General features: G+C 41.9%; 1 protein-coding gene across 1 annotated transcript; it reads left to right on the top strand.

The window, feature by feature from the left end:
- The first annotated feature begins 22,749 nt into the window (after nucleotides 1–22,749).
- On the top strand, nucleotides 22,750–60,260 carry LOC126281665 (myrosinase 1-like). Its single transcript, XM_049980813.1, has 11 exons — nucleotides 22,750–22,909; nucleotides 23,057–23,187; nucleotides 28,412–28,546; nucleotides 37,140–37,262; nucleotides 37,347–37,527; nucleotides 41,527–41,621; nucleotides 41,749–41,896; nucleotides 45,627–45,742; nucleotides 55,120–55,254; nucleotides 55,343–55,449; nucleotides 59,973–60,260. Exons 1-11 carry the CDS (start codon nucleotides 22,774–22,776, stop codon nucleotides 60,097–60,099), a joined length of 1,434 nt encoding a protein of 477 aa, XP_049836770.1. The 5' UTR covers nucleotides 22,750–22,773; the 3' UTR covers nucleotides 60,100–60,260.
- The last annotated feature ends 11,829 nt before the right edge of the window (nucleotides 60,261–72,089 follow it).

Genomic DNA, 72,089 nt, shown 5'->3' with positions numbered 1-72,089 from the left:
CTACATAAATTCAAAGTACACACCTTTTTTATACATCGGCCACCAATGGGATCTTTCTCGAAGAAAGAACAAAAGAAAACTAACCAAGCATTCAAGTGAGCGTCACAGGCTCTTTCAGCGTTAACATCTACAAGAAGACATAGAGAGTAACATTTAAGCTCCACTACTTATAATCAATTCAGTATGCTGGTAAATACCTTTGTTACTTTTATCAGTTACCCTTGTCTGCTTCGATTTTCACACTCGCTGACCACAGACGTTATTTGCAAAATATAGGTACATAAATACTGCACAAACACAAAAAATTGAACAAATGATTATTTACTTTTTTACAGACTTTACATATCAGACAATCGTTCACACTGAAATGAAATAATAATAATAATAATATAGACAAATGTTCCACATATATTACATATATTACATCGATTTTGGAAATATCTTGTCAGGAGACGACACAGTAGCTTAATATGACGTAATGGCGCTGTGTTGCGGGTGGGATACAAGAAGTGTTTATTCCATTCACGGAGTGTTGGGGAAGTTTCAGTCATAATCTGGTTGTCAACGAACAGTGTTAATGAATTCTGGAAGTTGAACTTCATGAAATATCAACGGGTGGATAGTCTCAACATATTCCAGCGCCAACTGCCAAACCAACCTTCGTATATCTAGATGTTGCTGTGGGTCGCTTCAGGTTATTTCTTTTTAATCTGTTTTTATTTGTGAGCTTGCTGCCTTTCAGGACTTCATTATAACTATTATTTGTTTTCATATCTACACTCACACTAGCTTTCAGCTGTAACAATTGCTCCCTAGAAGATTCTCATCGGATTATTCTGATAATTTACAGAATGAAACAAAAATAAAATAAAGACAGGCATAATGAGGAGCGCTACACAATTAATTTCCCCTGCTCTTAATTTATGGTGTATCTGTTGGCTCACGTGCAGTATTTCAAGTATATGTCACTTTGGTAGCTGTTACCATTGCGTCTTTGAACTCTTCAATTACTTGGTCGTTCTAGAAACACATCAGCCGTGTAATCATATTCCATTGCGCTGAGACGACGATTCGGGCTTGGCAACATTGTAGAAAATATCTGCTGGCAACGTTGTAGATTATGTCTGGCAACCCTGTGATAGGTTATTTCCTCGAGTGACACAGCTGCTAAATCTGTCGGAAATTTTTTGGTATTTCAATTAAGTAGTCTGACCAAATTTCATTTGTGATGTGTCATCTAACAATGAAGCAGAAATGCAGTCGCTGGACGTCCTGAATGTGGCGAGTAAGTCATGTTAAAGCGATCCTATGTGAAGGGGAAAGACTTTTTTCTGACGTAGTTTCTTCGATTGAAACCACACCATACAAGCCACAAATGTACGAGTTCCCTCCACTGCTTTCAAACTTCTATTAAATCCAGAGAGAACTAAAATGCCACAAACGTTAAATTTTTGTACATGAATGAGTGGATCTGTTCTTTTGGACATATCAGAAGGAACAGAGGGCACGCATTCATATAATTAATCCGCCTAGATGTGTAATGAATTCTTCACGTTCGTGTGCATACATAATTAGGTTTGGTATCCTGCGGGAATACCAAATGTACTGCAGATAGGTGGCACTAGGTGGGAACGTGGGTCGGACGAGGGGCGTGTCGAGACAGTGCACACAACTGCCTGGTGGCTCTGCAACTGCCCACTGAACAGCAGTTGCCGGGTTCGAGTCCCAGACATACGCACTTTTTAATTCGTCACCGCTCAATCCACGCTAAGTCCCAATGCATTTGACCAACAGTTTCTTTACCTTCACCTCACTCCACCCTCAGTTTTTAAAACGTAAAACATTTTTTCTTCTCAAGCTCCAGTTTCTCACTCATAAAAAAGCACGACATAAAACTTTCAAATATGTAACATTCAAGTGTCAAAGAACACTGCTAAATTCTCAAATAAACGGCGACATTTGACAACTACACTTACAACAACTTGTGTGACAGTACACCAAACTTAATCGTCTCGAACTAATGCAGCAATCTCTTATTTTGTGTATAAATTTTTTCCACAGTTGTAGACTATATACCTGGTATTTCCCATGTCGTAATACTGCATGAGGTCAAACGTTATTGCTACTGAGTGGTGTACACAGTGTTTATCGAATACATTTCATGCTGGAATCCAAATTACGTTATTAAATAATCTTATGCTAGGCAATGTGAGCGCAGGCACTTCCATTGTAGATCACAGTCTCAATGTGCGATTCATCGCGATCATCTATGCCGGCTGGCATCAGGAGATCACATGACGATGGTGCAGAGACTGTTCTGGCCAGGACAGGCAGCCACGTACTCTTTCTCAAAAACGTTTTTCCATGGTTTGTGCTCTTGCTGGAGGGTGCAAAAGTGAAGCAGGTCACTTATGAGTTTGCAACAGACTGATACTGTTGGCAGAAAGACGAGGAGTGGTTTACTAATTCATGAAGAAATCTGGTTCAGTAACACAGCTTTTCTTTTGCGGTGCCAGACGTTTACCACGATTAGATATTTCGTTAGAAAAACTCAAGGGGAAGGCGACAATTTCTACCAAAACTTCCGCATTACTGTGTCGGCAGTCTGTGTAGATGGCAGCTATGTGATTTTATTTCAATGATTTAAAAACTAGGTAGAAATTAGGCATTGGTTAGCAGACCCATCTGGTTAATGTCAAGTCAATCCTAAAAGAAAATGGAGGTATTGAACAGGACGTTATTCACTTTAGGGAGTAAGGGAGTCGGAATTTTCGTTCTTTATTGTGAACCTGTTTTACGAGAAAGTCACTACAAACCGACATGTGGAGTTTGCTGTTTTGGAGGATCGCTTGTAGATTTGTGTACTGAGAGTATGTGTACATTACCACCTCATGCGACAGTTTATAGTAATTACAAACAGACTGGAATCATACTTGCCTAACGCCATTTAACAACGTAAGATTGCATCGCAGTTCCAAATTCACATTAAATATGATGACACTTCGCTACCGTCTAAAGGTTAGTTAGGGCTGCAACAGACACCGATGTGTAGAAATTTCTTATACTTATCCCTTTATCTTAGTTATGGGATCAAACGCTATGTAACGTCACGGAACATTTATCCCATTTCCTTTTGAATTTGAGATGTTGAGTATATTTGTTCACGACTAGGATTCGTGGACTTCACTTGTGATCCACGGGTTGTCGGCATGGCAGCTCACCGTGTTCTGTCAGAGGGCTTGCCGCCCGCTGTAATAAGAAAACTGAGTCAAGAAGCAACAATGAAATTGAACGAGTGTCGTGTGAAGTCTGCCTTGACCAAGTGCCATGGAAAATAACGCACAAAATTAAAAAAAGGACAGGTAGCGTGGTTCATTAATGATCTAAACGTTCCTGGTCTCAGGGTATGAATAAGAAGCTGGGCAAAGAGTGAGTTACTGTGAACGGTTCCATTACAAGGATATTCTCATTAGATTCAACAGCAAAACCAGCACAGACATCGATAATTCAGTTGCACATGCCGCCGTCGCAAGCTGAAAATGAAGAGACAGAAAGTGTATGAGGCTAGTGAAAGAGTAATTCAGTACGTAAAGGGAGATGAAAATCTAATAGTCAGGGGGGATTGGAATATAATTGTATATATTTACACAAACAGCAGTACGTTTGAGGAATTTGACTTCAATGTAGAAGAAAGGATTAAGGTAGAATATGGATTTTGTACTAGGAATGAGAGAGGGGAAACACTAATTGAGTTCTGCAATAAATTTCACCTAGTAATAGCGAATACTGTTGTGAAGGATCACAGGAGGAAGAAGTATTCTTGGAAAATGCCAAGAGATGCAGGTCTCTTTCAGTTAGATTATATAATAGTCAGGCAAAGATTTCAAATTCAGATACTGGATTCTAAGACATGCCAAAGAACAGACGTAGATTCAGATCACTTCAGCCTACTCTTCGCAGTAACTATGAAGAGTAGGCTGAAGTTTAAGAGACTAGTCAGGAAAAATCAGCGTGAAAACATGTGGGATACAGACATACTACCGAATAATGAGATACGCTCGGAGTTCTCTGAGGCTATGGAAATGCGGTGAGGAATCGATCAGTAGGCAGTTCAGATTAAGACGAATCGACTCTCTGAAAGGGAAATCACGGAAGTTGGAAACAAAAATAAAGATTCAAAGAAGTGAGTGCGAAGAAATCATTGGAAACACAAGAAATACTTCAACTGATCATAAGGATGTTTGCGATATTCACCCACCAAATAATTGATAAAATTCATGGTGAAACCTTTGGCTATCCTTTGCGCAATTCGCTGCTAGTTTCGGTCTAATGACCATTATCAAGCTAAGCTGGAATAAACGACAGGGAAGTTATATCATAATCCCAAAAAAAAGATGAAAGAAGGAAGTACAGAAATGTTCAGAGCAGAACAGAAATAGAGAAATTCAAGTCACTTAGGAATTAAATATATAGGAGGTGCAAGGAAGCTAAGGCGAAATGGCTATATGGAAAATGTGAAGAATTTGAAAAATATATAGTTGTCAGAATGACTGACTCAGCATGTGGAAAGGTGAAAATAATCTCCCGTGAAATTAAAAGCAAGAGTGGTAACGTTAAGTCTGCAGTGACAATTCCACTGTCAAATGCGGAGGAGGAAGCCTATTGGTGGAACAGTTGTGCAGAAGGACCCTTCGAAGGGACGACGCAATAGAAGTGATAGAAGAAGAGGCAGAAGTCGATGTAGAACTGATAGGGGATCCACCATTAGAATCATAATTACAATAGTTTTGGAAAACTTAAAACAAAGTAAGGCAGAATGGATAGATAACATTCCATTAGAATTTATAAAATAATTGGGGAAACTGGCAAAGAAACGACTATTCATATTGGTTGTAGAATGTATAAGGCTCCGATACACCATCTGATTTTCGAAAGGACATCATCCACGCAATTCCCGAAGACTGAAAGAGCTAACAAGTACGACAATTATCACACAATCAGCTTAACAGCTCACGCATTCAACTTGCTGACAAGAATAATAATGCACAGAAGAATGGAAAAGGAAATTGAGGATGTGTTATATGATGATTAGTTTGGCTTTAGCAAAGATAAAGTCACCAGAGAGGCAATTCTGAAGTTGCGGTTGATAATGTAAGCAAGACTAAAGAAAAATCAAGACATCCACATAGGCTTTGTCGACCTGCAAAAGGTGTTCGAGAATGTAAAATGCTGCAAGGTGTTCGAAACTCTGAGAAAAGTAGCGATAAGTCATAGGCAGAGGCGGGTAATATACAGAATATGCAAGAGCCAAGAGGGAATAACAAGAGTGGACGACGAAGAACAAAATGCTCGGATTGAACAGGTGTAGAACAAGGATGTAGTCTTCAGGTTTTGACGACGCAAAGACTGTTCCATTAAGTTACGGCTGGACAGCCACAAGAATTCTCCTTCTTCTTCTTCTAATATTTCGGCAGTATAATGTTCAGCCATCTTCAGAGTGAGCCGGAAGGCTGCCTCTCCAGTGCTCGCTTCGTCCCTTTACACTCGTTATCGCGCAATTGCGCATGCGGCCACAGATGAAAATGCGCCAGAGACGTTGGTCGGCGGCAAAGACGTGTACAATGCGTGTGTTACATCTATGAGTCCGCAGTCGACCTGTGTTGGCACGTCGATATATCAATGTAAGCTGCACTGAGACGGCGTCTTTGTGAGTTTATTACAGTAAGTGCCGGATTCCATGATTTATCAAGGTTGAAACCACTATCTCTATTAATTAAATTCGACGTCAAGCGGATTTCAATTGCCTCCTTACCTACCGAGTCTCATAAAGATAATGTAGTGGCCAAACTTTCGATGTTGTCATACAATATACTGTAACCAGTGTCAATACAGTGTTCTGCCACTGCTGTCTTGTTAGGTAGTAAAAGTCGTGTGTACCTCCAGTGTTCTGCACATCTTTCTTGGACAGTACGAGCTGTTTGTCCAATGTAAGAAAGGCCACATTCACATGGAATTTTGTAAACTACCGATTTTCGGAGCAGCAAATCATCTTTGACGGTGCCCACGAGTGCCGCTGTCTTGGGTGGAGGACGAAAAATCACTTTTACTATGTGTCTGCTGAGAATCCGTTCTGTTTTTGATGAGAGGCTACCCACATATGGCAGGAAAGCCATCGATTTAAAGTTTTCTTCGTCTTCTTCTGCTTTCGTTGTGGCCTCTTTCATTTTCATTTTCAGTGCCTTCTGTATTTGCTGTGGGGAGTACCCTTTGTCTTCAAACACTCTTTGTAAGTGGGGAAGTTCATTTTGCAGGCTGCTTTCGTCAGAATTAGTATGCGCTCTGTGGGTCAAAGTTAGAAGCACACTCATCGTCTGGGCGGGATGGTGGCAGCTACTTGTTCGTAAATACAAACCATAGAGACCTGTTTTCAACGCATTTAAATGTGCTCGTGTTAACAAATGTGGCGATGACTCACTTGTGTAGTGATTTCTTCGGTACTACTTCCTTCACTGTCACTTCGAATTGCCCAGGAGCTCTTTAAGCTACTGGAAGGCTGTCAGAATGCTGCACTGGCGTTCTTGGTGAAGGCGCATCTGGGCAAACAATTTGCCTCTTCATTTTTATGATTGCGAAACCCAGAATTTTTGTTATACAGAAATAACAATCATTGGTGTGGTCCATGGGTTCTCTCCACGCCATGGACACAGCGGACAACGCCACATATCCTTTACGTTTCCACCACTGAATTAGTTTCCCGTAAGATGTAACACAACAGAAATGTGGTACTCATTCTTTATGTTGGTCACCAGGCTTAATCTGTTTAAACACAGGAACTTAAAAGTTCAACTGTGCTCGAAAATATGACAGAGACGGGTACTTGTAACACACACGGTTACGTGTAATACACACTCGCTAAGATTGGCACAACTTACAGCTAAAACCATTGTTATAAACTCGATGGACCTACCTCTGGGAAGCGTGAAGGTTTAATGCCGAGGAAGTGGTCGGCTGTCGCCGTGCGAGTTAATATGCAATTGAAGGTTGTATTAATGACATGGTTGTGGCGGGGCATATCGCAATGGGGTAAGATTCTTCCCACCTGCTGTTGAGCAAGAAATTGTCACGTTTCATCACTACTGGATGGGGCAGCATACCCGTATTTCTCTATAACGTCCCCGAGTTTGCCATGAACGTTATTAAACTGGTTTAGAAGCACACACAGAAACAGGACCATTTTCGAATAGTGCAATCGATTGTCACATCATTGGTGCAAAGTCCACCGCCAAGTGCTATCCAACTTCAAGCCTTCCTCTTTTTACTATTAAAATTATTGTATGTTTCTGAATCTCTGTACCTTCTCTATACATGCGTGCATAATAATGAGATGTCCTGATTAACACGCTCGTCTCCTTAAATTTTATTTCATAAGCACCATTTTTAAAAACATGTTCCGCTACATATGATTTGTCGGTACGTCCCAGTCGACACTTCCTTTTGTGTTCGGTTAAGCGAGTATTGACGCGTCTTCTAGTCGTTCCAGTATAAAACTTCCCATACGTACATGGAATTTTAAACACCCTACGAGCTGCTAAGGGGTGTCGAGCGTCTTTCGCCGATCTTCCACCACGTTGATCTACTTGGTGGGTCTAAAGATTGCTTCAACTTGATTCTTGGCCACAAGTTTCGCAATACGGTCCGCAATATTGCGAATAAATGGAAGAAAAACTCTACCAGCTAACAGTTATTGCTGATGAATGTTCTCAGGCGCTTTCCTTCTCGGGTGGACTACTCCACCTATCACGTTGTCAGCGTATCCATTTTCCTTAAAAGCTGTTCTCTAATGGTTTAGTTCATCTTGCAAATAAACTAGCTCACAGATCTTATTAGCTCTGTCGACTAATGTTCTAATGATGCATCTCTTCTGCTTGCGATGATGGATCGAATTGTTATGGAGGTAACGGTCGTTGTGTGTATATTTTCTGTACACTTTATGCCCTAGATTCCCATCTGCCTGTTAAATTACTGATACATCCAAAAAATTGGGATTCAGGAACACACAGTAATACTATTAGGAAGGATTAAAGTTAGATAAGGTATGACGGTCGAGTTTGCACCAATGATGTGACAGTCGATTACCTTCAATCGAGAATAATGGCGTTAGTCAGAGATAGACTTATAGTCAGCCTGACGTGACGTATGATGGAGCCCTCTATGCGCTGTGTATAAACGGCAGCCAATGGCCTACAGCCAGTAGTCGACTCACTTCATAAGATATTGCCTACAGCTGGCAACGAAACGTCAGGAATAAGACGTTTGTCACATCGATCACGGTCTCTAAGCTTTTAACCAATGGAGACGAAGGCCTTGAAAGCCTACACGTTATGATTAGACGCCACTACGGGGAGAAGATGTCCATTATGGTACGACCACTGGAAGGGCTACGTAAGAAGAAAACTCAACCACTTTGTGCGCTCACTTTTCTGATACATTGTCGTGACACCGGAACAATTTCTAACCTACGACTCATTTTGTATGGTAGTTACACTTTAAATCGCCAGTACTCATTCTGCTAGCTATTCTCTAGTTATTTACAGTGGTTTTTCTTCTACGATTTTATAATCATACAATAATGGGGCTTTCTAACTGTTTACTCGCGGTTCTAGGCGCGCAGTCCGGAACCGTGCGACTGCTACAGTCGCAGGTTCGAATCCTGCCTCGGGCATGGATGTGTGTGATGTCCTTAGGTTAGTTAGGTTTAAGTAGTTCTAAGTTCTAGGTGACTAATGACCACAGCAGTTGAGTCCCATAGTGCTCAGAGCCATTTGAACCATTTTTTTCTAACTGTCTACGCACAGTATGAAACCCTTGTTTATATCGAGTGTCAACTGCCAATCCGAGCACCAAGCGTTGATACGTCACAAGGCTTTCTGAATTAATAATGATTTATCTCGCTTACCACCCACCCCCAGCCAATCTTTTCATCGATTCTCGATTTTCACATTTCGACATTGATGGATGTGCTTGCTGCATCTTGAGGGTATTTGTTACTATTGACTTTGGTGTGTATTGTGTGATTTTTAGTGCCTTTTGAAGGCGCCCCACCCCCCCTCGCCCGCTATAGGCAAGGTACATATTATAATGAAAGTCTCTTCTGCTAAATGTGTTCCATAGGGTCTTGTCTAGATCAAGTATAGACTTTGTTCTCTGCTGTGGCAAGTTACTGTAATGACACAGACAAAGAGGATGAGAGAGAAAGAAATTCTCTGGACAAAGTACTTCGCTGGCCCTGGTTATCGCTCGGTGATGAATGCGCGTTACATAAACTTGTAGGTACTAGCGAAATGTCTTGCGCCACACTTGTGTCCCGCGAATAATTTTTCAGAAGGAATATGTCAGAACGTCTTATCACGGTCGAATTAAGAACACCCTGAATTCATTGTCCCAGGAAGGGGAAACTTTATTGACACATTCCTGGGGTCAGATACATCACATGATCACACTGACAGAACCACAGGCACATAGACACAGGTAACAGAGCATGCACAAAGTCGGCACTAGTACAGTGTATATCCACCTTTCGCAGCAATGCAGGCTGCTATTCTCCCATGGAGACGATCGTAGAGATGCTGGATGTAGTCCTGTGGAACGGCTTGCCATGCCATTCCCACCTGGGGCCTCAGTTGGACCACCGTGCGTGCTGGACGTGCAGACCGCGTGACACGACGCTTCATCCAGTCCCAAACATGCTCAATGGGGGACAGATCCGGAGATCTTGCTGGCCAGGGTAGTTGACTTACACCTTCTAGAGCACATTGGGTGGCACGGGATACATGCGGACGTGCATTGTCTTGTTGGAACAGCAAGTTCCCTTGCCAGTCTAGAAACGGTAGAACGATGGGTTCGATGACGGTTTGGATGTACCGTGCACTATTCAGTGTCCCTCGACGATCAGCAGAGGTGAACGGCCAGTGTAGGAGATCGCTCCCCACACGAAGATGCCGGGTGTTGGCCCTGTGTGCCTCGGTTGTATGCACTCCTGATTGTGGCGCTCATCTGCACGGCGCCAAACACGCATACGACCATCATTGGCACCAAGGCAGAAGCGACTCTCATCGCTGAAGACGACACGTCTCCATTCGTCCCTCCATTCACGCCTGTCGCGACACTACTGTAGGAGGGCTGCACGATGTTGGGGCGTGAGTGGAAGACGGCTTAACGGTGTGCGGGACCGTAGCCCAGCTTCATGGAGACGGTTGCGAATGGTCCTCGCCGATACCCCAGGAGCAACAGTGTCCCTAATTTGCTGGGAAGTGGCGGTGCGGTCCCCTACGGCACTGTGTAGGATCCTACGTTCTTGGCGTGCATCCTTGCGTCGCTGCGGTCCGGTACCAGGTCGATGGGCACGTGCACCTTCCGCCGACCACTGGCGACAACATCGATGTACTGTGGAGACCTCACGCCCCACGTGTTGAGCAATTCGGCGGTACGTCCACCCGGCCTCCCTCATGCTCACTATACGCCGTCGCTCAAAGTCCGTCAGCTGCACATACGGTTCATGTCCACGCTGTCGCGGCATGCTACCAGTGTTAAAGACTGCGATGGAGCTCCGTATGCCACGGCAAACTGGCTGACACTGACGGCTGCGGTGCACAAATGCTGTGCAGCTAACGCCATTCGACGGCCAACACCGCTGTTCCTGGTGTGTCCGCTGTGCCGTGCGTGTGATTATTGCTTGTACAGCCCTCTCGCAGTGTCCGGAGCAAGTATGGTGGGTCTGACACACTGCTGTCAATGTGTTCTTTTTTCCATTTCCAGGAGTGTATTAATGGGGAAAACTTCCAAGTGTTGCAGGAAATGTAATAACCTCCTTACAGTGTTAACTCTCTACATGAAAAACGATGGAAGTTGTAGATAATAAATAACACACGATAGTTAAGACCCTGTCCCTCAGTATGCAGTACAGTGAACAGACTTTTGTGTAATATTTCTTCCTGCTGTCCGCAACTATTAGTACTGTAATTGTGGCGGTTCGGTTGCTTGGTGCGATTTGCTGGGACGTGGGTCCGACTGCTGTCTGTTCCATACTCCCGTTTCTGAGCGCGTTAGTAAACATGTGGTACTGAGGCAGGAGAAATATCTATCAAATGAACAGCTGATAGTCGACTAAACTATGTGCGTCTGACTGGATCCTAAATAATTCTGATCCTCACCTAACCAAGTACGTGTTACGTGGCAAATAAACATTACAGGCACTGCGCCCCATTAAGTCCTGGCTATCCTTTAAATATTTCAGACAATTCTAACAAGGCGTTCATTGAAATAAGCTGGCCGAGCATAACTAAAATCATTACGTCAGTCTGCTACATACACACATCAAAGACAGGCGTATTCTAGAATTTAACTCTAATGTTCGTTGAATGGTGATGGCCCCTGGACGCTCCTTACCCTCCTACCCAGTGTGACGCTGCCGTCTCCACGCAAAATGCTGCTACCAGATACTTGATTCACCAGTGACTCGAATTACTTTGTGGAGGTGCGTCATTTATTATACGATTTATCAAAATGGTTACTACGACATTTATCCCCACTTGTATTTCAATTCTGACGTTCATCAGAGTTTTTCCACGTCGCCCTAGATTTATTCCTTGCTTTGAGGAAAGCAGATAGGCTATTGGTCAGCTGATATTAGTAGACTGTCACACAGTGAGAAGACTACAGACCTGAAGTGTTCTTTTTGCAATCGGTGTCAAATAGTCGAACAATAGAGTAGAACAGACATGCAAAGTTTATTGTATTAGAAGAAACCATTGCGGTACAAATCAATAAACGACAATACACCAAACAATATGGCCACAAGACACAAAGGAATGAAATACACTAGCTGACAATGACCATTAATTTATATCGATGGGGCAAGGAGAAAATTTTTGCCAGACTTCGACTCGAACTCAGGTCTTCTGAATACTTTTCTTTCAGAGGTGTGGCATGGAAGCGAGGGGGGGGGGGGGGAGGGGAGGGGAGGCAGAATGGGCAGGGGTTGTAACCTCAGGCCTGGCCACAATGTCCCGATCGCCAGTCAAGGTGTCAGGGATGGTGAGAGGAAATCAACTGGTAGAATTTTCTATTTATTTGTTTGTTTAAATATATTTGAAATTTGTATTCACTTTATACTACAACGAAAAGAAATGTACCTAGCACCGCACCGTGCTCTGAGTAAACAACATAAACATTTCGGTACTTTCCTACACCTACACCGCGGTAATATATGTGGGGACACGAAAAATGTGCTTCGTACACGATGCAAAAAAGTGTGTCGCTACTTTTCACGCATGTCGTACGTTATTCCACCGATAAGCGGACGTGTTCTTATCAGCTCAGTCAATGGGGATATTCTCCTAGCGGCTAATCATCCAGCTGCCTGGAGGTTCGCGTAGGGCACTCCCTCAATAATTAGAAAAATATTGCCCATATTTTGGGTTCCGTACAATTTTGCAATGACGTTGTTGTAGGTAGTTACAGAAGTGTAATACATCTTTAGGTCCATCGTGAAATAAGTCCTGTACCGCGTTCCCACGGACCCACCTGAGTACATTGGGTTTGGTGCGCGGGAAATACTGTTCATCCGGAAATAGTAGGAAACGAGGTGTGATGTGTTCCGGAGTCAGTAATAGAAAATACGACAAAATTTGCCGCACCAAGAGTCACACGTCTTCTGCCACGCCACATGTGAGACGGTGCTCGTCCGTGTCCGCTATACCGCAATCTCCACACAGAGTCGAGTCCGCCACATTTATCTTGTGGAGGGGTGATCACGTGATCTGTTTACCGATGACTGTGATGTACCATGTGGGTCGGACGCCAGTATCCAGTATAAGCGCGTATATCGTCCGCCACACCACCTTGCAATTAAACTAAGAGTTTTTGGTCTCCACGATGTTTGGTGGGCGCCTCTGCTGTAGGACACGATATATATCCCGCGCCGACCCCTCTTTCGTTGCTGGATCTGCGATACGGATGTAACAGTGTTCAATGTAAAACTTCCCCTTAGTAGTGGAAGGGTGGGGGTATGTCTTGCGTCGTCAGCGGGGGCATGCGGGAGGACCGAGCTAAGGACTCCAGTAGCAAACCTGTCAAACTATCCGAGTAGTGGTGCCAGAGCTTGATGTGCGATCTGACAAACAGGGCTATCGCTCTTTCATGGACATGGACAAGGCCAAGACCTCCCCTTTCTGGCTGAAAGGGTCGGCGTCTCATAACTGACTTTGAAGAGCATGCCTCTACTGACGTAGGCTCCGAATGCCGGTAACATACGTCGAGCCATCAGTAATGGTATTGGAAGAACGCGCGCTATGTGTGGAAGGTGCGATGCGAGTTAACATTGACGAAGTGTGTCCATAAGGAGAATGTCAACGGTCCGCAGACGAAGGCTGGATATCAGGACCCGAATTTATTGTAATAAGTGGCGGCACTCAACCGCCTCACCGCGCCGTATGTGGCCCTGAAACTGTGTTTCGAGATATTTGATGGTGCCACTGAGGTGTACGGGGTCGAAACAAGCTGGGGTCAACCCCTCTCCCATGGCCATGGCGATCGATTTGGTGACGTCGAGGCAGCTGCTGGAAGGCACACCGTATGTGGTAATCGAATCAAGTACGCTGGTTAAATCGTCGCGATTGCGGAGCACGAGAACCGGATGGTCTGCATATGCTGTATAGCGAAAAGTGCCGTCACATAAGGTGAGTCCGGTGAGGCATTGACGGTGACCGCGGAGACTAGGCAAGTGCGCTGACCACCACGGCATTCGGACACAGCGATCACCATAACCGCACTGACAATATTAGCGCGCCTCCCTTCAGACCGAAATTTTCAAATTATTACCCACGCCACTGACGTAGTGACCCTGTTCATTAGCTTCATTACTCGCGGCATCTCCCCAATTCACTTAAGAATTAGGGTTTGGTATATATCTGCAATGAAGGGATCATTGGAAGTCATTACCATAATTAATTATACGTATCCCGTCTGTTCTTTCGGTCATGTTTGAAAGAACAGACACCAAAAATAGTATAGTATGACCACAGCTGAATGTCGACGGTACGAGGCAACAATACACTGACATAAGCGACGTTAATAGACGATAGATAGTTATAGCCCTACGCTTTGGGAGAACATATGAGGAATAGCGAAGCCAGTTGGTTGTTGGCCTCCTACTGTCTTGAACATCTACGGAAAGTCGTTGAAATATGGAGAAACTACGGGTAGGTTCATCACACAAAGTGGAAGCCGGAGATTTCCCCACTTTGTGGTACAGGATACGCAGGTATCTGTGGCAGATCTGACTACAGAGTACAGTGCTGGTGGAAACACAAGTGTTTCGGAGCACACCGCTTAATCCACACTGTTAAACGTAAGGCTTCACTACACACGATCCTTACGTCTTCCATATTAGTTCAGGGACGTCATCAACTACTATTGCACAGGATAATAGAGATTTGACATCTTATCAGTAGAAACAAGTCTCTCGCCAGGTGAATCAAGTTTCTTGCTCGTCTACATCGACGGTCATGGTCACCCAGACAAACGACTAACGATGGGAGCAGTCTTATGCGATGAGGAAAGTTCGTCTAGCCTTACATGTGACCTATGGTAGTAATCGAAGTCATAATGGCGGGAGTGTATTACGTGAACAGCGTTACTGACATCATACATCCCTTCATTCTTGATGTGTTACCCATCGATGACGGCATCTTCCAGGAGGATAACAGTCCCTCTTACAAGAGCAGAATGTTGCTACTGAGGTCAGAGGAGCGTGACAGAGAAGTCTCATTGGTGTCTCGATTTAAAAAAATCGCCTGATCTCAAACCAGTAGATATATCTGCGTCGCTATCAGGCGGCATCTGTCCCACAAACAGCCAGCCCATACTTTGCTGGAATTGTGTGACCTGTGCTTTGACGTCTGGTTCCACACATTTTTTCAGAAACCTGTCATAAACTTGACGAATCCACGCGATGTACAACTGGTGCTTTATTATGGTCCAAAGGTGTGGCTCTGAGCACTATGAGGTCATCAGTCCCCTAGAATGTAGAACTACTCAAACCTAACTGACCTAAGGACGTCACTCTCATCCATGCCCGAGGCAGGATTCCAACCTAGTACCGTAGCGGTCACGCGGCTCCAGACTGAAGCGCCTAGAACCGCTCGGCCACACCGGCCGCCCCAATGGTGTACTAACATGTTATTCAGGAGGTGGTTATAATGTTTTGGGTGACCAATGTTCGTCGTTTTGTAGTTGATCCACTTTTGACCACTAACGGATTGGAAACATCATTCAACGACGCTAGACGCTAGGCAAGCTACAATCTCCAACGACCGCCACTAAGCCAATCCTTCGACAGCATGCGTGACTTTGTACGCTGACGGACAGTAGGAAGAAAGTCTCGCAATGTGATTGTTACTTAGTGAGTGCCACAATCACTGGTGGAGAATATGGAGCTAGCTACTGTTTGGAGACGTGTTACCTTCTAAAAATTCGATGGTCTGTTGCCACGATGGGTGACGGTTTTGGACATGTTTTTCCACCTGCAGTTTATTTCCCTCCTAGAATCCTCTTAAATCTCCAATTACTTCGGTATGAAAGAGAAAAAAATGGTTGAAATGGCTCTGAGCACAATGGGACTTAACATCTGAGGTCATCAGTCTCCTAGAACTTAGAACTATTTAAACCTAACTATCCTAAGGACATCACACACATCCATGCCCGAGGCACGATTCGAACCTGCAACCGTAGCGGTCGCGGGGTTCCAAACAGAAGCGCCTAGAACCGCCCGGCCACTCAGGCCGGCATGAAAGAGAAAAATAATGTGCAAATGGGAACCCTTGTCCGAAATCATTATCCACCAAGGCAACACAGCATGACATCCCTAGGAAACAAGGACTGTCTACGCAAAAGCTGGCTACATTTTCTCCATTGGCGATAGTGGCAGTCACTTGCTAATACTGGATAAGGAATAACATTGCCAGACGTTTCACATACGGGCCGTCAGCGTACGAAGTCACGTTTGCCGCCGAAGGGATGAGCCAGTGGTAGGCGCCGACGCCTGTAACTTCGACGACCTCTAGCGTCATTAGATGACGGTTCGGACACGGGTTACTATTCTCACCCTCCCCTCTAATTTTGTCGTAACTTTTCTGGGACACACTCAGTATTAATGAAATCCGAAAACAAAGAACTATTAACGCATTAACAGTTGTAAACGGACGACAGCCATCATGTACAGAGTGTTGGAAAGAATGCTGTTATGATTTCTCCATATGAAGTATCTACACGGTACTTTCCCAGAAATATGTAAAGATCTTACTCATAGAAGTACCACACAAGTACTTTAATAGAAAACAGAAAATCGTTTTACGATGGGTGTGTAACAAGATCTAAAGTTTCCTTCAGGAATGAAGTTTATTCCTGTGGGCCTGATGGATATGCACAGGACTACAACAAACCCTATGGACGGTATAAACAGGTATAAGATTCGTGCTGAACGGTGCCATAATTATGACGTCATTAAGCAAATGTGGTAATAGTTTGTTACTATCATCATAATGGTCACAGAAGTAAAATTTGTAACGATTGACTAGACAGTCATACAAACTTAAACCACGTTGTAAAATACTACAAGTGGTAATGGAAATCCTGTGGCATCTGAAGGGCAAATATTGTATGGAGATGAATTTGTTACAGGATGTTGCAAAATGATACTTAAACACTTAGAGGTTTTTAAAGGTATGCACAGAGGTAAGTAGCTGCGAATACATTTCTGAAAATATCATTCTAATACAAAGCATGTCTTCCATGACAGATGCTGGGGGATTCTAAACTCAGTACTCTGTGATGAAGAGCTACATGTCATGAATATTTAGCTATTGTCGAAGTAATCAACGTACCTTCTACAGCTGTAACTTAAGCCCAAATCAACTGCTCAAAACGACGACTACCTGTCTTAAAACATGCATTCCACTGTAGCCTTTTTTACAACGACACAGACATCTTACCAGTCTGTTCATCCTCAGTTTATACTGACGATACATTTACCAACGAGGTCACTTAGTACTTGAGGAAGATATCCACCGGTGGTTACCAGGTACTGTTCTTCATAGAAGCCACTAAAATGTCGATGCACAAACAGCAGCTTCATTTGCGTTGCTCATTCAAAAGCTCAAACCGCTGGAATTGCAGTATTTATTTCCTACCATTGCTTCTGTATCTCATAACCTTTGCGATTCTCTGCTGTTAGCGTAATTTTTACCCTATGTGTTCGTGACGCACTGTATTTAGTTGAACGCTAATTGATATGCCATTTAATGTTCAAGTAAATAAAAGAAATACAGTAAGTGCTCAATACCTATAAACTAACCACTAATGCACTCATTTCATGACGTCTGTTATTAGGTAAACAATGTCCCACATTTTACGTATCCTGCCATGTTATTAACATTCTACAGCTTAGAAATATCTCGTGAGAAAGAAGACTAGGAACTCAGAGATTGGAGATGAAAATGGTATTCGCTATATTTAGGATGCTCTGTAGTGTCCTTGGATGAAATTTGCTGACAGTGTTCTCAGTTTCTTTAGAGACTTTATATCTTAAGGTTTTCCTGTACCATTCTGAAACAGCCTGCAAAATGCCACGTACAAAAGGAGTTTCTTGTCTGTGCCTACCAGTCTTGCAACAACTTTAGTACTTATTGCGTGAAGGCTACGTACAGTAGAGGTAATTTTACAGAATGGCCATACGATGCGAAATGTCACGCATTGCCTTCTAAGTATCCCAACACTAAATTAAACTCCCATGTGTATGGATGGAGTAAATACGTAAATCCAGCAATACTATAGATCTTACATAATTACGTTTTCCTTGCCATATACGAATCTCAGCTTTATGTACGATAATTACAGAATCTAAGGAAATGAATTAAAATGTGTCCTGCGGCCGGGACTTAACCCAAGTCCCCTGCTTTCTAACAGATGTGTTATCCATTTCACTACCGTCGCAGTGTAGATAACAGAACCTCACAGACTGCGTTGGTCCAATGACCTCCACAACAATAATTACGATTCACGCCTTCAGCCTATTTTCACTGTATTACATGGTTAGTATTGCCGAGGCAGGATTTACCCATTATGTAAAAATCTGGGGGCTACCCAGTACCGAATAGCCTCAGCAAACGTGACGATTTAAGAAGAGGAAAAAAGGATGAAGCATGAACTGAAGTTTGTGTTAGGGAGAGCACTGGATTAGGGTCCTCTGTGCAGCTGCTCTAACTGTACTGCTACAGTGGTGTAATGGCTAACACATCTGCCTAGTGCGCATGACGACTGGCTTCAAGTCCTCGCCGTGGTACAAATTCTGGTGTATTTCTGCAGCTTCTGCCATTATCCAACAATTTTGTTATTGTGAAGGTCTTAACTATAATATTGGCTGTCAAAACCAACATTGTCTGGGTATTCATTTTGCCAATTTTCTATTAGAAATGAAAACAAAAAATTAACTGCGTTTGTAGTGAAATACCGAAAAAATTCTTTACCATGTATACCTTTCAAATTATAGAACAGTTGTACATAGAAATACACACATTGCTCAAATGTATAAGTACAGTGTCATTGACAGTTTCCGTACACTGGCAGCAACAGCTTCGCACATACACAGTGAGATTTTGTAAACATCTCTGCGGCAACGCATTTTCGTAGTTTTTATACATGGCTACTGTGTTCACCTACAGCCGTTTGCACTTCACAGTCGAAAGCTACCAAAAGAGATTTCAGATGTCGGGGACTTCCTTATACTCACTCAGCCGTAACACCTGTAGCGTTATGAGCATGTAGGAAAGTGATGTGGCTGCCCAGAACTGGCAGGGGGTAGGGTGAGGTTGTTTGTGTGGGCCTGGGCCTCAGGGCGAGGCGTCGCCACCTAAGCCAAAGTTCTGCGGCTGGGCTAGCCTGCATTGTTCAACCAGGTGAAGAGTCGAGCAAAGAGCCGGATATGGGTAAAATCCCACTGTGGGGAATTTTGACGACTTTAGGCCGTTCAAGAGGACAGACAATACTCCAAGAAATGGCGGAGCATCGCACAATCTTAAGGTGGCTAAGTTGGAGCTCTTTGAAATTCGATAATAATTCACCGTCAAGTATTAATGGAAATCCAAATACATTGGTGACCTCAGAAAAAATAACTCACATCCAATGCAACAACAATATTTTCAGTATATTCAAAATTATGGAAGTTAATATTTCACAACGAATAAACAGTATCACAATTAATCTCTGAATTCACAACCTTCAAAAGCTTCATCCTTTTCCAGTATACGATATTTCAGATAATAGCATTGCCCTATTTTTATCATCTCTCAAAAGTTACAGATCTGTATCTATTTGATTTCTTGACTTATTATGTTTCTTATATATTTCATTCTGCAAATGTTGTTAGAACATCATATCCTCCACAATTACGCATCAAATGAATAAGCATTGATACTTCATACCTCGTATACTCGTGTATTTCCTTTACTATTTTTCCAGCAACTTTACTAAATATTAGTTACAACTGATAAAGCAAAATAATGGTAATTGTGGGCGCAGTCAGTCACATGTGTTACCTGAAAACACTTTTCTAAAACAGTGCCAAAAGACTCATCCGAAAAGCAGGTCTAAATAATTGTTTAAACAATACTTAACGACACTTTGCTGCCATTTATTGTGAGCACACTTACTCAAGAAAACTGTTTATCTATTTACGAACAAACCTAAATTAATATTTATTGTGAATAGTCTGAGTGTGATGGAATGTTTATAACATTTCTTTCTTTAAATATTCTTGTAATACATTAGTTCAGCCTAGTAAGTGGTCCATTTGGGTCAAATCATGTATGCAGAAGTTACGTACAGTGTATTTTTGGTGGAATGGGACTTCAGCCAATGGAAAATCAAGCAGTATTGGAACACTATCGGAGTCAAGTGGAGGCTGGGGCTTTTTCCAGTGAAGTACTCAAGGGATTCATTCCACACTTTTACGCTGTGTGCTGAAGGAGTAGACATGCCTGTAGTAATGAGTGGTATTTGATCATGTAGGTGATTGACTCTTGACAGTGAGTGGCCACTACCATGCTTTAACTTCTGATGTTACTGATTTTTCGAGTGTTTGAAGGTCCGCCAGTGTAGGATTCTAAATTTTCCCGCTTGTGTTACACAAATGAGGATAGACAGGGTATGAGTTACTCTTCTTTGTACTTCGTGAATCATCATACCGAACTCTGGACTGTTTTGAGCAGGTCAGTATTTCGTCTAATGTGATTGAGAAACTGATTTACTTTTCACGTATCTTTGATGACAATTCAGTTTGGTGATTGTGCTACCATTCACGTAACGCTCTAAATATAACTTCCCTGCATTTTATAAGCGTTTTTCCTGTCTACATTTTAACTAAATATCGTAGGAGCACTTCCCGTTTATTTGATATGTGCTGTCATGAATAAACATTATTCAACGTAATTCCATTTCGTCTACATCGATTACAAACGTTAGAAAAGAACCCTTGTTATCAAGGTATTCAGTAATCTTCCGTTTTGTATTTCTGTGAATTACATTAACTCGCAATGCTATCCGATACATAAAGTACTTGACTGCAGTGTCACAGCTACCAGGTTACTATTTGCAACGAATTAGCTTGGGGGATGAAGGCAGACGTCTGAGGCTTGACCCTATGACTACACCGAGCTCATCTTTTTAAACAGAGCCGCATTTACCCACGGCAAAGCTTTACCACAGGTAAAGACAAAATAGGTTTGCTTGTATGGGCTGCTAATTACAAAGTCATGTACACAGCAGCATTAGACTTCTGGTACCATCGCTCAATGTCTTAGCAATAAAGAATAAATGGATTAAAATTTCATCCACGATGCGGCATTTTTTCATTCATTTCAGCATTTATGACGTTATATCTTTTCAACTATGTGTCATATAATGATGTATTTGTGTAGGCACGGAATATGTGAATACTGTCTGCAAGATATGTTCTGAACAGAGTTAGTAGAAAATAAGTAATAAATTTAAAGGCCACGCTCAATGCACAAGTTTTTTCGTATGTCAGGGAGATTATAAAGTCTTCCCGTGAACCACCCCGATATAATTTTGCTGGTGCATTTAACGGCATATGCAGATACTGTCTGTAAAATGTTTTCCGAATAGAACTAGTGCTAAATGAATAATAAATGTAAACGTCATGCATGACGCAACACTTCTTTAAGCATTTCATTGTTTATGAAGTCACATCTCCTGAAACATGATCGATATCTATTTATTACTCTGCAGTAGTTGGTGCCTGACAGTTAGGAAGAGACGTGGAACATACAAACATAAACGCATACACACTTACAAGTACGTACGATAGGCAGTCAAATGAAAATCGAACACCCATCACAACGTGCCCTTGGGATGATTCCATTCAAAAGTAATCACTACACGTCTTACGACATTCATCCCACTGGGAGAAGAGGCCATCAATTCCGGATTCCTATAAGATGTTTGTCTGCTGACAGTTCTACATCCGCACCCACGCTTGCATATTTCCATCTAAAACCGACGGTCACGTATATATTTCTTCACGTTTCCAAAGATGTGAACATTGCATGGTGAAGGATGCTGCAGTGATTCCCAGTCAAACTACTGAAGGGCGGCCTTCGTTCAGGTGGCAGTGTGAGGACAGATGTTATGGAATGTAAGGGCTATCTAGACGAGCGTGAAATCACAATGAATGTGCAATACTGTGAAGACACTCTGCAGAAACTATGACACGCCTTGAAGTCCAAACGCCCAGGAATACATCCTGTTGCATCATTACGCCCACCCCATGCTGTCAACTGGGCGACGGCTACGCTTCAGCGGTTTGGTTTGGAAACACTGCAGTAACACCCATGCAGACCGGTTATTTCACAGTGTTATCGCTTGGATGTCGTTGTAATGTGAACGAGGAAGAGAAATACTGGTTGAGGGGAATACATCTGCGGCCAAACGCTTCCTATTAAACAGGGATTGATCGTTTAGTCTCCCAGTGGACTCAATGTCTTAACATGTACAGTGATAGCTTTTGAGTGCATTCCATCTCACTCTTGTGGTTGGTGATTGGTTTTCATTTGACTACCCCTCATACATCCACTTATATAGAATGTGTGGATTAAAATTTGTTTGGGGGAAGGTGTTGGAATTAAAATATTACTGAACAGGTACCCAATTTATGAAATATAACGACCCTTTATCGTTTAGGAAGCTATCTGTTTATAGAATTTTGTTGAGTTGTAGAATTTTTTTGAAGTGTATAGCCAGTTGTTGCCTCTTTAAGGTGGAATTATTATTTAGCTAAGCTATCAGTCATTTATTTCCAGGTAATGGTTGGCAAACTTCCTGTTTCCCAGAATCAGCGTTGCTAATGATCTGATTCCTGCATGATTCCCACAAGAGTTAAATAAGTGGACCTGATAAGAAAGCCTCTGCTGATATCGCTATGTGATCCACAGCTCAACATGTTACTTCAGTACCACTCCGATAATATCGCTAAGAACACAGGCAAACCCTAAAGAAATACGCTGATTAACGAACGATAAAAGAAAATTGTCTGATATTATCTATTTTCAGATATACAAACAACCTCTGACATTTTATCCCAATTACACTATTTATACGCACACCCTGCAGCTGCTCATTCAAAGCCACTGGAGATTTCCAACGATGACGTTGCTGATCACCTTTACGGCCGTGTTAGCCGTTGTTTCCGCACAGACAGCCTCTAATCGATTCCCGGATGACTTCATGTTTGGAGCGGCAACATCCGCATATCAGATCGAAGGAGGATGGAACGAAGATGGTGGGTTCAAAAGTGTGAACTGTATTCATCAGGCAAAGTTCAATATACTGCTTATGGTTCTTATCCAAGACCAAGGCAATAACATATTTCCATGACAATAATTAATAGGTGTGTTATTTATTGTGAAGTTCTTGCGCGCATTTACAGGCAAGGGAGAGAGCATCCAGGACCACTTATTCCACAACCGTCCGCTAGTCGTTGTAGAACAGAACGGGGACGTTGCCTGCGATTCTTACCATAAGTACAAGGAAGATGTTCAGATGCTGAAGGCGCTCAACGTAAGTACAATTTCCATTGGAAAGCATGCTAACTTCTCCTTTTGCAGCGATTAAAAAAAAAAAAAAACTGGTGACATACTTACCCATTATGAGCTCTGTACCCAGTATATCATGGAAGCTACGCTTTTAAAAAAGGTGCACTTGGTCATTTTCTGATATAATTTGCTTTGTGTAAACAGCTATGGGCGAACTTAATGGTGAACCTGAAATACCTACAAAATTATTAAAACCATGCGTAAGAAAATCTATAATCAGGAATGATATTTCTTGCAGATTCATGTAGCTTTCTGAGGGGAAGATAACAAGCAGTTAGTCTAAACAAATAAAATACTAGGTTCATTCGAGAAGTAGTTACCGCATTTTCACTGTAGCAGACAAAGTAGAACTAAAATAAAAGAATTTCCTTAAAACAAAAACCAATGTAAGGAGGGTTGTCATCTACATCTACCTCTACAGCTTCATTTATACTCCACAAGCCACACAACGGTGTGTGGAGTAGGGCACTTTACGTGGCACTGTCATTACCTCACCGGCCGCGGTGGTCGTGCGGTTCTAGGCGGTGCAGTCGGGAACCGTGGGACTGCTACGGTTGCAGGTTCGAATCCTGCCATGGGCATGGATGTGTGTGCTGTCCTTAGGTTAGTTAGGTTTAAGTAGTTCTAAGTTCTATGGGACTGATGACCTACGATGTTAAGTCCCATAGTGCTCAGAATCATTTGAACCAATTTTTTTTTGTCATTACCACCCTTTCCTGTTCTAGTCGCGTATGGTTCGCTGGAAGAACGACTGCCGGAAAGTTTCCGTGCGCACTCGAATCTCTCTGATTTTACATGCGTGATAAAATGGTTCAAATGGCTCTGAGCACTATGGGACACTATGGGACTCAACTTCTGAGGTCCCCTAGAACGTAGAACTACTTACACCTAACTATCCTAAGGACATCACGCACATCCATGCCCGAGGCTGGATTCGAACCGGCGACCGTAGCGGTCACGCGGTTCCAAAGTGCAGCGCCTAGAACCGCACTGCCACTGCGGCCGGCTTACATTCGTGATCCCCTCGGGAGCTATAAGTAGAGGGAAGCAATATATTCGATACCTCATTCAGAAACACACGCTCTCAAAAATTGGACGGCTTGCTACACCGCGATGCAGAACGCCTTGCTTGCAGAGCCTGCTACTTGAGTTTGCTAAACATCACCGCAACGCTATCACGCTTACCAAATAACCTTGTGACGAAACGCGCCGCTCTTCTTTGGATCTTCTTTATCTCCTCTGTCAACCCGACATGGCACGGATCCCACACAGATGAGTAATACTCATGTATAGATCGAACGAGTGTTTTGTAAGCCACCTCCTTTGCTGATGGAATACATTTTCTAACGACTCTCCCAATGAATCTCAATCTGGCACCCGCCTTAGCAACAATTAATTTTGTCTGGTCATTCCACTTCAAATCGTTGCTTACGCATACTCCCAGATATTTTACAGAAGTTACTGCTAACAGTGTTTGTTCTGCTATCATATAATCATACAATAGAGGATGCTTCTTGCTATGTATTCGCAATACATTACGACGTCAATATTCATGGAAATAAAATACTAAACGTATACGACGCGTAAGGAATTATAAACTTGCAATTATCGTCTGAGGCAAACTATGGAAAATTAGGATGAAAAGTGAATCCGAACCCCGCTCGTCACATATACAGGCTAGCGCTGTAACTAGTGTGCCACATTCCCTTTCTTCCGAAACTCTCATAGGTATGCACGTGGTGTCGTGATATACAGTGGTAAACACACACTAATCATCCAGAAAATTGTGCCCATCTATCTAATAGCTTGTAGATCCACCTCTGACACGGAAAACAGCAGCGACGCGCTGTGGCATGTAAGCAGTGGGACCTTGGTAGGTCACTGGAGGTAGTTGGCACCTGGCGAGCTGGAGGGCCAGCACATCCACTGGAACTCGCCACTGTGTTCCTCGAATCACTGCATCTCGCTCCTGGCCTTGTGACATGTCCCATTATCTTGTTGAAAAATGCCACTGCCGTTTAGAAATATGAACTCCATGAAGGGGCGTATGTGGTTTGCAACCAGTGTACCATATGTCTTGGTCGTCATGGTGACTTGCACGAGCTCCATTGGACCCATAGGTGCCAACATGAATGTTCTCCAGAGCATAATGGAGCCGCCGCCAGCTTGTCTGAGTTCTGCAGTACAGGTTTCAAGAAACTGTTGACCTGCAACATAACGGATTCGCGCCTTCCCATCGGCGTGATGAAGAAAGTATCGGGATTCATCAAACGATGCAACGTTCTGCCACTGCCCCAAAGTCCAGTGCTGATGATCACTTGCCCATTTCAGTCGTAGTTGCCGATGTCGTGGAGTTAACAATCGCTCATCCATGATTCGTCGACTGCGGAGGCCCATTGTTAGTGTTCGGTGCACTGTCTGTTCAGGGATCTGTTCAAGCACACTTACACTCGGCCACGCATTAAAGTCTGATGTTAGTTCCGCCACAATTCTCCGCCTATCCAGTTTTACAAGTCTGCCTAGCCTACGACATCGGACACCTCTATTTAAAGGTGGCTGCCAAACCCCATGACGTCTCGACGTTGTTTCACGTTTGTTTCGCCATGTGTTGAAGACCCTCACCACAGAATTCCTCGAGCACTCGACAAGTCGTGCAGATTCCGAAATGCTCGTGCCGAGCCTCCGGGACATCACAATCTGCACTCGATGAAACTCAGTTCACTCGCCTTTCTCCATTCTGCATACGTTCAAATGGTTCAAATGGCTCTGAGCCGTATGGGACTTAACATCTATGGTCATCAGTCCCCTAGAACTTAGAACTTCTTAAACCTAACTAACCTAAGGATAACACACAACACCCAGCCATCACGAGGCAGAGAAAATCCCTGACCCCGGCGGGAATCGAACCCGGGAACCCGGGCGCGGGAAGCGAGAACGCTACCGCACGACCACGAGATGCGGGCCATTCTGCATGCGGACCTCACACTCTGTGATAGTACGTGATTCGAGTGTGTGTCTGATAAGCAGTCATTCACCGTCAGGTGAAGCTGCTATCACCTGTTCGGCCCTTTACCGCTAGTAGGTCGATGGTCATAATGTTCTGGCTCATGAGTGTACGTGTGCGATGTGTGCTTCTCGAGTACTTTGGTATTATTGCGTTACTGCGGAAATCGGAAGGTCATGCGCAGTCTACGCGTTCCTTATTGTCGACAGCGCCTATGTACTTTCATTGTGAATTTTGTGCGCCGCAGGAGCTCTAGCGGCAGAAACTGAAAAAAATTATGCTTCGATTTGAAACGAATTCCAACTAGACGTTCATACGGGGAGGTATGTACATACAAATCTTCGTGATTATTCTGCTGAAGTGCTGTCTTTCTACCATTCTACTGTCGAACGGCACGCGAGAAAAACGAGCATTTAACTTTTTCAGTGCGAGCCCCGATTTCTCTTATTTCATCGTCATGATCATTTTTCCCTATGTAGGTGGCTGCCAACAGAACGTTTTGGCAATCGGAGGAGAAAACTGGTGACTGAAACTTCATGGGAAGATCCCTTCGCAACGAAAAGCGCCTTTGTTTTAATGATTGCCACTACAATTCACCTATCATTTCTATGGAACTCTCTCCCCTATTTAGTGATAAGACAAAACGAGCTGCCCTTCTTTGTACTTTTTCGACATCACCCGTCAGTCCCACCTGATGCGGATCGCACACCGCACACCAATACTCCAGAATAGGGCGGTCAAGCATGGTGTAAGCAGTCTCTTTAGTAGACCTGTTGCACTTTCTGCAAATGAATCGCAGTCCAGTCTTTGGTTTGCTCTACCCACAGTATTATCTATGTGATCGTTCCAAATTAGGTTATTTGTAATTGTAATCCCTAAGTATTTAGTTGAATTTACAGCCTTGAGATTTGTGTGGCTTATCGCGTAATCGAAATTTAGCTGATTTCTTTTAGTTTTCATGTGAATAACTTCACACTTTTTCTTATTCAGGGTCAATTGCCACTTCTCACACCATACAGATATCTTATCTAAATCATTTTTAAAGTTGTTTTGATCATCTGATGACTTTACAGGACGGTATATGACAGCATCATCTGCAAACAATCTAAGACGGCTACTCAGATTGTATGCCGTTAATATAGATCAGAAGCAATACTGGGCCTATAAATCTTCCTTGGGGAATGCCGGATGTTACTTCTGTTTTATTCGATGACTTTCAGTCTATTACTAGGAATTGTTATCTTTCTGACAGAAAATCAGTCGCACAATTGAGGCGATACTCCGTAGGCACGCAGTGTGGTTAGAACGCGCTTGTGAGGAACGGTGTCAAAAGCCTTCTGGAAACCCAAAAATATGGAAACAATTTGACATCCCCTGTCGATAGTACTTACTACTTAATGAGTATAAAGAGCTAGTTGTGTTTCAGAAGAACGATATTCTCTGAAACCGTGCTGACCAGGTGTTAATAAATCGTTTTCTTCGAGGTACTTCATAATTTTCGAATACAGTATATGTTCCAAAACCCAACTGCAAATTTACGTTAGAGATATTATACTTTAATAAATTCAATGCATACACGTTTTTGAAAGTCTGTTTCCAGTGACTACATTTCATTAAATCAGTTTCGGTTATGTAACTGCCGGTTCTTTGTAAAAATTCGTCGTCAGTTTGTACAGAGAAATGAGTGTTTATAGTAATATAGTACTACGTAAGCGGTATGTTTAGTCCTTAATTTTCGGTCTCCACTATCGAATCCAATCATCCATGTAGAAATTATGAGGTAGCATTGTTATGTGTTACACAAGCTTCCCTATCGCATTCTTCGTTTGTATCACTGCGTATTTCTAAATCTCTGTTCATGATTCTAATAGATTTTCAGGATGGTAAATAACTTTCAGGGTCATTTCATTAAACATTCTCTTGGATTACTAAAAGGCAATGAGGTTTAATGTTAAATTTTCTCAATCATATTGGTTTAATTCACAAAGCTCAAAAATATTATTCATTTGTCACCATCCTCAGGCACATTGTTTGTTCTTCTATTATAATGTGTTATCTGGATGTTTACAGTTTCAGTTATGTTTTATTCAACGGATTCAGCGTTAATACATGATTTAATAATGAAATATTAGCTGTCAGTCCACAGACATTTCGTTGCAACCATTAATACTTCGTTGTTGTTCAGGCGGACGTGTATCGATTTTCCATATCCTGGCCACGGGTGTTGCCTAACGGGGACCTCGACGTCATCAACCAGGCTGGTATCGACTACTACAACAACCTTATCAACGAACTGCTAGCCAACGGAATTCAGCCTCTGGTAAGTAGAGAATGGTAGTATTCGCATACTCTTTCTCTTACAGTAAACCTCTCTTCCCTTTAGAAACACTAATAACAGGAATGTAGTGTAATTACAATTGATCCCAATGCGAAAGAAGGAAACAGCATTGGATATTTAAAGCTATGCCAAAGTTAAGGCGGAACAACATGCTAATTGTTCCCAAGCGTAACGTGGCTGAACCTGCTTTACCTGTTTGGATGGCTAGCTCACAACGTAAATGGTCATCGACCATATTCAGTCACCTGTTTTGCATAAAATGATTGATAAACTATAATTTTTATAGAAACAGTTGAAGCACTTAGGCTATATGTACTGAACAGCGCACCTCACAACTATGTACTGGTCATGGTCAAAATTAACAGTAACTGCTTAAAATCATACTCCGAGAAACGAGTCAATCATGCGTGTCTTTCACAGTATGTCGGGCGTAGTGTCCAAGGAGAGCAGAAAGGACATAACAAGAGATTCAGGCACACAGCCGTATGTCATTTTCTATCTAAGTCAACAGGCCATGCTGGTGACTAGAAAGCAACTATCATTAGCAACTATCAGAGAAGCGAATTCTAGATGGTCCATTGCGTCAGTGAGAGTTCTACTGTCGTTAGCAACCTTGGAAGAAATCTGTTTCTAGGTGGTCCATTGCGTTAGTGAGAGTGCATGACGAAGTTAATTTCCTTTAAGTTACGTGCCTTCGTACAGTGGAATGGTACTGAGTTGTAGCACTGTGACCAATGAATCTTGCTGAACATTGATGTTGGCTGGATTAGACTCAAGACTATTCCAGAGGGGAAACAACGGCCATGAACAGTTTGCCAGTATTTGCTCTTCAAAAATTTGAGAAAAATTGCCAAATTTATTACATTCTTTTAAAGTGTAGCTTGATGAATGTGGTGATAAATATTCATACCAATGTATAAGGAACAAAAATATTATACACAATTGGTGATCCCCTCTGTTTCGCATGGGTTTCATTAAGTACCTACGACTGGATAACTTGTCTGGCGTAGAAGTGATAAATTATAGGAAAAAAACGTCCTCGTGAATCATTCTGTGTATTAGTAGAAGCTGCATTAAAATCCCCTCGGTAGCGTCAGTGATTAGTCTGAACATACAAACAGAAATCGCGTGGGAGGCTTTGCTGTTGTTGTGGTCTTCAGTCCTAAGACTTGTTTGATGCAGCTCTCCATGCTAATCTATCCTGTGCAAGCTTCCTCATCTTCCAGTACTTACTGCAACATACATTCTTCTGAATCTGCTTAGTGTATTCATCTCTTGGTCTCCGTCCACGATGTTTACCCCCCACGCTGAACTCCAATACTAAACGGGTGATCCCTTGATGCCTCAGAACATGTCCTACCAACCGGTCCCTTCTTCTTGTCAAGTTGTGCCACAAACTCCTCTCTCCACAATTCTATTGAATACCTCCTAATTAGTTATGTGATCGACACTTCTAATCTTCAGCATTGTTCTGTAGCACCACATTTCGAAAGCTTCTGTTCTCTTCGTGTCCAAACTATTTATCGTCCATGTTTCACTTCCATTCCATACACATACTTTCAGAAACGAGTTCCTGACACTTAAATCTGTACTCAATGTCACAAATTTCTCTTCTTCAGAAACGCTTTCCTTGCCATTGCTAGTCTACATTTTGTATCCTCTCTACTTCGACCATCATCAGTTAGTTTGCTCCCCAAATAGCAAAACTCCTTTACTACTTTAAGCGTCTAATTTCCTAATCAAATTCCCTCAGCATCACCCTATTTAATTCGACGACACTTAATTATCCTCGATTTGCTTTTGTTGATGTTCATCTTGCATCCTACTTTCAAGACACTGTCCATTCCGTTCAATTGCTCTTCCAAGTCCTTTGCTGTCTCTGGCAGAAATACAATGTCGTCAGCGAACCTCTGTGTTTTTATTTCTTCTCCATGGATTTTAATACCTACTCCGAACTTTTCTTTTGTTTCGTTTACTGCTTGCTCAATATGCAGATTGAATAACACTGGGGATAGGCTACAACCCTGTCTCACTCCCTACCTGACCACTGCTTATCTTTGATGCCATTCGACTCTTATAACTGCCATCTGGTTTCTATACAAATTGTAAACAGCCTTTCGCTCCCTGCATTTGACGCCTGTCACCATCAAAATTTGAAAAAGAGTATTCCAGTCAACATTGTCAAAAGCTTTCTCTAACGAATGCTAGAAACATAGGTTAGCCTTTCCTTAATCTACCTTCTAAGATAAGTCGTAGGGTCAGTATTGCCTCACGTGTCCCAACGTTTCTACGAAATCCAAACTGATCGTCCCCGAGGTCAGCTTCTACTAGTTTTTCCATTTGTCTGTAAAGAATTCGCATTAGTATTTTGCAGCTGTGACTTTTTAAACTGATAGTTCGGTAATTTTCACATCTGTCAACACCTGCTTTTTTTGGGATTGGAATTATTATATTCTTCTTGAAGTCTGATGATATTTCGCCTGTCTCACACCTCTTGCTCACCGGATGGTAGACTTTTGTCAGGACTGGCTCTCCCAAGGCCGTCAATAGTCTAATGGAATGTTGTCTAATCCCGGGGCCTTGTTTCGACACAGGTCTTTCAGTGCTCTGTCAAACTCTTCACACAGTATCGTATCGCCCATTTCATCTTCATCTACATCCTCTTCCATTTCCATAATATTGTCCTCAAGTACATAGCCCTTGTATAGACCCGCTATATACTACTTCAATCTTTCTGCTTTCCCTTCTTTTCATAGAACTGGGTTTCCATCTGAGCTCTTGATACTCATACAAGTGGCTCTCTTTTCTCCAAAGGTCCCTTTAATTTTCCTATAGGCAGTATGTATCTTACCCCTAGTCCGATAAGCCTCTACATCCTTACATTTGTCCTCTAGCCATCCCTGCTTAGCCATTTTGCACTTCCTGTCGATCTCATTTTTAGACGTTTGTATTTCTTTTTGCCTGATTCATTTACTGCCTTTTTATATTTTCTCCTTTCATCAATTAAATTCATAATATCTTCTGTTCCCCAAGGATTTCTACTAGCCCTCGTCTTTTTACCTACTTGATCCTCTGCTGCCTTCACTACTTCATCCCTCAGAGCTACCCATTCTTCTTCTACTGTATTTCTTTCTCCCATTCCTGTTAATTGGTCCCTTATGCTCTCCCTGAAACTCTGTACAACCTCTGGTTCTTTCAGTTTACCCAGGTCCCATCTCCTTAAATTCGCACCTTTTTGCAGTTTCTTCAGTTTTAGTCTACTGTTCATAACCAACAGATTGTGGTCAGAGTCCACATTTGCCCCTGGAAATGACTTACAATTTAAAACCTGGTTCCTAAGTCTCTGTCTTACCATTATATAATCTATCTGATACCTCCTAGTATCGCCAGGATTCTCCCATGAGAACAACCTTCTTTCATGATTCTTGAACCAAGTGTTTGCTATGATTAAGTTATGCTCTGTGCAAAATTCTACCAGACGGCTTGTTAAGGAAAAGGAAAAATGCACTATGTTGCGCCACTTCCGAGTTGATTAGCATGTAAATTATGTTTTTGTGGAGTACTCACGTGCAAGGTATTCGTAATAGTCAGGAATGATCATTTTGTTCTTCACTGCATCGAATGTGGCTTCATAACGTAATTGCAGTTAGTGGTACAACAACATTTTCAAGCATTGTACAGCTTTGAAATTACGGTAAATACGTAGAGAAAGGGTAAAGTAGGATTGCTCTGTAGTTCTAAACACTAAACTGCTGGAAATGTATGTAATGGGACCGATGTGGAAGCATGACAATGAGAAGAGAGCGCTTGGTCATCGCGAACAAGTTTAAAAACGAACAGCGTCCTTGATCTTAAAAAAGCAATTCTTTCAGCTTCCGCATGAGCGTTTTTAGGGGAACCAACGGAAATGTATATATGGATGTACGAAACGCCTCCCAGCTATGCTCCTAATAAAGACTACCAATGGCAGTAATGTCAAACATACTTTGCTAACTACCTCGGGGGGACTGCTGGTTAGTACCTATATCTGGCCTACACTTACACAATTTAAGGACTTCCTTGGTGAAGCTCGTGCAAGTAATATATTGCACGTTCTACATGTCAACTGAAGTTAAATGGACTTCGGCGATCTCCAAAAATGTGTTGAAATTGCTCTGAGCACTATGGGACTTAACATCTATGGTCCTCAGTCCCCGAGAACTACTTAAACCTAACTAACCTAAGGACATCACACAACACCCAGTCACCACGAGGCATAGAAAATCGTTGACCCCGTCGGGAATCGAACCCGGGAACCCGGGCGTTGGAAGCGAGAACGCTACCGCACGAGCACGAGCTGCGGTCCGGGCAGCTCCGTTGTGAACTTTTTCCTCGTGATGTTAGCGCAAAGGATAACGGTACATTGGATATTAATATCTGTATGACCGCTTTCTAAGAAGCTCTGAACAAAAATCTCTTTGAAGTATTTACGTCTGGATGGGGTTTCCATACCTTCGTAGAATGTAGAGGGTCTAGTTCTTATCTACAAAAATGGCTTCATGTATAAATTTCACATTGCCTGAATTACTCCCCATAAATGACCGTAAAAGCTTGTGGACTTTCCTGTAATAATACCAAGGTAGACTGGTACAACTCTTATACCTTCGGAGGTGGGCGTGGTCACATAAGACATTTCACAACTACAGCTCTACCAAGGCAACCTAAAATTTTTTTACCAGAAAAAGATTTGGCAATACCGCCATTTATGTCTTCTTAACACTAAAGCTGTTTATTGGACTAGACATGATATTTAGATCTTTAACCATTCCCTTTTGGAATTCCCGAGAGCTATAGATATGCGCCGGCAAGGATGGCCGAGCCGTTCTAGGTGCTACATTCTGAAACCCCGCGACCGCTACGGTCATAGGTTCGATTATGGCCATAGGATGGGAAGTAAGAGACTTTGGTGCTAGACCCATGTGTCATCCACAACCGCAAATCTTTAGGAAATTCAGTATTTCGCGATCCCAGAATACCAACTTCTAGGCGTTACCTCTCACCACGGACAACGCAGTGGCCGATGGCCTTCACGTAACGACCGAGAGCAGCAGCGTTTGCGTAGAGCTGTCAGTCCTAAGAGACAAGCAAGACTGCATGAAATAACAGCAGAAATCAATGGGACTCTTGCAGCAGACGAGCCACGTGAGTGCCTTTCCTACCAACTCGACATCACCTGCGGTACATCTCCTAGGCTGGTGACTCTATTGGCTGGATCCTAGGCAACTTTAAAATCGTGGCCTGGTCAGATCAGTCCCAATTTCAGTTGGTAAGACCTGATGATAGGGTGAGAATGCGACGCAGATCCCGAAGTCTCGGACCCTAGTTGTCATCAGGACACTTTGCAAACTGGTAGTGCTTCCATAATGGTATAGGCCGCGTTTGCGTTTAACAGACTGGGTTCTCTGAATATGCCGCTACCTGGAGACCATTTTCAGCATTCATGGACTTCATGTTCCCAAACAATCCTGGAATTTTTATGAACGACAGTGCGCCATGTCACCGGGCCACAGTCATTCGCGATAGGTTTGAAGAACATTCTGAACCTTTGAGGCGAATGGTTTGGCCACTCAGAGCGCCCGACATTGAACCACATTCAACATTTATGGGACATAAACGAGAGGTCAATTCGAGCAAAACATCCTGCGTCGGCAATACTCTAGCAATTATAGACGGCTATAGAGGCAACATGTTCCAGTATTTCTCCAGGGGACTTCCAATGCCCTGAGGAGTCCCTTCCACTGCAATCTGCTGCACTATGCCGGGTACCAGTCTGACACGATAGTAGGAGGTACATTAACATTTTTCTACATTTACAGCAAGCTGCTATTCGCGAGAAGAAATAAAACTTTTTGTAAATCATTTTATATCCACCTTAGCCGTTGTAGGAAACTACTGTCGCCTACAGTTGACCGGAAGAGAAGATGTAGTGTTGGCGTATAGTTGGTCTTGAACGGACGAGGTAATGATTCCTTTTGTTCAATTTCCTTTACTCAGAGTAATAAGGAATATGTTACACTGCCGAGAATATTCATCGGTTAAATCGAAACGTTAAGCGGTCTGCTCCACGGCGCTTTGTAAGAAGACTAGGCCGCGTGATGGAGATGAATTTGACCCACCATTTTCGCTGACTGCCTTCAACAACACAAGCACTTCATTACACAAACACTTCTGCTTCTAAATAACCTTATCTGAAACAGTGATCGATGATACATGACATGAAAGTATCACACACACCATACTGTTGGCACTTGCCGTGAGGCATACGATCTAATTTCCACGTGATACTGTTTTATCTTACAATGAGTTAGTAAATTATACGAAAAATAACTACCGCATTTGTTGTAAATAAAAAACCTTGAATAAAAACCGTGAATTTATGTTTACTTGTTTACTCCTTTACAATTGGCCTATTACATGTACAACTGCAAAAGGCTTTAGAATCTCATATTAATTAATTATCTCATATTAATTAATTGTTACTGCTTTTATACTATACTATTAGAGAAATTTACTTGCTACTATAGCACAACTGCTATTGACCTCTTTTCTCACCATCAGGCTTATAGTTCTTGCAATATAGTTAACAATACTAAGACTCTCGCCACTGGAAACGGCACCGTGGTTACGATCAAGTATATTGGTTTGGAAGACGATTGTTGAATTCTCCAAATGGCGATCCAGATTTTGTTTCCCGTCATCCCCCTTAATCGATTACTGTTTCAACTGAAAAGGATACATCGGATTTTTTCCAAGTCCTTTCTCATTTCAGTCTTGTCCTCTGCATATAGATACTTCACCGCTGACGATCCTTAAAACTAGTAAATGGAGGGTGAACAAAAAATCCACCGACAGCATTTCGGGAGCTGTTCAGCGATATTTCCTGAGTATTTCCGGTTAAGGGACCGGTGGCCTAAGCTAACTCGTTACAGACTAATAGCAATTCGTTTGGCTCCTTTCCGTCTTTTATCTTTGTATCGTTTTTTTCTCTTCTGACTGGTTTGTGCCGGAACTGCATTCAATGTATCTCTGTAACACTGCTAATGGCGACGTCATACACTGTATGTCTTAATAGAAAACACTTGATCCATTCACTGGCGATACATGTTTTCGACTTGTTGGCAATGGTAAAACACAAGTCACTCTTTTACCTTAAGATAGCATTTATTATGGCCCACATGTGACTCATTTTTTTCGGTTGCATTAGGTGTTTGCTAGAACTGATACACAGCAGTACCTATGGGTTTACTGTTCGTGAGTTTCCCAAAATGTAGTTCGTATAAGGGTTCACTGAATGCAACGGAAGAGTGCCTCTACGACGCCATGTAGAGATATTTACCTTTCAATGCAACCTGATTACGATACTTTGCATCTGTTTCAAGGCTGTTGCCTCATTGAATTAGTGTGCGCTATTACAGATTGTTTCACCGTTGTGAGGACATTTTTCCATAAATGAAAGTAAAAGGGATGACAAATCATAGATATTTCTGGAAACGGAGGAAAAAAAGTCTTATGAAATGTGTCCGGAAATGGTCAGCTGAAATGGCAGATGTCGGTGACGAGTGAAAGTTCCTCTAGCTACGAGGCGTGTGTTACATGTGTGTTGCAGGCGGTATGATTAACGCAGCGTACCTAAGCAGCACAATGGACCGGTATTCATGTAGGGAACAAGCCGACATGGTGTCTGGGTACGGCCAAGCGGATGGAAACAGTCGAGAGGCAGCACGGCTGTACAAAAACATGTACGCTCACTGAGACCGACGACGTTACACAATATTTCAAGTCCTTCCTGGACGCTTGTCTGATCGTGGGTCTCTTCAGACAGATGAACATTGTGTGATATGGTTGGTAACTGCGAGGGTACTTGTTTTGGTGTAGCCGTGCTACCTGTCGACCCGACGTGAATACTGGACCATTCTGCTGCTTAAGTACGCTGCGTTAATGACACCGCCTGCTACACGCAAGGGGATTACGCCTCGTGGTCAGAGGAACTTTCCTGCAACATACAAGTAACACATAGCAAGTGGGCAGAAGAACTTCCATTCATCACAGCCATATGCCATGGGAACGGTGCATTTCGGGATATACGTTCATAGGACGTTTTTCCTCCATTTCCAGTCTGAAATACGTACCTGCTTTTTGTCGGTTCTATTAATGTACACCCCCCCCATAACGTACCAATGGAGGCCATGGGTATCTTATACGAAACTGCTCACATAATATCCCTGAACAACCACCGAAATTTTGTTGGTGCAATTCTTGCTCACTCCGCATATACGGAAACAGACTGAAAAGCTTGCAAGGATAATGAGAGGCAGATTGTGCCAAGAAATAATAATAAAAAAACTTCGATATGTTGCACCGTTTCCGAGTTAATTAGTACTGAATTTAGGCAGTACGGCCATTGCGCACGAATTCAACGGCCATCCAGAGACTGTGTCGCCAAATGTGTTCTTCGTTTGGTTTCATAAAAGCGAGCGAGAAAGCGATGAAAATACGCAGTTTTATAAAGTTTGACACTACTGTATGCCGCCTGCAGGTAACGATGTACCACTGGGACCTCCCTCAAGCACTGCAGTACATCGGAGGCTGGCCCAACGAGTTGCTGGCTGACTACTTCGTTGAATACGCCAGGATACTCTTCGAAAACTTCGGAGATAGGGTAAGTAAAAGTTTCAGTGTACCTGCAGCCTCATATCAGTTTTACTTTACCTGGCAGAATAATTGACAATCTATGGTTCCACAGGTGAAATGGTGGATCACATTCAACGAGCCCAATCAGTTCGTGCATGGCTACGTGGTGCCGTGGACCGCACCAGGTCTGCGAGCACCGGGCATCGGCGACTACCTGGCCACACACACCGTCATCAAAGCTCACGCCCGGGTCTGGCACCTCTACGATGAGCAGTACAGAGCCACACAGAACGGTCAGTGCCTCATGACAACATGCATGTCCCTTTCGATAGTGACAAATACAATAAAGAGTTCAAGCTGTCATAAACGCAAAAGGGTGAATACCACCTATTTTAATCTTCGGATTCTTTTGACCAGATTTGTAAGCGAGGTAGGGATGACCTGGGAATCAGGCAAGCATCGTCACTGCCTACAAGTGGTGAAGTCCACTGACAAGTGGGTCTGAGAAAGAGCTGTTTGTTATGGCCTGTCTCATGGGAATAAGAATCTCGGAAACTGCTGTTTTTGCGCAGTTTTCACGGACAATGTCTGAAGGTCGTCCAATTACTAAGTAGGTGACAAGGTTTTCTAAGTCCATGCTTCATTACGGAACGTTGACGTCAGACATTTAACAGTTCTGCACATTACCATAGACGGGGATATGCCGCAGATCTTATGAAAGAGTGCAACGCTGATGCAATTACGACTGTGTCAGGGCACAAGGATTAGTGTACATTGTTGAAAATTAGTCTTTGCATCAACAGACACCGATGGGTTCCCATCCTAACCTAACGACAATGTAATTAGGATTGCGTGTGGGTCCCGCAGTAATCGAAACGTGTCTCCTGGTCGGTAGAATAACGTTACTTGCTACACACTTGGTCCACGCTTGTGCTTGAATACTCCGTCATCCGGGCACCACATGTTCATAGGCCGCTGGGGCTAACAACAGGCTATGGAGGACTTTCCCCTGGCTTACATCGCACACATACCATTAAACTAAGACACCACTAAAGTTGCGGACTATGTTAACTTTTTTTCACCTCCAAGACTGGTATCGTGGTACAGTTGTTTGGGAAGGATGAAAGTAAATTCACATTGATTCCTTGGGTAGCAAATTAGCCTCATTCGAACCTGATGAAAATCATCTCTGATGTTATCTGGTCGTAGATCCTCACCCACAGACCACCGCTGTTGCGTAGATATCTGGTGCCATATATCTCTGAATAACTTGGAAGTACGTGTCGATTCGATGAAAACTGAAACAGCTGCTATAACTTATTAAATAGGCCTACAAACATGCTATCAAGCAGGTGGTCAAATTGTTTTGGGTCCTCAGGGCACCGCAAAACATGGATGGAAGAGTCATTCTATAGTTGACGACAGTGGTTAAAGATAAGTTACCAACTGAATTAGAGCTATCTTCCAAACTTCGTTTTCTCCGGACAATGTTGGCGATACACTTTCGCGCGGACTGCTCGAGACAATGAACGTGTAGGGCAAACATTCTCACACATTATTGCTCAACTGCAGCCTTCGTAACAAGGAGACTAGTCTGCGCTGATCTAAGGCATAAACATCTACCTCGACGGCATTGCTATTGTGGCCTCACTTCACTGTACCTAAAGCTACTTCTTACGTAATATGTTTCATATGTCGATACGGCATTGGCATGCACATCAGTTCTGCCTCGGTTAAGCTTAAAATAACATGAAGCAGGGACCAGCACTGGATGCTCATTGGATACTTTACGAGCAACTGACAGTTATATGGCATGTCATTCAGTATTTGACCATTGATGGCTCTTCTCTGCCGCATTAGTCGAATAATGGTAGTGAACTGATACTTTGTTGTAGACAATGTACAGTATGTATTCGAGGTTCAGAAATCAGATTTTTGGAACCTTATTTCCATTAGCAAAGTGTCATTTCATTTTTAAAAAATCAGTCCTTTTACAGCAACCATTGCCCGTGGAATGGTAGATTGTTCCTCATAAAATTATGGCCACACTTTTCGGCTCATGCGTCCACATAGACGATAACCGCTGGCGACCATTCTACTCCTTATCCGCTACCTGTCAACCAGCGAAGAAGTATGATAACTCATCGACTGTTGGGATCCAAAAAACAATCCGCGAATAAGTTACTGAGCTTTGTGTTGTCTACACGCCTATACCCCCTATTTCGTGAGAGACTATGACGAGACATATTATCAACAATGTGGTACTCACAGAAGTTAACAACTGACTCAAATTTCAACTGAATTCTGGTACTGAAGTCGTACCTCTGACAAAGTGAGATTAGAAATGTTCAATGCCTGCACCATCTCGGAGATCGGTGAATTGCGGCCTAACCGTAATAAAGCGCGCTGACGTCCAAGTGTGGCACTTTGAATACTTGACTACAACGATGTAGGCCTTTACCAAGTTCCACGATATGAAGTTATTTCAACCAATTCCTTTTCTCGTGGCGCAGATAAGTTGTTTTTCTAACACAAAAGCTACCTCTCACCCAGTAGTTGATGGGCAATCTGTGTTTTATTGTAGTAAACGTAGGTATTGGCAACTTAATATATGAAATAATCAGCAAGAAGATATTGTAATTGGCGCAAGATGGCAGGAGTTCCCGCAGTGTATGGACACAGGGAAAACGAAGAAAGCTGCAGTCGAAAAAAAAGTCATACTGGCGAGCAGTATCTTACTTCATCAATAGCTACGAGACAATCAGGTATATTCTCCATTGATAACAGTATGCATTCCCTAGAAATTTTTCAAGAGTTCACTTGAAGTCTTATTCCTTCCTCTATCTCTTTGCTTCGCAAGTTTCTTTCACCATATGCAGCGTTGTTATCTGCTAATATGTAATTAAATGACAAGTGGACTTGTGATCACATGCGCACTGTCCTTCAGAGTGCTCAGTCACATGTACATGTCCTCGAGTGGAAGCAACAGTTACATGTTCCGCTGCCGAGCGAAAATTTCGTTCTGGAAAGTGCCCCCAGGCTAAGCCATGTCTCCGCAATATCATTTCTTCGAGGAGTGCAAGGTTCGCAGGAGAGCTTCTGTCAAGTTTAAGAGATAGGAGACGAGGTACTGGGGGGCTTAAAGCTGTGAGGGTGGGACGTCAGTTGTGCTCGGGTAGCTCAGTCGGTGTAGCACTTGCTCCTGAATGGCAAAGGTTCCGAGCTCGAGTCTCGGTCCGACACATAGTTTTAACCGGACAGGAAATTTCCATTTTTTTCGTGACCAGTTTTATCTAAAAGCTTTACAGGGCTATCTTAGAGCTTAAAATTAATCCCTTTAATGCAAATTATTTTCACGAAGGATCAGACATTTTTTTTTCTGTGTGAGTCACTATCGGAATTAAACGATAAGCAGAGTACTACTAGGAATCTTATTCGGTTTAATAATATTCATGATCTGTTCGGATTTGTCGACCTGGAGGAAGTGTTTGACGATGTCAAATGGTGTAAAATGCTATGTATTCTGAGAAAAATAAGTGCAAGCTATAGAGAAAGAAGGGTGATATACAATATGTGCAAGAGCAAAGAGTGAACAATAAGAGTAAAAGATTAAGAACGATGTGCTCAGATTAAAAAGGATTGTCATATATTAGACAATACTACTTTTTCGTCTTCTGCGCATGACACAAGTTTAGTTTTTAAAGACGTGAATGGCAGTACAAATAACATAGGAAAATTTGTAGTAGTCTACAGCTAGTTAACTGTTGCTTATGTGCATTAAAACTCGTTGCTTACACTTTCGGTCCTGAAGTTGTATAATATATGTTTTTGTGTACTAAATGTTGTAAATGAAACTGAACGCATTACGTACCTTAGGACTGGAGGTTATATATTTAAAACTACCTTCAGAGCTACTTAATGATCGGCATGAATATCGATGGTGGTCCATCTGCTCTTCTAAATAACGAGACCAAGATAAATAAGCCATTTCCATTGGGTTTACAAATCTAGAAATAAAATTATTAACATATTATTTATTACAGCACTTAATTTGTACTTACACCACAATAATTTCATATAACGACATAAAAGTTTTGGTAACTAAGTGACGAAGTACACAAAATAAAAATGTGGATAAAAGTCTGTTTTATGTCGGAGAACTTTGGATAAGTTTAAATTACAGTTTCTGGTCCATCAGTATCACTATGTGCACCACATTAATGACTTCACACACTGCTCTATGTAACATAATCTAATTTATACGCACGTGTTTGCTTTGACATACTTCGCAGGTAGCGTGGGAATTACGCTTAATATGGATTGGCCTGAACCAGAGACTAACTCGACAGAGGATGCAGAGGCAGCTGAAAGAGCACGACAGTTTGTGGTGGGTACTGTAGCTATGTCGTCAACAAGTTGGATCCCATGTAACTTTAAAGTGTAGTGTTAGTTTGTTAGAGGTTGTTAGAGATAGTATTCACGTGACTTAAAAAGTGTGTAATTCTGTATTGCAGATGGGTATGTTCGGCCATCCTATTTACAGTCAGGATGGGGATTATCCAGCTGTGGTTCGACAGCGAGTGGATGCCAACAGCAAGGCTGAGGGACGGCCCCGATCAAGGCTACCAACCTTCACACAAGAAGAGATTGAGTACATCAGGGGTGAGTAACCAAATGCACAGCAGTAGGAGACCACTGGGGTTCAACAAGTGGGCACACAACGATTCCTACTTCTGTCACGCATGATTGCAATGTAAATAGTAAATATGTTTTTCCATCTTAGGTCCGTTAATTCTAGCGATACTTTGCTACTGAATCTTGTCGCTACGTGAAAGTGATAGACAATGGACGTTGCGTCCCACTAGAAATTCTTTGCAATCATCAACACGTTTCGTTGCCAACATACAGAGCAAAACAGTGATCTTGCTAAATCACACATTTGGAAGAAATAAAAACCGGTTTACCAGGAAAACTTCCATTTAAACATCATTTAGTTTAGTTTGTTTCACACTGTGACGCTGCATGTGAGGAAGCATTCTTGACTGCTTATGGAATGTCAAGTAAGGCTCAAGACACAGATTTTTGAAACTTCTTCCTTTGTAATTCAGCAATCTGTCAAGCACAGTTTTGGATGCTACACGAGTGTTGATTGTAAAGGCAATATACTGCCGACACCGTCATTCTTATTGGAATGTTAACCACATCTCCTACAATACTTGTCTAAATTATTTCACTGTATTTGCAGTTAGCTTCATAAGAAAATTCTGAATATGATGGCAAATGAAGTAGTTTCGAAATAAGTGACAATCACTGACGTTCTGCGAGCATAAGATTAATATACGCAAATCCTTTCACTTTAGATGCTAATTGATACACAAATACTAACGAGCGTATGTTTCAGGTAGGTCTCTGATATCTCGGTACTTATAGAAAAAAACGAATACATGTTGCTTGAAGTACAAACGCAAGATACATTTTATGTTTCCCTGTACTCTATGCTATTGAATAATTGCTGTAAAATTCACTCAGATCGGCACAGATTGTTACAGTATTGTTTTCCTTGAAATCGCACTACGCTCCGTTCTATCAGTGGGCTGCCAAATTTCGTTTTGCCTTCTGCGGCGGCGTGCTATTGTACTGTGTTACGGTGATTACAGTGTGTACCCTGGGTAGAGACCCACATCTGCAAGCAAACTCGAAAATATTGCCGCAACTTGATTATTGTAGAGATGAATATTACAACTTTATGACCACCCCCAGCGTGTGACAAAAATATTACACCACATCATTTGAACCATTCCGTGTTACGTCTGCCTACGCAACCAAGAGTGTAAGACAAAGACAATCTGTAAGGATTCTCGTCTCTAAGGAAACAGTAAATGTTTTAGAGGATTGGGGCATACGGAGTCAATACTATAAATGACTCGTTTCCCTGGAATTACCCACTCTGTGACAAATAATGTGGGACCAGCAGCTTCATCCGTATCAGTTACAGAAACCATCATGTTTTTCTACTAGGGACTTCGATCTTGTCGTCCTGTAGCGTCAATGAACTATGCAGCTGGGTGTGAGTGATTCTCTCTTTGTCGCCTTTGTACGTACCTCAGATGGAACTTATTTCTCTAGAGATGATATGCCCTATAATCGCAGCACTCAGGTACCATCAGCTTAAAAGCATCACACTAGAACATTCCATAACTGTTGAGAATGATTTACATTGAACCTGTGTAGTCTCTCGTCAGTACACTGAATATCTGTGAGACCCCTCCCCAAGTAGGTTTTTTCGTCTAACATACCCCAATTGAACTTCGTTCCATATCCCCCGTTATGCACTATCCATGTACGTATGTATCATAATCATCAAGGGTGCACGCTGAACAAAAAATTTTCAAAGCACATTGGGTAACCCGAAGTTTTGAGGGGGCTGCAGGGTTCCAGAATATGATGTGGCACTCGCATTAGTACCTGAGTAGCGGCAGGGAAATTCAGTGATGGTGGTACTGTAAGTGATTGTTTTCGACAAATGGTAACATTTGAAATCGAATAGATTTGCACAAAACAAAGCCTACTCCATTTGTTTCCTCACATCACCACAACAGCTTTCCATCTTGCATAATGAAGAACGGAAAATAATTAAACAATTAGTGCGTTCGAACATAGTGGAAGGCCTTCACAAAGGTTAACCAATGCAGTAGTAGAACGCTACTTTATGGATACCTTCTGCCTTCAAATCAACGTCTACATCTACATAGATACTCCGTGATTCACCGTACTGTGCGTACTGGGGGGTACCCCGTACCACTGCTTGCCATTTCTCCTCCTGTTCCACTCGCAAATAGAGCGAGGGAAAACTGACTGTCAAGACGCATCAGTATGAGAGTTAATTTCAGGTATCTTATCTTCGTAATCCTTACGCGCGATGTTAGTTGGCGGCGTAGATTCACAAGTAATAGCAGTGTCTCTCGAGAAACAAAAGTGATATTGTTGTGTACATAGTTCCGCGTAGTCAGCGCGTACACAACTTTCCCACCAGAGCGCGCCCCGCCAAGCCCAACTGCGCAGGCGCACCGCTCGTCCGTCTTCGCACTACGAGATGGCGCTGTCTTAGAGACGGACCTAATTCTGCTTCCGCCGATCCGCGTATTGATATGTAACGCAGCCAATGAGATTGCTGCTAACGTAGAACCTTTCCTCCTCGCGGATCACACTCGCGCAGTGATACCTGAACGCGCAAGGTAGTATAACGAGTGCACAGACCTCCGATTAGTGTCTGTACCAGTCTGCATTAGTCTGTACCAGTCGACAGTCAAGTTTCAGTCTGCTCCTAATAAGATTACCATATTCCTGTACATAGTCATGAAGAGAAATGTATAGACACTTTGTCAAGTACCAGAGATATGTGAGGATAAGATTAACGTACCAAGACCAAAGGAACTTCAAACTGTCAATTGTAAATAGCATCCAGAATCAAGTTAAGTAATTTTATGTTATTATTTTAATAAATGTATGTGAAAATTAATCAAGTTCTGTTTAAAGTTGGTAACCGTCAATCTGATACTCTAAGCGTGCAAGTGGCATTTCTATCGTCTGAACTAACGGCAGAAGATAAACACGCCATGATAAGACCACGAGACATTTTGCTGACACTCGCCTACTTCGTTAGAGGGACAAGTCAAATAATCTGATGGTGTGTGTGCCGAAGGTCTTACAGTACGCCCACCACAGATATGATTCCAAAATATTCCAGGAAACGCTAAACAACTACAGGTCCGCTATGCACGTCACAATATTCTATCTTTTTGTAACACATAGCAACTGTTTCTTGCAATAGATGTGTTCTGTACCATTTTATGCAGGCCTTTACCAAGCGTATCCTGTAACACAGGAAGCTGATGGTTTTCAATATTTGGATCATAGAATCTTTTAGAAACATACGAAATACAAATGGCTGTAAGTATTCGCTGTCCATTTTTTTAATTAATTGCTTATTGCTGGTGACAAATAGTTGCTAATGAAATATTTGTTGATGATACAAAACAATTATTATACCATTTTTTTCGCGACAGGGTAAAACTGTGAACTGGACAAGGCTTTCGTACTCCACAGCAGCCTTTAGCGCGCTGTGACTACAATTTGCACTGTCCGAGTCGATATGAGGGACTGAATGAAAGATTCAAATCGGCATTGCTTACTTCTTTATGTATCTGCTTCCTGATACACATTCACGTAAATCATTATACGTATTCAGTTTTTATAGCATTGGCACTACATAATAGCAGCATCCCTTACTTGAGAGAGTCTGAAACAAAACCTTCTACATTTGTTCGAAACGCTAGCGTTTTATTTCGGTTTATCAGTTACTTGAAGTCAGGGGAAATAATCCTTGTTACAGGTACGGCAGACTTCTTTGGGATGAATCACTACAACACGACTTTCGTGACACCAGGCCTCACAGGCCACAACCCTTCGAAAAAGCGGGACACCGCCGTAATTTCATCGGCTCCTGAGGTAAGCTGAAAGTACTCCTTGTACAGGGGTAGCATTGTGTTAGTGGAAAGACATTTGACGACATCAGAGTGTTCACAGATTGGCGATTACTAAGACAAGAAAATGGTGATAGCACATGTGCTCCATGGCTCCATCCAGTTAAGGGATTAGGCTTCTCCATTGAAACACTGTAGGTCGTCATACACTGCAGCGCCAAAGAAACTGTAACATGCATGCATATTCAAATACAGAGATATGTAAAGATTCAGAATACAGCGCTGTGGTCGACAATGCCTATCTAAGACAAAAAGTGTCTGATGCAGTAGTTAGATCGATTATTTTTGCTAAAATGACGGATTATCAGATTATAAGTGAGTTTGAACGTGATGTTACAGCCGGCCCACGAGCGACTGGACATAGCATCTCCGAGACCGCGAATAAGTGAGCATTTTCCCGTACGACGATTTCACGAGTGTACCGTGAATATCAGGAATCCGGTAAAACATAATATCTCAGACATAGCTGAGGCGGGAGAAAGATTCTGCAAGAACGGGACCAGCGGCGACTGAAGAGAATCGTTCAACGTGATAGAAGTGCAACCCTTTCCCTAAGTACTGCAGGTTTCAAGACTGGCCTATCAACAAGTGTCATCGTGCGAACCACTTCAATGAAACGTCATCGATAGTGTCTTTCGGAACCGAAGGCTCACTTGTGGATCCTTTATGACGGGACGACACAACGCCAGTCAATACCAACATTGGACTGTTGATGACTGAAATCATGTCACCTGGTCGGACGAGTCTCGTTTCAAATTGTATCGAGCGGATGGACGTGTACGGGTATGGAGACAACCTCATGATTCCATTGACCGGGTGTGTCAGCAGCGGACTGTTCAAGCTTGTGAAGAGTCTGTGATGGTGTTGGGCGTGTGCCGTTGAAATGATGTGGAACCCTTGACACGTCAAGTTACGACTCTGACAGGTGACACGTACGTAAGAATTCTGTCTGACCCCATGCATCCGTTCATGGCCATTGTGCATTCCGACGGACTTGGGCAACTCCGGGAGGACAATGCGACACCACAGGTCCAGAATTACCACAGAGTGGTTCGAGGAACACTCTTCTCAGTTTAAGCACTTACCCTGGCCACTAAATTCACCAGACACGAATATTATTGAACATATATTGTTTGTCTTGCATCGTGCTGTTCGGAAGAGACCTCGACCCGCTCGTACTCTTATGGATTCATGGACAGACCTGCTGGATTCGTCGTGTCAGTTCCCTCCAGCACTACTTCAGGCATTAGTCGAGTCCATGGCACGTCGTTTTGCGGCACTTCCGCGTGCTCGCTGAGGCCCTCCACGATATCACGCATGTCTACCAGTTTCTTTGGCTCTTCAGCATAGAGAGGCATGGGTTACAAACTGGAACGAAACATCTCTTAATACTGGAAGCTAATAATCGTGATGAAAGATTGTAATTTCGTTCTCATTAATAAAAAAATTTACAATCTCCATTGAAAGTATACTCAATGTCCATAGCAGATTGTCATAACTGTTTTTCATGTACAATCTCTTTTCAAATAGTTTGTAAGAAACAGTGCATAATATGCGACATAGGATCACAATCTCCTTTAATTTATTTATTCCTACATTTTTAGTATTTTGTGAATCCCTCTAATAATTTAAGCCTGCAGTTATTTATAATTTTTTTGAAAAGTTAACAATAATGATAATAGTAATTATTATTATTATTACCTCAAAGATAGATAACAAGCCTAATTAGTTCTGTGCACTTTATCAGTGCACAGTAAGTGCATTTCACAAGCTCACAAACTTAATAATAAAGTTATCCTTGAATTTAATGATTAAATATATATTTATAAGTTGTCTTCTTTGTTTTCCAGTCTCTTTTTCCACAGTCCCAGCTATACAAATTGAGTAACCAATACCGTGTTTTGCGATTGTAATGAACGTCTTGGTTGGACTTTTGTTACAATAACAAAAGATGGTAAGAACATGTATAGCTTGCAAACATAATTTGCTGAACTAAAAAATCAAAAGAAGGATCACAAATGGTGTCAATGAATAGTTCAGTAGTTTCTAAAAGTTTTAGATTTGCAGACCACCTACTTTATAAAAAAAAAAAATTAGAGGCCCAGTAACCGAATATACAAGTATACAAATATAGAAGCGACATACATAGATACGGTGTGGTCAAACAATACAGTGAACCATTTGGTGTAATTTGTCCGAAAGCCTGGTCCGTTGAGACAAGCAGCGTCAAAGTGGAACATGTTCTGAGTCGTCAATCCGCGTCTACAGACGTTAGCAATGTGATATGTTTACCGTGTCCATTACGCATCTTGGATTTTGAACAATACCTTAACATTAAATTGCAAAGACGTGCCAAAGACACTCATGAAATGTTTTAGTTGTTTAGTTGGCGTACGATAATACTCTAACGCTGAAGATTGTTTGCAAGCGATATGAGCGATTTAAAAGCGGAAAAGAATCGAGCGAGCAACATTCAGGACGTCCTATAACCACAACAACAAGACAATGTGCAAAAAGTGGCAAAAATTGTCCATTTGAACGGGGGAATAAATATTCTGGCGCTTACTGAAAGTCATAGCAATTTATTCAGGTCCGTGAAATGCATTTTAACCGATAACTTATATGTGAAGTGAGTGAGTGCAAATTATGTTCCCATACTTTTGAATGATGAACACAAGGGAAGTCGTGTGTCCGTCTGCATGGAATTCAGGTTCGTCTTTATTCATATCGGGCCTTCATGTCGAAATTGTAATTGGATTTTAAATTTTGGTCCTTGAGTAAGACCCTGAGACGAAAATAGTGTATCTTCTCACTCTAAAAAGGCACGGCAGTTAATATATAATCTCAAAGTCATACTCTTTTTTTTTCGATATTGAGGGCATAGTTGTATGAGCGTTCGTTCCACGGGGGACAACTGTAGACGCGTACTGCAAAGTTTGGGAATCGATATAAGAAGGAAAAGACCAGAAAGATTGCCTAATAGCTTCCTTCTTCATCACGACAGTGTGCCATGCCACATCTCACTTTTGATTCTCGAGCTTTTGGACGAAAAACGTGTTTCTGTCAGTCCACATCCGCCACATTTATCACCATGCGACTTCTGGCTCTCCCCAAACCTAAAAACGAGCTTAAAAAAAAGTTTTGACACCGAAGCAGACATTGAGAGGGTGACGACAGAGCAGCTGAACGCCCTTCTAAAATAAGTCTTCAAGAAATGCTTCCATATTCAACGTTGAAGAAGATTTAATAAAATTCAATTTAAAACTATTAATTTTGTTAATAATAAAATTATTCATTGTGTATTTAGGTCACTCCTCGTATATAAATCATATTCACGATGTCAATAGGCATAATTATTAAATGATACTGTACATCCCCCAAAAGCATTGAAAAATATTTGTCTTTTATAAAGGCAAGGTTTTTGTTGTCTTCATTTAACTGTCACTACAATATATAAACTCAAAGTCGAGTGGTCAACGTTAAAACAAACCAATAAGGTTTCTTATATTGTTTGTTCACACTCAGTATCTTTAATTTTAGCCTCAATCATTTTCCACATTTAGTCGATTTTTGTACCGATTTTTTCCAAAAAATGAAGCTGAGAAGTATCATTCACATAAACAGGTTGGTGAAAAGCCAGTCATTGTCTCAGCACAATTTTGGCAATTGCTGCCTACTATTGCCGAGCACTTATCCAGAACGAGACGAATGGTGTTGTTTCAGAAATGGATTTTACAGAATTGACACGTGTTATTTTAGTTAACTAGTCTTCATTACTTGATGACATTTTCAATTTTTTGTTGGTACCATTTTTCAAAGAGATTTCTGATGCATTGTATTCCGCCCTCGTTTTTAGGGAAATAGTTCCGAAAATAAAAATGAAAAGGCTTAAATACTGCTCTAGTACGTATAGTTAAGGGATTTCACACTCATACGAATGAACAAGAATACATGTACTTATGGTATACAACAGATAACTAAAGTTCTTTAGTATTAGTTATACAAAATGTAGTATTTGGGAAATTAACTGTTATCAATGATATTTCTGTTTAAGGGAATTTAATGTTTACAATTAGACCTACTAAAATTATTTGCATAATATTCAAGAAAACATATAATTTTAAATTACTTAAAGCTGGAATTCAAAGATTTTAACTGACCTAGTATGGTTGCAGCTGTTGTTTTATTGATTTTCTTTTCGCTGGTTCCCAGAAAGTCATATAAGACTGGAAATACGTCCAAGGATCTTGTTCCACATTTTAAGCACATAGCTGAAGCTTCCCTATCATTGCTTCTAGTTTGTGTTGCAAAATAAGCTTATGAAAGTCGTTGCCCTCAAGAATGTCGAGGACACCGACAGATATGCAGTCTGCCTAAAACGGTTTTCATCGATCACAATCTCCACCAGTAAATAAAGTCCTGACAACACTTCAAGTCTCGCCAGCCACTAAACTTTGTTAAATAAAGTTGACGATTTCTACTACATTGCCAAGATCTTTACGAGACATTCGTCAAAACCTTTATGTTCAATAGCCTCTCGATGCTAACTTTGTCGACTAAGCTATTATAAATGCTACCTCACACACTCCCGTCAGTTGTCAAACCTACACTCTTTCTAATCTACTTCAGTTTCTTCCACAGGTTTGTCAACCGATTTGAAAAGCCCTTCACCAAACGTTTTTGTCGGAAAAGATAGCCGAAACAACTGTTGTGCTTCAGCATTCGACTCAATGTCGACCAAAATTACCCTGACCAGGAAAACTTTTATCTCCCGACAAGAAGCAGCGAAAAATATTCGCTTTCTTTCAAGCCAGTAATGAGGGGTTCTTTCACATTTTGAGATATATCATCAGTTATTTCCATAGGCATTTCATTTATTTCTTTGGCTACATTCTTCATCAAACAAAGCAAATTTATAACTTTTCCTGCAGGTGTGCGAAGTTCTTCTAGCACAGAGTGAAGCTTACCCCTTATTTGAAGTTAAGAGAGGTAGGTAATAAATGGCTGTTGTTAGTACGCTCCACTTTGAAAAGTTTTAAGCGCTGGATTTAATTGTAGAAAAATTCCTAATAATGACTTAAAAGACATTGGGAGACTTCCCTGTACATGAAGGATGTTTAGTTGATAGATGCGTTACAAGTTTTGATAGTATGATACGTACGTTTCATAGCGTTTCGTAACGAATCTTCCACTGAGATGCAGGCTGTATCTCAGTACCAGAATTCACAATCCCGAGTTTTGAAAAATCGGAGCTATATTTACGAAAATATGTTTTAGTCTTCTTTGCTGTTTCGCTACTACTTTAACTCGACACTGACAATTTCACTACTCACCGAATCTGATGTGGCAGTTCTTTCGTCACTTCACTACTTCGTTCCGACCGAAATTAAGCATCTGTATTGACGTGGGGTAGTAGGCTGGCTCTGAGCACTATGGGACTTAACATCTAGGGTCATCAGTCCCCTAGAACTTAGAACTACTTAAACCTAACCAACCTAAGAACATCACACACATCCATGCCCGAGGCAGGATTCGAACCTGCGACCGTAGCAGTCACGCGATTCCGGACTGAGCGCCTAGAACCGCGAGTCCACCGCGTCCGGCGGGGTAGTAGTAGCTAACAGCAGACACAACCCTACGACACAACACACAGTCACTGATAAAAGGTCGATTTACACATGTAACTAACGCAACAGTGCCGTGCGTGGTTTTATGCTACCGACGTGGTTGGAAGTAGGAAGTAGGAATTTAAATGGTACTGTCCAGACACACACTCCGTGGCGTGGCGTGACCGAGCTTTCACCGACGCCGCGGTATTTTGGGCTCTACATTAACATATCCCTTCTTCAGTGAGTTTCCTCACGTTGTCACAAAAATTCTGAGTCATCGTTAGATGCGTTTTCGCACACTGGCAAACTATTAACTTGAATTTGAATTGTACAAGTGACTCCCAGTTTTTGAAAACTTTTACGTCTCCATTGTTAGCGATTATTCGCCAGAGCTAGGAATTTTTGAGAAAATTAACACAGAATCACGAGAACCTTAGTCATTGCAGTCACTTAAACATTTCCCATTATCTTTCAGACTTTTCCACAGCTCATTAAATCTGCGCCCTCAAACTAAACATATCGGCGTTTTTGCTTTCTCTGTGCAGTTTTGTGTAAAAGTCTCGAAACAAAATATGCCAGCGATAGTGCTTCATGTGTGCAGTTTTGTATAGAAGCGACAAAGAAAGCGAACAGTAGAGGGAAGCGTCTGATGTCTGCCGTAATAGCGCATAAGCAATATACACTTTCGCTTTCCGAATTGTACTAAAATTTTACCCACGAAAATTACAGGTAATATTGGGTAACACCCCTCTCTTTTCAGTCCCTGTTTACTGTGCATCGACTTAGCTATAAAATGGCAGTGCCTATACCAAAATCAGGTCTGTAAACCCGAGATGATGTCATGGCTAAGGCCTTGAACTCACATTCAAGAGACCTTGGTTCAGTTCCTGGGTCAGGCATCCAGTCATCGGATTTGTGCGGTCATCCATGCAAGCTCTGGAGTGTTTCTTTCACATGGCCTTGGCCGCTTCCTTCCCCTCCAGTAGTAATAAATCTGATCAAAGCTACATCTCCAATTAACTTACCTTGTAATCCGGACGTAAAACTTCAATCCTCATTCGTCTGTCTTCTTTTGTTTCGATATTAAATGAGGAAATTCAAGGCAGTCGTTCATGCAAACTGCTGTGTCCGAGAAACTACCAGTGAGTGGATAGTGGCGTGTTGTGTGTTTACACCGCTAGTAACCAAGCACCGTCGCGCGTCAGGCCTACGGCGAAGTACTTAGGGATATACAATTCCGGCCGCCTGTCATGGCACTTAAACTCCTATTTGATTCTGTCATCATGGACGCTGACGACTGAAAGCCCTGATTCTGCCGACAGTTTTGTTAGTACGATATTTTCCACATATCCACCATGCGTAGCAATAATATGGCGTAGTCTCTGAATGAAATTACCCGAAACCTTTGACAACGTGTCTGGCGGAATGGCTTCACATGCAGATGAGATGTACTGCTTCAGCTGTTCAATTGTTTCTGGATTCTGGCGGTACACCTGGTCTTTCAAGTGTCCCCACAGAAAGAAGTCACAGGGTTTCACGTCTGGCGAATAGGGAGGCCAATCCACGCCGCCTACTGTATGTTTCGTGTGATCATCGAAATATTCATTCAGGAAATTGAAGACGTCGGCTTTGCGATGTGGCCGGGCACCATCTTGCATAAACCACGATGTGTTCGCAGTGTCGTCTAAGGCAGTTTGTACCGCTACAAATTCACGAAGAATGTCAGATAGCGTGATGCAGTAATCGTTTCGGATCTGAAAAATGGGCCAATGATTCCTTTGGAAGAAATGGCGGCCCAGACCAGTACTTTTTGAGGATGCAGGGACAATGGGACTGCAACATGGGGCTTTCCAGTTCCCCATATGCGCCAGTTCTGTTTATTGACGAAGCCGTCCAGGTAAAAATAAGCTTCGTCAGTAAACCAAATGCTGCCCACATGCTTATCGCCGTCATCAATCCTGTGCACTATATCGTTAGCGAATGTCTCTCGTGCAGCAATGGTAGCGGCGCTGAGGGGTTGCCGCGTTTGAATTTTGTATGGATAGAGGTGTAAACTCTGGCGCATGAGACGATACGTCGACGTTGGCGTTATTTGGACCGCAGCTGCACACGGCGAACGTAAACCCAAGACCGCTGTTGGATCACCTGCTGCACTAGCTGCGCGTTGCCCTCTGTGGTTGCCGTACGCGGTCGCCCTACCTTTCCAGCACATTCATCCGTCACGTTCCCAATCCGTTGAAATTTTTCAAACAGATCCTTTATTGTATCACTTTTCGGTCCTTTGGTTACATTAAACCTCCGTTGAAAACTTCGTCTTGTTGCAACAACACTGTGTTCTATGCGGTGGAATTCCAACACCAGAAAAATCCTCTGTTCTAAGGAATAAACCATGTTGTCCACAGCACACTTGCACGTTGTGAACAGCACACGCTTACAGCAGAAAGACGACGTACAGAATGGCGCACCCACAGACTGCGTTGTCTTCTATATCTTTCACATCACTTGCAGCGCCATCTGTTGTTGAAAATTGTAACTACTGTAATTTCGAAAGTTTGTCAGCCTGAAAATTTACTGTTGTCCCAAGTATATTGCAACAAACGGTGTATTTCTATCGCTGCTGGTTTAGTTTTTATTGCCGTTTCAAATAAACCGGTCATTTTTGAAACACCCTGTATATGTGTAATAGAATGTAACGCTGGCCAATATAAAGAACTGTTTATAAATCAGTATAATGTTTGAAAAACAAATAACTGAGGAATTAGTAGGAGCTATACACTACATCGAAGCACTTGAGTAGGTACGTTTTAAAAAAGAGAATATACTTTGCTTGTTATTAATATCTTCAGTGTCTGCAGTGTAATATTAATTATCTTTGCTAAATGGCTCGTAAATGTCTGTAAAATCTTAAAGAAAATTTGTTATACACTAAATTACGAACTTGAAAATAAACGTTACACTTAAAATATTTGTCACTACACATGAAATACACCGCACGAAGAGCTTATTTGTACACAACAAAATGTAATTTAATGCCAACATTATTTTACAGCTTATACCAAAGGACTGTTAACAATTATGACTACATTCTGTACACATCTCATACGTAATATTATTCGTCATGTGATCGAACACAGGAAGGTACGGAATGGCACTGGAAATAAGTGAAACATAAAAAACAAGTTATTCAGAACGACCGTTAGTAGTGTCGACTTGATAGTCAGAGAATCCCACTCAGGTTCCGGGGTTGCCAACGCACGCCTGCGTAGTAGCAATCACATCAGAGGTAACCGGTTCGAATACTGGTTGAAGAAGCAGTTACTAAGAGGAAGAGAGGTGGTGGCGTAAAGTTCCTATCAGTGGGCATTGTACTATGCTGGTGGCACTTCTCCCAAATTTATCTTAGTATGGAACTAACGCAGACTTTTTGTTCTGAGAAATTTCCCTACACACATACATTAGTGTTCGCTATAGACCTAAGAGTTACCGAGAGAAGAAACGTGTTGGAATTAGTATTCTGTGTTACTACCTTTAAGAACCTGCAAAAAAACTACTTCCATTTTAAATTATGAGCCGATTTAGATGTTTTTCTATGCGAACGAGTATTAGAACAAAAGGATGTGAACTACAAGGACACCACATTGTAACTATTATGGAACTAAAACAGCTGAGCATCCGTATTGTGCAAACAGGTGCAAATAAGAATAACTTATATAACAAGTATCTTAATTTTCAGCATCATGCTTGGGGACTTCGGAATCAACTTAACTGGGTTGCCAATCAATATCCAGGATATCCGATCATTATAACAGAGAACGGTTACTTGAATCTCGGAGGACGCAACGACACTGACCGCATCGAGTACTATACTGTAAGTAGTAATTTCCACACTAGTATAGTAACCTTTTTTATCTTCCGGAACTCATTTCATTATCTGAAATATGCCGTATTACTTGTAGGAATACCTCGGAGCCGTCTTAGAGGCGATATACACTGATGGTGTTCCGGTTATAGGATATACGGCGTGGAGTCTCATGGACACCCTGGAATGGAACAATGGATTCACGTGAGTAATTGACGTATTTTTACATGACAGATGAAATAATACAGATAAACAATACGTACTAATCAATAAAGCACTGCGCCATTCTGTGAGCTTAGTACAAAGCAGTGCCGAAATGATTATTCTACCATATTATCTGAAAGGCTTCACTTAGATTGTAGAAGATGATAAAAAAATTTATGACGCAGAGAAGAGAGAAAAAGGAGAGGGGTGATACCTACTCTACAACACTGTGGTAAAGTGCCATGTGCTGGTACATTCACTTTTACGTCGCTACAAAGTGAATCGAATATCTCTAGTAGTATAAATAAAATAGTTTCGGTGTTAGGAAGAGTTACAATAACTACAAAACCGACGTTTCGACAATCTATACAGCAATCCTCCTCCGGTAACAAGTTAAACGCCCTGAAAAGGGCCACTGCAGACAGACCGAAATGTTGCTGGTATAACTGTTTAATTTTGACAATGGGGTAACCTATCGGAAAGGCGTTTATTCAATCTTGCATCGGTCTCGGCAGCATATTTCTCTAGCAACGTTTGTGGAAACAAACTAGATAACTGAGAGACTGCGATGCACGTATTACACCTAATTGCTCAGACACTTTATTAGCACTTTTTTTCCAAATGGGTAGCGATTCCGCTACTTCAATGGAGGTATGTAGAGCCAGACGTTTACACACACACACACACACACACACACACACACACACACACGACACGCAATTCCCGTAACTTACGGGTCTGTGGTTTTCGGGCGCGGAGTTGACCGACCACAGCGTTCCAGATGTATTCCACTGGGTTCCCATAAGGCGAATTTGTTGTCCATGACGCTAAGGTCATTTCACAGTCACTCTTATAAAACCACTACAGCACGATTTTGTCCCTGTGGCACAGACAGTTAGCCGGCATCTCGTGGTCGTGCGGTAGCGTTCTCGTTTCCCACGCCCGGGTTCCCGGGTTCGATTCCAGGTGGGGTCAGGGATTTTCTCTGCCTCATGATGGCTGGGTGTTGTGTGCTGTCCTTAGGTTAGTTAGGTTTAAGTAGTTCTAAGTTCTAGGGGACTGATGACAATAGATGTTAAGTCCCATAGTGCTCAGAGCCATTTGAACCACAGACAGTTACCTTTTGGGGAATATGCCATCGTCGTCAGAAAAGACATCAGACGTCAGAAGATACAGATGGCCTTCAAATACGTTTAGGCAGTCCACAGCCGTCACGGTGCCTTCGGTTGCCACCACAGGTTCCGTGGCAGTCTATATGAAAGCCTCCCATAGTATAATACCGCGCACACTGGCCGGCGTATGCAGTGTTGTGGATGTCTTGAGTAGCCGTTCCCAGGTATGACGGTGTAATAAGAAGAGACATTCATCTGACCAGACCACACGTTCATACTGAGCTAGGATCCAGTATCGATGATTCTGTACCCACTCAAATCGTAAATAACGATGAATTGTTCAACATGGAACGATAATGAGGTCATTTGCAGAGACTGTTGTTCGGCAGAGTGTGCTGTAGAGTGTGCTTAAATACACTTCTGCATGCACAAGCACTGTAATCCATTACAGATTGCCATAGTTCATGGTTTACAGAGCAGAATTTTCTCTACGCTATAGAGACTTGGCTGTCCAACACCTTGTCGCCACCTCGTGGTATCACTCTCATTCAGCCACATTCTACGGACGATTACGGCAGTACCACGCGAACAGGCGGCCAGCTGCTCTTTCGCATTATCCGGACCCCAACAATACACCCCATGTCGATGTTGATTATGTCAATGAATCTCCTCATTTGAAGCACGTATCGTTGCTAGAACCATTCCCCATTTCTTCGGGTTACCACTTTCCACAGGTCTGCTAACGTACGAAATGGCACAGCTGCTTATGTGGAGTACCAACATTGTTTCATTAAAAGGACACGGGGTTTCCTTCTGAAACTTCCACAGTCGGAGCTTTTTTCCGTCATCAACGTAAGTTAAATGCTTGTCTTCCTTTTTTTCCTTTCATATATATATGCCGTTTATCTTCAACCTACACATCGACTACTGAAGGTGGGACACTATATATGCACTGAATAACATTACTTCTTACTTTGTAATACTGCTGCAGTTAAGGTATCACTTCCTCCAAACACGTGCGTTTCTGGACGGTTTTTGTGCATTCTGCATCTACATTTCACTACGACTGATTACTTTTGATGAAAATAGTTTCTATCAGTGATGTCATGATGCTCTATGACATCATTACGCCATCTGTAGTACAAGATCTGTCTTCGTTGATCCATGAGCAGCATTCATGTCATCTCCCGTCTTTTCAACAGTTGTGATCTCCTAATTCTGCGAGGTAGTCGTGTCTTCTCTACCGCTCTTACTGTTCAGCAACAAATAACCGGGCTCAGGAACTGAAATTTCTGTCCCTTTGAGGTTCGAACTTCCTTTTTCACTTCCTTGGATGTTCGTTTGACCCAGAATACTGCATCTTAAAGCAGCGGAGGTAAAACACTTATGGGATTTGACTTGTAAAATTTAAAATTAGTGAACAGTAACATGTGTATAAGCAAGGCAGTGCTTCCAGACAAACGTTGGACCATGTCATGCTAATACTCTTATCATATGCTACAGCACTACTTTTCACCTCACAAAAACACTCATAGTTATCGATACACGCCAACCCAGATCTAAGGTGTACGAAATAACATTGTTTACGCATAACTAAATGTTTCAGTTTCAGGAGTCATGTTAGAGGAATACAAATATCTCTTAATTGTTTCTTGCACTTTAGCTAAGAGGTTATTACCGTGACTGTCGTCGTTTTATTAGACCCAACGATCTACGTCAGTACCTCGCTTCTGGGTCAATGAGTTTCATTTTCTTCAGTTGCTGAAGCAGGCCACTAAACTCTGGGTAAAATTTTTCTCGACACGCCTGCCTGATTAGTAGGTATGGCGGTGTGTGCAGCAGCTAAGTGATTACAGCGGTTTTACATCCATCAGAGGCTGTAACATCCAGCGGAATGCTATAGCGACGCATCGCTACCTGAATTAGGAGTGTCAGACATGCAAAATTTTACAGAGGCGTTATATTTCAAGGGGAAAGGACTTCAGAATGACACACGTAACAAACAAAAACCAGGAGAGTCGTCTTTTTATCAGAATATTCACAATTTGTCATTTGCATGCAGCGTCCTACAGTTAACTAATCGTTTAAAATTTACCGTACTCGGGTACACTTGTATCGTGGGATATTTCATGATGTTAACCGCCAATCGTACAGAACCATAACACACGCACCTTTGTATTTGTTGTTACTGTTTCGGACGTTCTGCTTCCACACAGTATTCAAGAAGAATTCGGCCGCTATTTAACGTAGATAATAAATTCTTTGTTGTTCAAATGATGTATCATATTAATTACAAATAATTGACATTTTTGAATGTTCTTATGTTGATGGTCAAGATTAATATCGATTATGGTGGAAAGTCATTCCTGTTGATCCATATGAACACAATACTGCTACTGTGTGACGTTGTGTAGAGGATACTACACCGCAGATTAAGTTGACATTGAATTATGTTGTTGCTGAATGTGTATCCTCTTAACACTAACTGAATTTAATTGAAATCAGAATTCCTTGATATAAATGCCGTCTCTGATTTCTTTTTTGTTGTGAGCGTGTATACAATGTTGGTCTCCGCACGAACTGTTTCCCTATTCTTCCCTTTGTTTTATTTCGTGTTGATTGTGAAAGAAAAGTGTACCTTGTTACCTGACGATTTATAGATGGTAGTGCAGCTGTACACGGAGATATCCGCTTTAATCTGCGCAGCTAAGGACTTTCAGCCAGCAGCTCAATTATTTATGAGTTACAGTCCCTCGTTATTAAAAGCTTACCACATCATGGAAAGGGGCGTCTAGGTTGTTGGACTAACTCAATATCCCTGTCGCATTATATGTTTGTGGTAACATCATTAGTTAGAAATAATTGTATAAGCTTAGCCTAAAAAAATGGCTCAGAGCACTACGCGACTTAACTTCTGAGGTCATCAGTCGCCTAGAACTTAGAAGTAATTAAACCTAACTAACCTAAGGACATCACACACATCCATGCCCGGGGGAGGATTAGAAACTGCGACCGTAGCGGTCGCTCGGCTTCAGACTGTGGCGCCTAAACCGCACGCTCACTCCGGCCGGCTTAACCGACAATTCACGCAACTAAGCCATGCAAATGTCTTCAACAAGCTACCAGTATTGGTAAGGTAAGATATTTGAAACCCAAAACAAAACTAAAATTAATTGAGAGCACTTATTATTAGCCGGTCCTACTTAGTTTGTGAATGTGGGGAATACGGAAACGCAAAACCGAGTGTGACACTGAACGGAACAAGATTCGTAGTTAATGTCTTGTACAGTACAACATAGCTAGCTGTAGCAGCTGATACTCTGAGGGTAAGTGATTGTCCCATATTTTGACATATGCATCGCCGCATAGTGACATTTGAGTGAGTGAACACTTTTATATTTCTCAATGCAGGGTTACGTTCGGGCTGTACGAGGTGGATACTAGCAGTCCAAACAGGACGAGGACACCCAAGGAATCAGTTGGATTTATGGCAGAAGTCTTCCGCACCAAGCAGCTGCCCAGCCAGTACAACCTGTAGGAGGTTCCGCACTCACCACACAAGACATAAATCAGTATGTCAACGCAGTGTTTTGTTAAATCAGTCACAAAGCACAGTGCAGTGAAATAAAGTAAAAGATGTATTGTCAACAATATATTTCCTATGTAAACAAATTTCGAAATATAAACTTTGTACTTTGATGTCTTGTTCCTCTTTATTTCAGAAGTTATAGGATTGAGTAGTAAGAGCATGCGAAAGCTGCATTATAATAGTCTCATAGACTCACTTGCTGAAAGAAGTAAGAAAACAACTGGGAGACAACAACATTGCCGTCGTAAGACTGGTCACGTAAAGAATATCGAACACACATATTCTAGTCTGCAGGAAGGTTTACACAAAAGTCGAAATGTATACAAAAATGCAGGACATTTCCTTTTAAAGACTAAAGTAAATGGAAAAATTGTACAAATAGGATGATAGACTGTCGCCCCTGCTGTTCAACCTAGTACTCGATAAGACCCCCAGAAGGCGGGAGACAGATAAACATGGAAGAAATACGGGAAAGAAAGGTAAACGAGTCAATGCAAAGTGCCTAGCTCTTGCTGACGACATAGCAACAATTATTAAGACTCTTGAAGCCAGTCAGAAAATCTGCATAAGACCGCCGTCAGGACTAAAGTCTAAATCCCTTTCAAAAATACACAGTACGTAGAGTCCCAGAGGCCAAATTTTGCATTTATTGCAACCACGTACGGCGATATCAAACAAGTTAAACACTTGAAATACCTAGCTGGACTTATTTGAAACACTAAAAACGAAAGAGTAGCAAATAAAACTCGTTGAGAGAAACTGCATTAAGTCTACTTAGCGTTGATCTTAGTCGTTATGAAACCTCTTCTCGCTCTGTGTTTAAAAATATGTACAACAACAAATCGCTGTCTATCAAAGCCAAACTTTGTCACTACCGCAGATTCGTTCTTACAGAAGGACTGTACTACCCAGAGGAGACGTCATTAGTAATCACCAACGTCAAAGATGTCGAGGAAATAGAACGACATATACTAGCTACTGATGTGGACATATCCAATGGTGAGCACAGAATGAGGCTACGGAGCATGTTTGAAATTATTCAACATGTAATACATAACAGTTCTGCTGTAACAGAGGTGTTGATAGAGACCAGAGCAATTGCAACGATAAATAAAGCAAATATTTCACTATATCTTCAATGACATTCTTGAAATTGACATTTCGTCAGAAAGGAATTACGAAGAGTGAGAAAGAAGTGGCAGATGATATTTTCGTGTTTCTGCAAGATGTGTCAGTGCAATGTGTGCTGTCGTATACGCTCCACCGTATGGACAATGTTAATCAGGAGTTCACGATATGTGCTTAACAAGTGATAATGAAACAGGTGTAGTTCATCATCCTTGCCGGTCAGGGAGCCACAAACCACATCTCCAGTAGAAGGTAGTAAATAATATATATATATATATATATATATATATATATATATATATATATATATATATATTCCTGGAAATGGAAAAAAGAACAAGGATATGTACACTCCTGGAAATGGAAAAAAGAACACATTGACACCGGTGTGTCAGACCCCCCATACTTGCACCAGACACTGCGAGAGGGCTGTACAAGCAATGATCACACGCACGGCACAGTGGACACACCAGGAACCGCGGTGTTGGCCGTCGAATGGCGCTAGCTGCGCAGCATTTGTAACGTATTGCTTTCTAACTATCCCAACACTAAATTAAACTCCCTTATGTATGGGTGGAGTAAATGCGTAAACACTGCAATGCTATAGATATTACATAATTACGTTTTCCTTGCCACATATGAATCTCAGCTTTATGTACGATAATTACAGAAGCTACATCTACATCTACATGGATACTCTGAAAATCGCATTCAGGTGCCTGGCAGAGGGTTCATCGAACCACCTTCTCAATTCTCTATTATTTCAATCTTGTATAGCGATCAGTAAGAATGAACATCTACATCTTTCCGTACGAGCTCTCATTTCCCGCAGTTTATGGTGGTGATCGTTCCTGTCTATGTAGGTAGCTGTCAACCAAATATTTTCGCATTCGGAGGAGAAAGTTGGTGATAGGATTTTTCGTGAGAAGATTCCGTCGCAATGGAAAACGCCTTTCTTTTATTGATTTCCATCCCAAATCATGTATCATTTCTGTGACACTCTCTCCCACATTTCGCTATAATACAAAGTTGATGCCTTCCTTTGAACTTTATCGATGTACTCCATCAGTCATATCTGGTAAAGACCCCACACCGCGCAGCAGCATACTAAAAGAGGACGGACAATCCTTAGTAGGTCTGTTACTTTTCTAAGTGATATTTAGGGTCAACTGCCACTTTTCGCACCATTCAGATAGCTTTTCTAAATCGTTTTGAAGTTTGTTTTGATCTTCTGATGACTTTATTAGTCGATAACCTACAGCGTCATCTGCAAACAACCGAAGACGGCCGCTCAGATAGTCTCCAAAATAGTTTATATAGATAAGGAACAGCAAAAGGCCTGTAACACTACCTTGGGGAAAGCCAGAAATCACTTCTGTTTTACTCGATGAGTTTCCTTCAATTACTACGAACTGTGACCCCTCTGACAGAAAATCACAAATCCAGTCATATAACTGAGACGATATATCATAAGCACACAATTCCACTACGAGCCGTTTGTGTGGTACAGTGGCAAAAGCCTTCCGGAAATCCAGAAATACGGATTCGATTTGAAATCCCTTCTCCGTAGCACTCAACACTTCATGTGAATAAAGAGCTAATTGCGTTTCACAGGAATGATGTTTATTAAACCCATGTTGACTGTGTGTCACCGCCGCCGTCAGTGTCAGCAAGTTTGCCGTGGCATACGGAGCTCCATCGCAGTCTTTAATACTGGTAGCATGCCGCGACAGCGTGGACGTGAACCGTATGTGCAGTTGACGGACTTTGAGCGAGGGCGTATAGTGGGCATGCAGGAGGCCAGGTGGACGTACCGCCGAATTGCTCAACATGTGGGGCGTGAGGTCTCCACAGTACATCGATGTTGTCGCCAGTGGTCGGCGGAAGGTGCACGTGCCCGTCGACCTGGGACCGGACCGCAGCGACGCACGGATGCACGCCAAGACTGTAGGATCCTACGCAGTGCCGTAGGGGACCGCACCGCCACTTCCCAGCAAATTAGGGACACTGTTGCTCCTGGGGTATCGGCGAGGACCATTCGCAACCGTCTCCACGAAGCTGGGCTACGGTCCCGCACACCGTTAGGCCGTCTTCCGCTCACGCCCCAACATCGTGCAGCCCGCCTCCAGTGGCGTCGCGACAGGCGTGAATGGAGGGACGAATGGAGACGTGTCGTTTTCAGCCATGAGAGTCGCTTCTGCCTTGGTGGCAATGATGGTCGTATGCGTGTTTGGCGCCGTGCAGGTAAGCGCCACAATCAGGTCTGCATACGATCAAGGCACACAGGGCCAACACCCGGTATCATGGTGTGGGGAGCGATCTCCTACACTGGCCGTACACCTCTGGTGATCGTCGAGGGCACACTGAATAGTGCACAGTACATCCAAACCGTCATCGAACCCATCGTTCTACCATTCCTAGACCGGCAAGGGAACTTGCTGTTCCAACAGGACAATGCACGTCCGCATGTATCCCGTGCCACCCAACGTGCTCTAGAAGGTGTAAGTCATCTACCCTGGCCACCAAGATCTCCGGATCTGTCCCCCATTGAGCATGTTTGGGACTGGATGAAGCGTCGTCTCACGCGGTCTGCCCGTCCAGCACGAACGCTTGTCCAACTGAGGCGCCAGGTGGAAATGGCATGGCAAGCTGTTCCACAGGACTACATCCAGCATCTCTATGATCGTCTCCATGGGAGAATAGCAGCCTGCATTGCTGCGAAAGGTGGATATACACTGTACTAGTGCCGACATTGTGCATGCTCTGTTGCCTGTGTCTATGTGCCTGTGGTTCTATCAGTGTGATCATGTGATGTATCTGACCCCAGGAATGTGTCAATAAAGTTTCCCCTTCCTGGGACAATGAATTCACGATGTTCTTATTTCAATTATATATATAATGACGAAGAAATTGAAGAAATGTTTGATTAAATAAAAGAAATTATTCAGATAGTGAAGGGAGATCAAAATTTAATAGTCATGGGTGACTGGAAACTGGAATTCGGTAGTAGGGAAAGGGAGAGAAGGAAACGTAGTAGGTGAATATGGACTGGGGCAAAGAAATGAAAGAGGAAGCCACCTGGTAGAATTTTGCACAGAGCACAACTTAATCATAGGTACCACTTGGTTCAAGAATCATAAAAGAAGGCTGTATACATGGAAGATCCCTGGAGATACTAAAAGGTATCAGGTACATTATATAATGGTAAGACAGAGATTTAGGAACCAGGTTTTAAATTGTAAGACATTTCCAGGGGCAGATGTGGACTCTGACCACAATCTATTGGTTATTATTGCTCCCCAGAGTGTAAAGGAAAGCCTTGAATACATCAGAAAGTCTTCTTTCTACGGGATATCCACTGATGCCACTACAATATTTCCGTTTGTTGTTCAGTTTTTTATATTAATCAGGGAATTCAGACCAAACTTTTGAAGGTGAGTACCCTACCTAATGAAACGTCTGATGAAATTTCAAGATTGTGTATGAATACTATCACAATGTTTGATCTTGAGAAAAATAAATGTGTGGCATTTTGTGGAGAAAACACAAATACAAATTTTGATGGTTTAAAGAGACAAGGCAAATGCAATGTATTTATTAAATTAAAGGCAACATTGCATGAAGACATTGAGGGCATAGGGTGCCCTACACATGTTTTACACAATAGCGTGCAGACATCTGCTGACAGTTTAAGCTGTGATGTTGAAACTATCGTCACGAAGGTATACTCACACTTTTACATATATACTATTAGAACAGAGGGGCTTAAGGAGTTCTGTGATTATGTGGGAACTTAATATATAAATGTAATGTGTCACTCGAAAACTCGCTGGTTATCACTGTTTCCAGCAGCTGAAAGAGCAATCCGCCTGTTTGAACCGTTAAAAGATATTTTCCTAAATGAAGACAAAGCCCCCAGAATATTTGTTCAGTTTTTCAGTAACCCTTTAAGAGAAGCCGACTTATGGTTCATTCACAGTCAGCTTAGCACTTTGCAGCATGGGTTAAAGGAAATTGAGGGAAGCACGAAAAGTTTAAAAAAAAAGTAAGTGATGTTTTGAAAAATACTCTCGAAACTATTACTAAGAGGAGAGAACAGCAGTTCATTTCTTTTAATGGTAAATCTGTCCTTAAAAGATCAGAAGTATCAGAAGCAGCGGAAAGGAGTTTTAGAGAAGAAATTAACAAGCTTTATGACACTTGTGTAGAATATCTCATTAAGTGGAGCTCCTCATATTTACCCTCATCGCCGGTGTTTGATTGGATGTTACTGTAGAGAGTGCCAAAATGGAAAAGTGTTGAAGAGACAGTTTCTTATTTGAAGAGTAAAGAGATTGAAATCGATGATTCCATTCTCTTTGTTCAGTTCGGCATACTGACAAATTTTGTTGAAGTCTTCACAAGTGGAATGATGAAAAACAACACCATTGGAATGTCATGAGAGATAGATGAGTTTTTTTAAAAAATCTGTGACTGTCTTCAGCATTACTCTGAGATGGTAATGATTGCAAGGTATTTATTTGCTATCCCAGCACATAGAACAGTGGGAAACAGAATGGAGATAGACTCTCTTGAAGCAATCCTGCAGATAATGCACAACTACAAAATGGATTGTGTCGAGTTTTATCACTGAGTCTCAAAGAACAAAGACATGATTAAGAAGGCTGGAGGCAGTGAAAAGTACACTGTTTTCCAAGGACAGTCAATTCCATCTACAAGTGCTCAGTAATATAAAAGCTCACGTTAATATTAATTGATTAAAAGTTGAATTACTGTAAAATTTCGTAAAATCTTAATACATTTCTTTATTACTGCACACGTTTATTAAATGCCATTAATTATACGATAACCTAGATTACATCAATCTTTTGTATCCTCTTGGTAGTTATAATAATCGGGTTAACAAAATGTTTCAACAAAACGTTAATATTTAAAATTAAGAAACCTGGGTATATGTGGAATGAGGTGTCCATTGGCACCTGGGTGAATGTGTCCCCGTTTTCTCCGAAAATAATTTGGTCACCCTATACTAAGGCATAGTGCGATGATACCTAAAGTCTACTGCTGTTGTGTACTTGCTTTTCTAATTAAAAGACTTTACCATGGGTAACTGCGGCTCCGTTTGAAAGAGAAGAGCTCGGTGTAGTCATAGGGTCAAGCCACAGACGTGTACCTTCATCCCCCCAGCTAATTCGATGCAAATAGTAACCTGGTAGCTGTGACACTGCAGTCAAGTACTTTATGTATCGGATAGCATTGCGAGTTAATATAATTAAGAGAAATACAAAACGGAAGTTCACTGAATACCATAATAACAAGGGTTCAATTCTAACGTCTGTAATTGATGTAGACGACAAAAAATTACGTTTAATAATGTTTATTCATGTTAGGAAATATCAAATAAACGGGAAGTGCTCCTAAGATATTTAGTTAAAATGTAGACAGGGAACACGCTTATAAAATGCAGAAAAGTTATATTTGGAGCGTTACGAGAATGGTAGCACAATCCCCTAACTGAATTGTTATCAAAGATAAGTGAAAACTAAATTATTTTCTCAATCACATTAGACGCAATATTCACCAGCTCTATACACTCCAGAGTTCAGTATGATCATTCACGAAATACAAAGTAGAGGAAGTCACTGTCTGTCCTCAGTTCTGTAACATAAGCGGGAAAATTTATAGTCCAACACTGGAGGACAATCAAACACTCGAAAAATAAGTCCCATCAGAAATTAAAGTATGGTAGCAGCCACTCACAGTCAAGAGTCAATCACCTAGATGATAAAATACCACCCATTACTACAGGCATGTCTGCCTCCTTCAAGCACACAGCGTAAACGTGTGGAATGAATCCCTTGAGTTCTTCACTCGCAAAAGTCTCAGCCTCCACTTGACTCCGATAGTGTTCCAATACTGCTTGCTTTTCCATTGGCTGAAGTACATTCCCACCAAAAATACATTGTTCTTGAGTTCTGCAGGCATGATTTGACTCAACGTGACCACTTACCAGGCTAAACTAAGGTATTACAAGAATATTTAAAGAAAGAAATGTTATAAATATTCAGTCACACTCAGACTATTCACAATAATTATAAATATAAGTTTGTTCCTAAAGAGATAAGCTAATTTTTTTGTGTAAGTATACTCACAATTAACTGCAGCAGACTATCGTTAAACATTGTTTAAGCGATTATTTAGACCTGTTTTTCAGATGAGTCATTTGGCACTCTTTTAGAAAAGTGTTTTCAGGTAACACATGTGTCTGATTGCGCTATCAGTTACCATAATTTTGTATTATCAGTCGTAACTAATCTTTAATAAAGTTACTGGACAAATAGTAAACCATTCATTAAGGAAATACACAAGTATACCAAATATAAAGTATCAATCTTTCTTCATTTGCTGAGTAATTGTGGAAGATATGATAGTCTAACAACATTTGCATAGGCCTAATGAAATATATAAGAAACATAATAAATCAAGAAATCAAATAGATAAAGGTTTGTAACTTCTGAGAGATGATGACTAAAGTGCAGTGCTATGATCTGAAATATCTTATACTGGAAATGCATGAAGCGTTTGAAGATTATTAATTCAGAGATTAATTGTGATATTGTTTATTCATTGTGGAATATTAACTTCCATAGTTTTGAATATACTGAAAATATTGCTTTTGAATTGGATGTGTCTAATGTATCTGAGGTCACCAATGTATTTGGATTTCCATTAATACTTGACTGTGAATTATTGTCGAATCTCAAAGAGCTATAACTTAGCCACCTTGACATTGTGCGATGCTCCGCCAATTCTTGGAGTATTGTCTCTCCTCTTAAACGGCCTAAAGTCGTCCAAATTCCCCACAGTGAGATTTTACCCATATCCAGCTCTTTGCTCGACTCTTCACCTGGCTGAACCATGCAGGCTTGCCCAGCCGCAGCACTCTGGCTAAGGTGGCCACGCCTCGCCCTGAGGCCCTGGCCCACACAAAGAAATTCACCCTACCCCCTTCCAGTTCTGGGCAGCCATATCACTCTCCTACATATTCATAACGCTACAGCTACTACGGCTAAATCAGCATAAGGAAGTTCCCGACATCTGAAAGCTCCTTTAGTAGCTTTCAATTGCGAAGTGCGAGCGGCTGTAGACGAACACAGTAGCCATGTGTATAAACCACGAAAATGCGTTGCCGTAGAAACGTTTACAAAATCGCCCTGTGTACGTGTGAAGTAGTTGCCGCCAGTGTACGGAAACTGTCTATGATACTGTACTTATACATTGGAGCAAGGTGTGTATTACTATGTACAACTGTTCTATAATTTGAAAGGCATCTTCACGACTACATGGAATATAATTTTTTCGGTATAGCACTACAAACGCAGTTAACTTTTTGTTTTCATTTCTAATAGAAAATCGGCAAAATGAATACCAAGACAATGTTGGTTTTGTCAGCCAATATTACAGTTAAGACATTCACAATAACAAAATTGTTGGACAATGACAGAAGCTGCAGAAATACACCAGAATTTGTACCACGGCGAAGACTTGAAGCCAGTCCTCCTGCTTACGAGGTAGATGCGTTAGCCATTACACCACTGTAGCAGTACAGGTAGAGCAGCTGCACAGAGGACCCTTATCCAGTGCTACCCCTAACACAAACTTGAGGTCATGCCTTCAGCCTACTTTCCCCTTCTTAAAACGTCAGGATTGGCGAGGCTCTTCGGTAATGGAATAGCCCGCAGCTTTTCACATTTTGGGTAAACCCTGCCTCCATAATACTAACCATTTAAGAAAGTGAAAATAGGCTGAAGGCGTGAACTGAAGCTATAGTTATGGAGAGCATTGGACTAACGCAGTCTGTGCAGATATGTTATCTACACTGTGACGGTTGTGAAATGGCTAACACATCAGCAAAGCAGGACAGCCGGGTTTCGGTCCCGACCGCGGGACAAATTTTAATTCATTTCTTCACCATAGCCGACAGGAACGATTTCGGACCTCTGGTAGAGAGCCGTGTGGAGGGTTTTCATCAGAGGCCCAGACAATTCTGCGACCGTGTAGCCGGCAGATTGCTTGACTTGCGCCAAAGGGTGGTTGTGTTTCGGGTTCCGCTGAATACGTCAGATTTCCACTATACGCAGGAGGAGGCTACACGGGTAGCAGAGCTGTGTGGCGTGGACTGGTTATTTTTTGTTTCTTTTTAGGTTAGAGGGTCTCGAGAAAACACAAGAAGAGCTTCAATCATAAAGTGTTGAGCCTGAACACAGGAGGAACGTAGATACAGGGACCATTGGTATAACAGTTGTAAATTGTCGTAGCTGTGTTGGGAAAGTACCAGAGCTCCAAGCGCTAATAGAAAGCACTGATGCTCAAATCGGTATAGGCACTGAAAGCTGGCTAAAGCCGGATATAAGCACAGCCGAAATTCTTGCGAAGAACCTAGAGGTGTTCCGAAAGGATAAGCTAAACATGGTTTGCGGAGTCGTGTTTTGGCTGTCACAAGTAATTTAACTAGTCAAGAAATTGAAGTACATACGTCTTGTGAGTTATTATGGGCAGAGGTTATTGTTGGCAACCGGAATAAAATAATAATTGGATTCTTTTACCGACCTCCCAATTGAGATGATACATTTGATGAAAGGTTCGAAGAAAACTTGAGTTTTATTTCCAACACATACCCGACTCTTACGATAATAGTTGGAGGTGACTTTAGTTTACCCTCGATATATTGGCGAAATACATGTTTAATTCCGGAGGTACGCATAGAATATCTTCAGAGTCTGTGCTAAACGCATTCTCCAAAAATTATTTCCAGCAATTACTTCATGAGCCCACGCGAATAGTAAACGGTTGTAAAAACACACTTGACCTCTTAGCAACAAACAATTCTGAGTTAATAACGAGCATCAAAACCGATACAGGGATTAGTGAACACAGGCTTGTCGTAGCGAGACTGAATATTGTAATTCCCAAATCATCGAAAAGTAAGCCTTCCTGAGAGGTAATCTCCCCTCATTCCAAACTAATAAAGTAAGTGTAGACCAGATGTGGCTTAAATTCAAAGAAATAGTATTGGTAGCAGTTGAGAGATTTATACCAAATAAATTTACAAAAGAGCTGATTCTCCTTGGTACACAAAACGGGTTAGAACACTGTTTGTAATATTATTGGATTTCAGCTACTTTGCATGTGAGATATTTGTCAGTAAAGAAAAGGACAGCCCACGAGCTAAAGTTCGTAAAGATGCTACGCCTCACAGAGCGAGAGTAAAGAGATGAAATATTTTTGTTTAATATTCGCCTACACCAAAACGCGCGTCCGGCGTTTAAATACTCTAAATAAACACTATGACCCGGTGGGCGCAGATATTTAAAATCAGTGCCGCAGAGCTTGATATCAAGAAGCTACGAAACAGAGGAAAGAACAATCTATCTTTTGTTAAGAAATATTCTGGAGACTTCATTATCCCTTGTACTTTTGGTCGCCGCCATGTTAAGACTTACTACATAGCATTACTACAAGTTGTATGTTTATTTTGTGTAAAGAGAAAGTGAAACGACGAACAAACAGTTCGGTACCTCTGGTGTGGATATAATGTGCTTACGCAAACGCAAGGACATTTAATTGTAAGAAGGAAAGGACTGACAAAGTAGAGATTATTGGAGTGCGCCATTTACAAAATAAATATCAGATGTAAGTCCTGCATTTACTGTGTATTAGTCAATGTGTAGAAGTTTAAAGCCAGTGTATTTAAAATACATTAATATTTTACGATGCAGTAATATTTTTCATTTACTTTTCTATCACTAACTAAAAAGATGTTCAAATTGTATATGATCTTCATTACGGATTCGCTCTTTATCGCGGTGTCTCGATTGCATTTGGGAGACCACTAATGCGTCCAATTTCCGATCTGTTAATCTGTCTCTTACGAAATTCGACTAATTTGCTTTCATTTCCAATTGGGCATTCAAATAGGTCCCTTAGGTAATTTCGTCGAAGATTCTGATTCCGTGAAGGCAATCAGGGTCAAAATGTCAGTTATTCACGCAATTAATCCTTACGTGTCCTGAACACCACCGACAACCGACGCATCGGTGATCAATTAATAATCACTCTCTCTCTTTTAAAGTCGTACTAAAAAACGGCCACAAAGGATGACCACAAGTACGCAATCTAGCGTTAGGTTGCATTTTGTCAGTAAATATTACCAACCAACACTTACGTCACCACTATTATTAATATGCAAGTTCCTAACGTCAGATGTGGCGCCCGAACAGGGAGTTGACTAAAAACTAATGTGTTCTTTTTATTTTTCGTGAAAACAACTAGGGGAGATTTGGAAGACAGTCGCAAAAAATCAGTAGAAGAGAAAAATCTCATTACGAAACCACAACAGCCGTAAATTGCAGCGCTCAAGACAACGAAAAGTGAGTACGACTTTTCATTTCGTTTGAAGCTTTGCATACCAAGTATTCAGTCGGCTAATGAGAATTCGTTCTCTAACCTTTATTCCTTTTGCTTTCGCTCTCTAAACTCCAAATTTCCGTTTAATTTTCCCAGTTACAACAGTCTCTTTCACATCATTTCGCTTGACATAGCTACACTCCTGGAAATGGAAAAAAGAACACATTGACACTGGTGTGTCAGACCCACCATACTTGCTCCGGACACTGCGAGAGGGCTGTACAAGCAATGATCACACGCACGGCACAGCGGACACACCAGGAACCGCGGTGTTGGCGGTCGAATGGCGCTAGCTGCGCAGCATTTGTGCACCGCCGCCGTCAGTGTCAGCCAGTTTGCCGTGG

This window comes from Schistocerca gregaria, chromosome 7 (assembly GCF_023897955.1).
Source record: "Schistocerca gregaria isolate iqSchGreg1 chromosome 7, iqSchGreg1.2, whole genome shotgun sequence".
Lineage (NCBI taxonomy): Eukaryota > Metazoa > Arthropoda > Insecta > Orthoptera > Acrididae > Schistocerca > Schistocerca gregaria.
Note: the sequence above shows the minus strand (reverse complement) of the source record. Positions and strands in the feature narration are given on the sequence as shown.

Bases quoted from the DNA above. Each gene is read 5' to 3' on its own strand.
- LOC126281665 (XM_049980813.1), top strand. From the start codon at position 22,774: ATGACGTTGCTGATCACCTTTACGGCCGTGTTAGCCGTTGTTTCCGCA. The intron at 23,188-28,411 runs GTAAGTACAATT...GTTGTTGTTCAG, and splicing joins AGATGCTGAAGGCGCTCAAC to GCGGACGTGTATCGATTTTC. The intron at 28,547-37,139 runs GTAAGTAGAGAA...TGCCGCCTGCAG, and splicing joins CCAACGGAATTCAGCCTCTG to GTAACGATGTACCACTGGGA.